At 38.3% G+C, this 72,089-nt stretch overlaps 1 protein-coding gene across 2 annotated transcripts; it reads left to right on the top strand.

The window, feature by feature from the left end:
- Positions 1-36,346: 36,346 nt before the first annotated feature.
- ACTR2 (actin related protein 2) lies at positions 36,347-71,724 on the top strand. 2 transcript variants are annotated; one of them, XM_065890708.1, is made up of 10 exons: positions 36,357-36,404; positions 43,348-43,458; positions 45,516-45,530; positions 48,977-49,192; positions 52,850-52,922; positions 55,993-56,129; positions 57,473-57,622; positions 61,261-61,406; positions 65,693-65,825; positions 68,989-69,159. In XM_065890708.1, the coding sequence occupies exons 1-10, from the start codon at positions 36,357-36,359 to the stop codon at positions 69,157-69,159; spliced, it is 1,200 nt and encodes a 399-aa protein (XP_065746780.1). The 2 variants fall into 2 exon arrangements, with proteins under 2 accessions (XP_065746781.1, XP_065746780.1); XM_065890709.1 differs by lacking the exon at positions 45,516-45,530 and having other exon boundaries at positions 36,347-36,404; positions 68,989-71,724.
- The last annotated feature ends 365 nt before the right edge of the window (positions 71,725-72,089 follow it).

The raw sequence follows: 72,089 nt of genomic DNA, 5'->3' as shown, positions 1-72,089 counted from the left end.
GGAGAAATTGCTATCCGCAAGGGCGGGGGAAGTTCGTTTTGGAAAAAGGTAAATCGTGTAAACTTTCCTTAGATTATTTTTCAACAGTTTGTAGTAGATAAATCGACAACCCATTCAACTCCCCCAGAAAGTTTCCCGTGAATTAATTGAGGGGGGGAAAGGGATGTTTTGTTTGAAATTTACAGCCTTTTAAAAACCTTTTTTAAAAAAATTTAATTTAATTTTTTATTGAAGTGTAGTTGATTTACAATGTTGTACCACTCTCTGCTGTACAGCAAAGTGACTCAGTTATACACATATAGACTTTATTTTTTTTTTTTTCCCGGTATGCGGGCCTCTCACTGCTGTGGCCCCTCCCGTTGCGGAGCACAGGCTCCGGACGCGCAGGCTCAGCGGCCATGGCCCACGGGCCCAGCCGCTCCGCGGCATGTGGGATCTTCCCGGACCGGGGCACGAACCCGTGCCCCCTGCATCGTCAGGCGGACTCTCAACCACTGCGCCACCAGGTAAGCCCCACATGTAGACTTTTAAAAAAATATTCTTTTGAATTATGGTTTCTCACAGGAGATTGAATGTAGTTCCCTGTGCTATACAGGACCTACCTAAAAACCTTTCTTTTTTTTTTTTTTTTTTTTTTTTGCGGTTCACGGACCTCTCACTGTTGTGGCCTCTCCCGTTGTGGAGCACAGGCTCCGGACGCGCAGGCCCAGCGGCCATGGCTCACCGGCCGAGCCCCTCCGTGGCATGTGGGATCTTCCCGGACCGGGGCACGAACCCGTGTGCCCTGCATCAAAAGGCGGACTCTCAACCACTGCGCCACCAGGGAAGCCCCTAAAAAGCTTTCTTGAAGGTGTTTTTTCCCCTTAGAGATCAGAGGGAAGCATCTTTAGTGAGAGAACCAACAGCTGGACTGAGACAGCAGGTGCTTGGAACTCCTCACCAGATAAGTTCTCTTCCCTGGTTCCCTGAGAGAGGAAGGTGCCACAGTGTCCTTACTTTTGCTCCCTGACTTGGTTTGCAAGTTTAGTCACATACCCTGTACCACAGAGCACCGGGTTAATGATTTATCTAACGGGGGTAGATACCATATGCCACTTCAACGCTGCATTTTTTTCTGTTTTTCCAAACTAGTCAGCTATTATACATTGATGACATAGCTTAATGCTGTGTCACTAGACTGTTCTAGAACACAAGTATATATTATGTTCACAGTGTTGCAAGGAGCAAAAGAACTTCTCTTTTTGATAGTACGATGTTTCTGGTAACACTGAAAGGAAAAAAGAAAAAATGACCCAAAGAGACAAGATAGCATGTGAGTAGGGTTAGATCCAATTGGATCTCAGATCTGAGGGCATTTTTAAAGTAGATTTTCATTGAAGTGTAATATACATACAGAAAAGTACACAGCACAGGCCGTTAATGCTCAGCTTGGTGAATTTCCACAAACTTCACACTCTTGTGTAACGTTCATAGATCATAAAACAGAACATTTTCACAACGACAAGAGACCTCATGTCTCTGCGAACCAGTCACAAAGGCCCCTAAGTTAATCATATGTTCCTTCTGACATCATAGATTAGTTTTGCCTATTTTTGAACTTTATATAGATGGAATCATATGTTTTGATATCTGGGTTCTCAACTTTAAGTTTGTGAAGTTCATCTATGTTGTTGCATGCAACTGGAGTTTGTTCATTCTCATTGATACATAGCATTTGGTGGTGTGTGCATACCACAATTTATTTATCCTTTCTATCATTGATGGGTATTGGGGCGGTTTCTAGCTTTGGATTATTATGGACACTGCTGCTTTGAACAGTCTTAAGCCATATATATGTGTGTGTGTACACATATATGTACACACCCATATATATGTGTATATATATATATATATATATACACACACATATATGTGTACACACACACATTTCTTTTTGGCATGTATACCTAGGAATGGAATTGCTGGGTGATATACATATAATTGCATATACACATATGTATACATATTTTTAGCATTATTAGATGCTGCCAGTTTTCCAAAGGAATTGTACAACCATTCTTTTTTTTTAATTAATTAATTAATTTTTATTTTCGGCTGAGTTGGGTCTTTGTTGCTGCACGTGGGCTTTCTCTAGTTGCAGCAAGCGGGGGCTACTCTTTTGTTTCAGTGCGTGGGCTTCTCATTGAGGTGGCTTCTCTTGTTGAGGAACATGGGCTCTAGGCACACAGGTTTCGGTAGTTGTGGCATGAGGGCTCAGTAGTTGTGCTGCACGGGCTTAGTTGACCCACGGCATGTGGGATCTTCCTGGACCGGGGCCCGAAACGATGTTCCCTGCATTGGCAGGTAGATTCTTAACCACTGCGCCACCAGGGAAGTCCCCTGTACAGCCATTCTTGTTGCTGTATATCTTCGCCAACTTAGTATTTTCTGTCTTTTTAATTTTAGCCATTCTGGCGGGTATGTCGTGGTATTGTATTGTACTCTGTTTGGTTGTTTTTTTAAACTTTTTATTGAATTATACTATACATACCGGCATACCTTGTTTTATTGCACTTCACTTTGTTGTACTTTGCAGATATTGTGCTTCTTACAAATTGAAGGTTTGCGGCAACCCTGTGCCAAGCAAGTCTATTAGGAGTATTTTTCCAACAGCATGTGCTTACTTTGTGTCTCTGTGTCACATGTTGGTAATTCTTGCAATATTTCAAACTTTTTCTTTATTATTATATTTATTATGGTGATCTGTCATCAGTGATCTTTGATGTTACTACTATGATTTGCTGAAGGGTCAGATGATGATTAGCGTTTTTAGCAATGAATTATTTTTAAATTAAGGGATGTATATTTTTTAAAATTATTTATTTATTTATTTTTGCTGTGCCAGGTCTTAGTTGTGGCACGTGGGATCTTCATTGTGGCACACGGGATCTTTAGTTGCAGTGTGCAGACTTCTTAGTTGTGGCATGCAGACTCTTAGTTGTGGCACGCACGCGGGATCTAGTTCCTGGACCAGGGATCGAACCTGGGTCCCCTGCGTTGGGAGCGCAGAGTCTTACCCACTGGACAACCAGAGAAGTCCCATGTATGTTGCTTTTTAGACATAATTCTATTGCACACTTAACAGTATAAATATAACTTTTATACGCACTGAGAAACCAAAAAAATTCATGTAACTCACTTTTTTTTTTTACATCTTTATTCGAGTATAATTGCTTTACAATGGTGTGTTAGTTTCTGCTTTATAACAAAGTGAATCAGTTATACATATACATATGTTCCCATATCTCTTCCCTCTTGCGTCTCCCTCCCTCCCACCCTCCCTATCCCACCCCTCTAGGTGGTGACAAAGCACCTAGCTGATCTCCCTGTGCTATGCGGCTGCTTCCCACTAGCTATCCGTTTTACGTTTGGTAGTGTATATATGTCCATGCCACTCTCTCGCTTTGTCACAGCTTACCCTTCCCGCTCCCCTGTAGCTCACTTTTTATTTTGATTTTTGCTTTATTGCTGTGGTCTGGAATGAGATATGCAATATCTCCCAAAAAATGCATGTATAATAAGTGTAGAGTTCATTGAATTTTCATGAACTGAACACAACTATGTCATCAGTACCCAGATCCAGAAACAGCACATTACCACTATTCCAAAAGATTCCTCATGTTCCCTTTCAGGCACTACCATAACTCCCACAGAGGGATAATTTCTATGCTGACCTCAAACTCAGATTAATTTTGACTGGTTTTGTACTTTGTGTAAATAAAATCATAAAGAAAGTATCTTTGTGTGTCTGATTTCTGTCACTCAACACCAGCAGTGTATGAGAGTTCTTTCTAGTCATTCCATCTCCTCACTAATACTTGGTATTTTCCATCTTTTTAACTTAATCACTCTGGTGGATGTATAATGTATTGCATTATGATTTTGTAGAATATCACGCTATAATTTTAAATTGTTTTCCCATGATAACTGATAAAATTGAACATCTTTTCATATATTTATTGGCCATTTGGATCTCTTCTTTTGTAAAATCTAAGTCTTTCTCCTATTCTTCTATATGATTGTTTGTCTTTTTCTTATTTGCCAGAGTTAATCATATTCTCATAAAGTTAAACATACACCTACCACATGGCCCAACTATTTATGCTTCTAGGAATTTACTCAAAAGAAATAAAGACACAATATGTTTTGTCTGTGAATGTTCATAGTAGCTTTACTCATAAGAGCTGAACATTGGAAGCAACCTAAATGTTTATTAACAGGAGAATGGATAAATAAAGTAAAGTATATTCATAAAGTGAAATACTATCCAGCAATAAAGAGGAAGGGACTACTGATAACATACAATGATATGAATGAATTTCAAAAAGATGCTGAGCCAAAGAGGCAAACACAAGTGTACCTACTGAATGACTGTACTTTTGTAAAGTTCTACAACATAGTTAATCCATGATGAAAGAAATCAGAACAGTGATTGTTTCTGGGAGATGAGGCGAGAAGGAGAGGATTGATGAGAAGGAGGCACAAGTAGCTTTCTGAGTTTTGGGGTATGGTTTATGCAGCTTTATGTGTTTGTCAAAACTGATTAAAGGGCTTCCCTGGTGGCGCAGTGGTTGAGAGTCCGCCTGCCGATGCAGGGGACGCGGATTCGTGTCCCGGTCTGGGAAGATCCCACATGCTGCGGAGCGGCTAGGCCCGTGAGCCATGGCCGCTGAGCCTGCGCGTCCGGAGCCTGTGCTCCGCAACGGGAGGGGCCACAACAGTGAGAGGCCCGCGTACCGCAAAAAAAAAAGACACAGGTCTTCTTTCTGCCATAGTGAAAATCCAGGCAATCTGATTCTAATACCTGCTGCCTTAGGAATTATGCCACAACAGGCTCCTTGAAGAAATCATATGTTCTCAAAATCATTTTTTAAAATTTATTTATTTTATCTTTGGCTGCATTGGGTCTTCATTGCTGCGTGTGGGCTTTTGTGTGTGTGTGTGTGTTTCGAGCGGGGGCTACTCTTCATTGCCGTGAGCGGCCTACTTATCGTGGTGGCTTCTCTTGTTGTGGACCATGGGCTCTAGGCGTGCAGGCTTCAGTAGTTGTGGCACGTGGGCTCAGTATTTGTGGCTCATGGGCTCTAGAGTGCAGGCTCAGTAGTTGTGGTGCGTGGGCTCAGTAGTTACGTCGTATGGGCTTACTTGCTCTGCGGCATGTGGGATCTTCCCGGATCAGGGATCGAACCCGTGTCCCCTGCCTGGGCAGGCGGATTCTTAACCACTGTGTCACCAGGTAAGCCCCTCAAAATCTATTGATTTCCAACAATTAAAACATTTTATTCAGAGGAAGAAAGGGTACTTTCTCTGAAACCAGGTAGGAAGATGAGTGTTCAAGACCATAAAAGGAGTCATTAGAAGCCTGGAGAAAACAAGACATTCTAAAATGAGGTCATGGAATGAGATTCAACATAGATCATGAGATCTATGAATGAGATTCAACTTTTTTTAAAAGTAGCTTGCTAGAAAAGCCTACAAATGACTAGCTCAGTAACAATGAACTTTTTGCAGTTAGTTTCTAAATACAGTTTCCTAGTAGAAAGAATGTAGCTTCTTGAAGAAATGGCTAATTCCAAGTCTGTTTTTCAAGTAGAAAATATACACAATGAACACTGGACCAGCTTATCTTAGCAGAAATCAAAGAAGTTATCAAAGATTAATAAGACCATGTCAAAATTGGTCAGAAACAAGCTTGAAGACATTCCTACTGGCCAAATAATAGCTGTAACTATTTACAATAGCCAAGACATGGAAGCAACCTAAGTGTCCATTAACAGGTGAATGGATAAAGAGGTGGTAAATATATACAATGGAATATTACTCAGCCATAAAAAGAAAGAAAAATTGCCACTTGCAGCAACATGAATGGATCTAGAGATTGTCATACTAAGTGAAGTAAGTCAGACAAAGACAAATATCATATGATATCACTTATAATGCAGAATCTAAAAAATAATACAAATGAACTTATTTACAAAACAGAAATAGACTCACAGACATAGAAAACAAACTTATGATTACCATAGGGGAAACGGGGAGGGAGGGAAAAATTAGGAGTATGGGATTAACAGATACACACCACTATATACAAAAGAGATAAACAAAGGTTTACTGTACAGTACAGGGAACTATATTCAATATCTTGTAATAAGCTATAATAGAAAAGAATCTGGAAAAGCATGAATATATATATATATGTATAACCAAATCACTTTGCTGTACACCTGAAACTAATACAATATTGTAAATCAACTGTACTTCAATTAAAAATGTAAAAAAAACTGCAAAAAAATTGTTCTATTAGGGACTTCCCTGGTGGCACAGTGGTTTTGAATCCGCCTGCAAATGCAGGAGACACGGGTTCGAGCCCTGGTCCAGGAAGGTCCCACATGCCACAGAGCAACTAAACCCATGCACCACAACTACTGAGGCTGCTCTCTAGGGCCTGCGAGCCACAACTGCTGAAGCCCGTGTGCGTACAGCCTGTGCTCCACAACAAGAGAAGCCACTGCAATGAGAAGCCTGCGCGCCACAACAAAGAGTAGCCCCTGCTCGCCGCAACTAGAGAAAGCCTGTGTGCAGCAATGAAGACCCAACACAGCCAAAAAAAAAAAAAGAGAGAAAAAGAAAAGAAATTGTTCTATTAAACAAATGAAAGCAATTTAGTAATAAAAAAAAAAAAGAAGAATAGCTGTAATGAATTAAAACACATTATGTGTAAATAGTTCAAAATTATACTTCAAAAAAACTCACTGATCATTTTTGGAGAATGCTGGAGAACCAATTCATTATTTCTAAAAAATGGACTGTAATACAAGAGAACCTGTTGAAGCTAATTAATTTGTAGTTTTTCAACTAAAACTGGAAGGCTGGACCTTGTTACTTTGGATCCTTGAACATTAAGATGGAGATCATTCTGTTCTATGCTGTTCATAGTTTACTGAATTCTGTAAAAGAAACAGTGGGTAAGAATGCTTTTACTGTATTTTAAACAAATTTTTACTGCAGATTCATAACCCCAGTTAGCTATGTAAAAACGTTAATGAATGATGACAGAGATAGAGAGGAAGAGGCATCGTCATACGTAGTCAAACAAAATATGTTAGTCTGTTCTAACAGATTGCAACCCATTAGTCATTTGTGTTAGTTTTACAGGGACATCTCCATTTAACTTTGCACTGTTATGTTTCACAAGTTCCATTGTGGGCCATTATTCCTATACATTTATATTAAAAACTGCAGGAGACAAAAATATTACAGCATTACATATTTTTAAATGGACCAACCAAATTAAATTAAATGTCATGAACTTTACTTCTGTCTGTAGGTTTATTTTAAATTATCACTTTATCCTGTATAAAGCAATTTTTCAAACGGCATGTGACTTTTCCATTCGAACAAACTTCTTTAGAATACTGTCATGAAAACTACCTACTTTGCATCCTACTCTATAATTTTCTATCCTGTCCTACGTGGGTGGAGATTACCCCATTTGCTCAATGCATTATTAGGTCAATTCACAGTAACTGCCATGGTTATAGTATATGACCCATTCCAGAATAAGGGGGGTTTGAGGATGTAAGTTATATCAATTACACTCTTTCAAAGAAGGACGGGAAAATGGACTTTAAAATGAGTGAACTAAGAGAAAACAGGCGTCTAGAAGTCTGCTCCTAATTATCGGTTTTAAAGGGTATACACATGGGAGTGGTCACACCAAGGGTACATACAACACTTTTTTCACTCCTCAAAGGCAACAGTATTCACAGATAAGGGTGAATTCAAGAAAACAGAAATCCCATTGTTGCCAGAAGGACATGTCAAACATTTGTATTAAACATCACTTTGAAAGGCTCTGTACTTCTTGTTAGAGTTACCGAGGAGTATGAAACATAATCATTATTCTCAAAAGACTAACTAACTTTGATTAAGTGCTTCCCATGTACCATGTTCAGCTCTATGTGTGTGTATCTTATACATATATATCAAAACCTCACTCCAACCTCCTCATATAGGTATGGTTATTTCCACTTTAGAAATGGAGAAACTGAAGCTCAGTGAAGTTAAGTAACCTACCCATGGTCACACAGCAAGTTCAGTATTGGATCTGGGTTTGGAAACTTAACAGTCTGTCCTGAGAGCCTGAGCATTTAACTATTATGCTATCTTCTCTACTGCAGGTTTGGTCAAGAATCAGAACATTAACATATCCTAGTTAAGACGTGCAAATGGGTAGGTGAGAGATTTTGGTTTTAGTACTTACTCTGACATTTTAGTCGATTCTCTTTGTACCTCATTTTGTTCATCTATCAAATGAGAATCACAACATGTCTATCTTATGTAACCTATCATGCAATTATTACAGTAATTACTGTGAGTGCTTTAAAGGACAAATATTATACAAATAATAAAGTGCTGGGTTTTTTCTAAAGCAACAGAGGGCCCCCATCTGTCCCCATCTTTGTAGGGTCAAGGTCTGGATTGATATTCTAATTCAACAGATTGAGCATCTACCGTGGACCCCAAAAATGCTTTGCACTACTTCTGTAAAAGGTGTGTGAACAAGATATGATCACTACCTTTGTTGAGTGCCCAGTCTCAAGTCAGAGACAAACATTAAATAAGCAAGTACACAAATATGGGTGTAATTTTTAAATTGTGTTTTAAAAGAAATAAATACCTTGTCAGGAAAGAGAACAAAAGAATGGACTTGAAGTATATGTCTTTCATACTGGTGGAGAGAAGAATTGAAAGTATGGTTGACTAAATGGGAAAAGAATTTGAAAAGGAATAGATACACATATATGTATTACTGAATCACTTTGCTGTATACCTGAAGCTAACACAACACTGTTAATCAACTATGCTCCAATATATATATATTTTTTAATTTAAAAAAAAGAAAGTATGGTTGAAGGGGTGTGGTATATGAGGCAGGTGGGAGAGGTACCAGCCTAGGGCTAGGGCATGAGGGCCCTGTAGTGGGTTTTGTATTTTATCCCAAGTGCAATGGGAAATTATTAGTGGGTTAAAAGCGGGAGCCTGGCATGGTCAAAGAGTTGAAGGTGTTTGCAAAAGTGACTACACTGATGACCCATGATGTCAGGGCTGGATGAGGGGTCGAAGAGAGGGTGGGATTGCAGGATGGAGAGAAGACGGCTGGTCACTGACCTGAAGGGCTTGGTGAAAGGTGAAAGGAGTGTTGCTGGAGTTACTGGAGAAAGAGGAGGGATAGGACAGCATGTTTGAATGAGTGAAGAATGAAAGGAAATTTCTGGTCCATGTTATGATCATGGGAGTGGGCGGTGGTGACAGAGTAGAGGAAAATGTGGCTGAAGATGTGAAGTGAGAAAACTGAAAGGCCAGGATGACTTGACTGACCTGGGAAGAAACGTTTCAGCTCCCAGAAGGCTCAAGCTTATGGGGTTTGTATAGGGCTGACCCCTGCTGGTCAATTCTGGTAGAATCCCTGAAGCCCAGCTGCTGGCTGAGTGGAACCAGGTCAGTGAAAACTGTAGCCGCAAGCAGCAAAGGAAGAGGGCTGTTTCTACTTAGACATGACCTTTTCACTTTTCAAAATGTCTCTGCCAGGGGTTTTGGGATCAGAATGTCCTCACAACTAAAGCACCCTTTATAAATAATCCTGGGCTCATGTTATCAAATAATGAAAATGCAATGCATGAATAGTTGGAGAACACAAGTTTCTCTCTAAATTTTGTTTTTAACTTAATAAAGTGAAACATACAAGTTATAAAGTACACAAATCTTAACTGTAAAGCAAGATGAAATTTTAGAAATATATAAACCCATTACATTACAAATATAATTAAAATATAGACTATTCCAGCAACCCAGAAACCTCCCTCTTGCCCACACCCAGTCACTACTTACTCCACTATCCTAACTTCTAGCCACTATCCTGACTTTATCCTGATTACCTTTGTCTGTTCTTGGACATCATATAAATAGAATCAAACAGTATGTACTCTTTTGTACTTTGCTTCTTCGACTTAACGGATGCCTGTGAAATTTACCCATGTTGCATGTAGCAGTAGTTCATTCCTTTTTTTAAAATTCCATTTTAAAAATATACCATTATTATTTATCTATTCTCTTGCTGATGGCCTTTTAGGTTGTTTTCAGTTTATGAATTTTACACTGCTATGACCATCCCTTTATATATGTCTTCTGTTGATTGTATGTATGTATGATAGATGAATAACTAGATATGGAATTGCCAGGTCACTTTATTTTTTTTTATAACATCTTTATTGGGGTATAATTGCTTTACAATGGTGTGTTAGTTTCTGCTTTATAACAAAGTGAATCAGTTATACATATACATATGTTCCCATAGCTCTTCCCTCTGCGTCTCCCTCCCTCCCACCCTCCCTATCCCACCCCTCCAGGCGGTCACAAAGCACTGAGCCGATATCCCTGTGCCATGCGGCTGCTTCCCACTAGCTATCTACCTTACGTTTGGTAGTGTATATATGTCCATGCCTCTCTCTTGCCCTGTCACAGCTCACCCTTCCCCCTCCCCATATCCTCAAGTCTGTTCTCCAGTAGGTCTGTGTCTTTATTCGCCAGGTCACTTTAAGTGGATACTATCAAAGGTTTTCCAAAGAGGTACTCCCACCAGCGGTATATGATAATCCCAGTTGTTTCACATTTTTGCTAACACTTGGTGTTGTTAGGTGTTTTTTTTTTTAATTCTAATGTATAAAGAAGAGACTTCAAGAGAACCCCTTGGAGAGTTTGACCCGTGTCCCTTGCAGTTGGTGTGGTACAGAGGCGAGTGCCAAACCTCGTTCTGAAAAAATTCTCCAGGCCAAAGTGGCCGGTTGTGGCAGAGTACAGAGAGCTGCATTTAATGTGTGACATTCCCTCTGAGGGCAGGGCAAAAGCTGAATGGCTCCTATGGACCAAATGCAGGTCTTGGGTCCCTCTTGGATCCTGTCCTTAGCAGCTATGAGATCCCAACAGAGAGGTGGCCTGAAAGACAAAAGGGAGCAGTCAAGAATGGCAGTTAGAGGAGGGACATGGCCAGGGTCAGAAGAACTGTCATCAAAGAGCCCAGCATGGGAATTTCTGAGGGACTCAAGGAAGGGCCCATAAGAGGAAGATCTAGCCTTGGGGGTCTGCCTGCCCCAGAGGGCACCTTCATAAGGCACCTGTCAGTGAGATTTTTCTGTCCCTTCCTGTCCTGGAAAAAGAGCAAAGACAACCTAGTGAGGGCCAGTAGAGAAAAGGAGAACCACAGTGGGAAAAGAGATCCAGAGCTGACCATGCCCTCTCCCCCACTGTTCCCCCAAACCCCCTCCAGCCTAAAGCAGGTCAGAGCTGAGAGAAGCGAGACGTTCAAATGAGGTAAGAGCTGGAGTTGTGATTAATACATACCCTGAATATTTTAATTACTAAAATATCTCTGATAAACGCCCCCCAAAAAACTTGTTCTCCCTACAGAATTGCCTACTTCATTTAATGGCAACTCCATTCTTCTTGTTGTTCAGGCCCAAAGCCATCGATCAGATCATCCTCTGTCTTCTCTCACACTTCATAGTCTATCCATCAAGAAATCCTTCCACCTTTACCTTAACATGTTCTATGTTTTGAAAAGGGAGAGTGGTCAAATATGGTTTTGGTGTTTTCTGTATTTAGGATGTCCTGAGTTGTTCACTGTTGGCCAACTTTCAAGAGGATAAGCATTAGTACCGTTTGTAGGTTTTCTAAGTTGACATAGAAATGCTCTGTTCCTTCTGTTGCACGTGCTACTAAAGGCTAAATCATCAAACTAAGGACCAAAACCTAAAAAAGGAGCCAACGGTTCATTAAAGTGAGATGATTGTGGTTACTACTAATTCATATTTCATACAATCCAGTAAAAGGAATTGTTGGTACCAGATAAACACAGATGAGCTCAATCTTGTAGATGAAGGTTTGATTTGGACACAATTATCTATGAATATGGGTTTTAAAACAAATATAAAGCCTTAACTTAGAGTTTCATTGTGTTTTATAATCATCACTGCCTTCATGTTTAAGTATCTGTTTAAGTCCACCTAATAAAGGAGGAATACATGTTTGTGTATGGGGTTTGTAAATATGAATGCAGTGAACTATAACTTTAAAAAGAACACGTTTTTTTAAAAAAATAATTCTTATTAATCTAGCCAATAGAATTATTTGCAGAAGAACTGAGCATATAATAAGGAGTTATTTATTTATAAATAAGAATATTTTCCCCAAAAAAGCTTCAGATACTTTCATTATTCTAGGATTCTTTCAAAAACTAAAATTTAAGGGGCTCTATTTCCAGAATGACAGCATGAGGTGCTCCGTGGATCTGTTCCCCAGAAAAATAACTATAACTGGTGAAAACTATAAAAACACCCATTTAAAATCTCTGAAAATTGTCCTAAGTTCATATAGCAAATGAAGAAATATTTTTTCAAGGAAATCTACTAAATTTCAGTATGAACAACAAGAGTCTGTGACACTTGAGCTACAACCTGCTCTCTCTCTCTCCCCTACTCCAGCTCAGCTTGATGGAAGCTCCAATCCAAGCAATTTGTCCAGAGAGATAGGGCTTCCTTTCTCCTTAGTTCCTAGTCAAGGGATATTGTATATCATCAGGAGGTGCCACCAGCATCTCTCATCTACTCCATCTTTGAGTTGCATAGGCAAGATTCCTGGTGAGTGTGGCCAAGAAGTTGAAGTCTCACTTCCTCTACCCAGCTCTTACTCATATGATGGAGGTTCTACCACAGGCACAGCAGACTGAGAATCCTGGGCCCCCAATTGCCCTTGCCTCAGTTTACTTGAAAGGTGGAGGTTTCCACACCAGAAGAGGCAAAACAAACATACGTGGGGCTACCACCCCTATCCAGATGTTCGTAAAGCCGTTAAAAGTCATTACCAACTCCAGCTCCAGAGCAGTGGATCAGAGATATTGCCCAGTGGGAGGTGGTCTATAAGAGCAAAGAGTTCCAAAGCTCTCTCTAAAGGAACTAACTTTATTTCAACTGTCATAAGAATCAACAAACTTAAAGGTAGATCGACAGAGACTATATAATTCAAAGAACAGAGAGGGAAAAAAATGAAGAAAAATGAACAGAGCCACAGAAAAACGTGAGACACCAACAACCACATTGACATATGTGTAATGAGAGTAGCAGAAAAAGAGAGAAAGGACCAGAAAAAATATTCAAAGAAATAATGGTTGAAAGCTTCTTCAACTGGATGAAAAACAGTAGTCTACACATTCAGGATACTCAGTAAACTCCAAGTAGGATAAACTCAAAGAGATCCACATGTAGACACATCATAGTAAAAAGGTTGGAAAGCAAAGACAAAGATAAAATCTTGAAGGCAACAAAAGAAAAACAACTAATCATAAGTAAAGGAAGCAAAACAATTATAAACTGACTTCTTATCTGAAAGAATGAAGGCTAAAAGGTACTGGAATGACATATTCAAAGTGCTGGAAGTGTCAACCAAGAATCTCATATCCAGCAAAGCTATTTTTCAAAAATGAAGGCAAAATAAAAATATTCCCAGGTAAATGAAAACCAGGAGAATTCCTTGTTAGCAGACTCACCTTACAAGAAATATTAAAGGAAGTTCTTTAGGCTGAAAGCAAGTAACTCCAGACAGTAATTTGAAATCAATATTTTTAAAAAGTACTGGTAAAGGTAGTGATCTAATTATGTAATTATTTTAAAACAGTATAAATGCATCTTTCTTCACCTGTCTTTTTTTTAAGTTGGCTGAATTGTTTAATTTCAAATTCATGTAGTATTTTATATTTAAGTTACATTACTCTTTTTGTTTACTTTTCTTTTCTTTTTTTTTTTTTTTTGCGGTACGTGGGCCTCTCACTGTTGTGGCCTCTCCCGTTGCGGAGCACGGGCTCCGGACGTGCAGGCTCAGCGGCCATGACTCACGGGTCCAACCACTCGGCGGCATGTGGGATCTTCCCGGACCAGGGCACGAACCCGTGTCCCCTGCATCGGCAGGCGGACTCTCAACCACTGCGCCACCAGGGAAGCCCCTACTTTTAAAAATTAATATGTGGTTGTATAATATGTTACAGCTGCATAGCATAGTGATTCACAATTTTTAAAGGTTCTACACCATTTATAGTTATTATAAAATGTTGATTCCCTGTGTTAGTTTGTACCTCTTAATCTTCTACCCCTATATTGCTCTTGCCCACTTCCCTCTCCCCACTGGTGACCACTAGTTTGTTCTCTATATCTGTGAGTCTGTTTCCTTTTTGCTATATTCACTAGTTAGTTTTTTTTTTCAGATACCAACATATAAGTGATACCATACAGTATTTGCCTTTCTTTGTGTGACTTATATCACTTAGCATAATACCCTCCAAGTCCACCCATATTGTTGCACATGGCAAAACTTCATTCTTTTTTATGGCTGAGTAGTATACTGTTGTATATATATATACGACATCTTTATTCATATGTTGATGGACTCTTAGGTTGCTTCCATATCTTGGCAATTGTAAATAATGCTGCTATGAACATTAGGGTTCACACATCTTTTCGAATTAGTGTTTTTGTTTATTTCAGATATATACCCAGGAGTGGAATTGCTGGGTCATATGGTAGTTCTATTTTTAGTTTTTTTAGGAACCTCCATACTGTTTTCCATAGTGACTGCACCAATTTACATTCCCACCAACAGTGTACCAGGGTTCCCTTTTCTCCACATCCTGGCCAGCGTTTGTTATTTGTGTTCTTTTTGATGATAGCCATTCTGATGGGTTTCAGGTGATACCTCATTGTGGTTTTAATTTGCATTTCTCTGATAATTAACGATGTTGAGTATCTTTTCATGTGCATGTTTATGTCTTCTTTGGAAAAATGTTTATTCAGGTCTTCTGCCCATTTTTTATTGGGTTTTTTTTTTTTGATGTTGAGTTGTATGAGCTGTTTAGATATGTTGGATATTAACCCCTTATTATTAGCAAATATTTTCTCCCATTCAGTGGTTGTCTTTTCGTTGTTGGTGGTTTCCTTTGCTGTGCAAAAGCTTATAAGTTTGATTGTTTCTCATTTGTTTATTTTTGCTTTTATTTCCTTTGTTTTAGGAGACAGATCCAAAAAAAAAATTTCTACGATTAATGTCAAAGAGTGTTCTGCCTATATTTTCTTCTACAAGTTTTATCATTCCCAGTCTTACATTTAGGTCTTTAATCAATTTTGAGTTTATTTTTGTACATGGTGTGAGAAAATGTTCTCATTTCATTCTTTTACATGTAGCTGTCCAGTTTTACGAGAACCACTTATTGAAGAGACTTTTTTTCTCCATTGTATATTCTTGCCTCCTTTGTCATAGATTAATTGACAGTAAGTGTGTGGGTTTATTTCTGGGCTCTCTGTTCTGTCCCATTGATCTACGTGTCTGTTTTTGTGCCAATACCATAATGTTATTCACCTCCTCTTATTTTAAAGCAGTTGTATAAAACAATATGTATGTAATTGTATTGTTCAGCCCATAATATGTAGAAAGGTATTATCTTTGACAATAGCAACACGAAGGAGATGGTGGGAGCTTTATGGAGTGAGTAGGGAAAATACACCAGATGGTAATCATGATCCCCAGGAACGAGTTAAGAGATCAGAAGTGGTAAAAAAGGAAGGTTAATGTAACAAATTCTATATATATGTGTGTGTATATATATATATATATATATATATACTTTCCTTTCTTCACTTAGCTTCCTTACTAGACATAAAATTATATAAGGTAGTAGTTATAATAATGCATTTTCAGTTACATATAGACAATATGTATAGCAAGAATATTACAAAAATGTGAAGAGAATAGAGATATGTATGAATGATATTTGTATATCTCACTGAATTTGAGTTAGTATAAGTCTGAAGTTTATTCTGATAAGGTATATATAGTAAGCCTTGGAGCAATCATTAAGAAAATAACTAAAAATTTTTTTAAAATAATTAAAATATTACAATGGAAAATATTCAATCAATGCAAACAAAGGCAGTAAAGGATGGGCATTCCCTGGTGGTTAGGACTCTGTGCTCTCACTGCTGAGGGCCTGGCTTTAATCCCTGGTCAGGGAACTAAGATCCCGCAAGCCGCACAGCACCACCACCACCAAAAAAAAAAAGAAAAATAGAAAGAAAGCAGTAAAGGAGCACTGCAGGAACAAAAAGACAAGGAATGTATAGAAAACAAAAAGTAAAACGTCACATGTAAATCCAAATGTATCACTAATAATAATAACGTCATTTAATCAAATTACTTGATTTGATTTAATCAAAAGGCAGACATTGTCAGACTGGAATTTTTTATAAACCCAACTATATTGTATAAAACTTTAGGTTTAAAGATACAAACAAGAAGCTGGAGTGGCTATGCTAATATCAGACAAAATAGACTTTGAGGCAAAAGAAAAGCTGTACTAGAGATAAACAGGAATATTTTATAACGATAAAAGGGATAATCCATCAGGAAGATATGGCAATTTTAAACCTATATGCACCTAATGACAAAACCCCAAAATATATGAAGCAAAACTCACAGAAATGAAAGGAGAAGTAGTCAGTTCAACAATAATGGTTGGGGACTTCCCTGGTGGTGCAGTGGTTAAGAATCCGCCTGCCAATGCAGGAGACACGGGTTCAAGCCCTGGTCCAGGAAGATCCCACATGCCACAGAGCAACTAAGCCCATGCACCACAACTACTGAGCCTGCAATCTAGAGCCCATGAGCCACAACTACTGAAGCCCGTGTGCCTAGAGCTTGTGTTCTGCAACAAGAGAAGCCACTGCAATGAGAAGTCCATATGCTACAATGAAGAGTAGCCCCGGTTACCACAACTAGAGAAAGCCCATGCGCAGCAACGAAGACCCAACACAGCCAAAAATAAAATAAATAAAATAAATAAATTTATTTTAAAAACCCAAAAAGCAATAATGGTTGGCCACTTCAATACCTTACTTTCAATAATGGAAAGAACAATGGGCAGAAGATCAACAAGGAAATAAAGAACTTAAAAACACTAAAGCCCAAAAAAAAAAAAAAAAAACTAAAGCCCAACTAGATCTAACAGTCATTTATAGAACACTCCATCCAAAAGTAGCAGAATATAATTCTTCTGAAGTTCACACAGAAAATAGACCACATGCTAGGCAATAAAACAAATCTCAATAAATTTAAAAGGATATAAATAATATGAAGTACACTCTCTGGCCACAGGGAATGAAATTAGAAATCAACAACAGAAAGAAACTTGGGAAATTCACAAATATGCAGAAATTAAACAATATATTTCTAAATAACCAAAGGGTCAAAGAAGAAATCACAAAGAAAATTAGAAAATACTTTGGAATGAATGAAAATGAAGATACAACATACCAAAATGTATGTGACTCAGTTCAAGCAGTGCTTAGAGGGAAATTTATAACTCCAAATGCTCCATATTTAAAAAGAAGAAAGGTCTCAGGACTTCCCTGGAGGTCCAGTGGTTGAGATGCCACGCTTCCACTGCAGGGGGCACGGGTTTGATCCCTGCTCAGGGAACTGGGATCCCGCATGCTGCACGGTACAGCCAAAAAATAGAAAAAAATTAAAAATAAAAAAAAGAAGAAAGCACTCAAATTGATAACCTAAGCCTCTAACTTGAGATGTTGGAAAAAGAAGAGCAAACTAAACCAAAAGCAAAAAAGGAAGAAGGAAATAATAAAGATTAAAGTAGAAATTAATGAAATAGAGAATAGAAAAAAATCAACAAAACCAAAAGTTGGTTCTTTCTTTAAAAAAATCAACAAAATTGGGGCTTCCCTGGTGGCGCAGTGGTTGAGAGTCCGCCTTTTGATGCAGGGGACACGGGTTCGTGCCCCGGTCTGGGAAGATTCCCACATGCCGCAGAGCGGCTGGGCCCGTGAGCCATGGCCGCTGAGCCTGCACGTCCAGAGCCTGTGCTCTGCAACGGGAGAAGCCACAACAGTGAGACGCCTGCGTAACGCAAAAAAAAAAAAAAACAAAAAAAAAAATCAACAAAATGGACAAAATTTAGCGAGATTGCCAAGAAAAAAGAAAGAAGACATAAATTACTAAATTAAAAAATGGAAGACGGGACTATCAATCTTACATAAATAAAAAGGATTACAAAGGAATACTATGACCCGTATGCCAATAAATTAAGTAACAACTGAAACGAACAAATTCTGAGAAAGACACAAATGACTGAAATTGATTCAAGAAGAAATAGAAAATGGCAATAGACATGATACATAAAGAGATAAAATTAGTAGCCAAGGGCTTCCCTGGTGGCGCACTGGTTGAGAGTCCGCCTGCCGATGCAGGGGACGCGGGTTCGTGCCCCGGTCCAGGAAGATCCCACATGCCGCGGAGCGGCTGGGCCCGTGAGCCATGGCCGCTGGGCCTGCGCGTCCGGAGCCTGTGCTTCGCAACGGGAGAGGCCACAACAGTGAGAGGCCCGCGTACTGAAAAAAAAAAAAAAAAATTAGTAGCCAAAAACCTACCCACAAAGAAAATCCCAGGCCCAGCTGGCTTCACTGGTGAATCCTACCAAACATTTAAAGAAGATTTAATACAACTTCTTAAAAACTCTTCCAAAAGATAGAAGAGGAGGGAACACTTCCCAGTTCATCCTGTGAGGCCAATATTACCTTGATATGAAAACCAAAGACATCACAAGAAAGAAAACTACAGACCAGTATCTCTTATGAATATATGCAAAAATTCTGAAGGTGGAAGGTGGATTCTTAACCACTGGACCACCAGGGAAGTCTCTGTATGAGTGTACTTTTGTGCAATTTTATCACATCTATATAGATTTGTGTAACCACCACCACAATCCAGATACAGAACTGCTCCATCATCATAAAGATCTCTCAAACTATACCTTTAGAGTCATACCCATCCCCAACACCTGGCAACTACTGATCTGTTCTCTATCTCCAAAATTTTGTCATTTCTAGAATGTTATATAAATGGAATTAAACAGTATATCACCCGTTTAAGAGTGCTTTTTTTTTACTCAGCCTAATTCCCTTGAGATCCATTCAAGTTGTTGTGTGTACCAATAGTTTCTTTTTATTACTGTGTAATATTCCCTAATCTGGATGTACCACATTTTGTTTAATCATTCACTCATTAAAGGACATTTGGGTTGTTTCCAGTTTGGGGCTGTTGCAAATAAAACTGCTATGAACATTCCTATACAGGTTTCTTTGTGAATGTATGTTTTCATTTCTCTGGGGTAAATGCTTAAGCATGCAGTTGCTGCGTTGTATGGTAAATGACGTTTAGTTTTATAAGAAATTGACAGGCTGAGTGTATTATTTTACATTCTGACCAGCAGTGTATGAGAGATCCAGTTTCTGCGTCCTTACAGCATTTGATATTATCACTATCTTTTATGTTAGTCATTTAATATTCTAATAGGTATGTAGTGGTATCTAATTGTGGATTTAATATGCGTTTCTACGATGGCTAATGATGTTGAATATCTTTTCCTGTGAATCTAATGGATATTTAAAAAATAATCTCGGACTTCCCCAGTGGCACAGTGGTTAAGAATCTGCCTGCCAACACAGGGGACACAGGTTCGAGCCCTGTTCCGGGAAGATCCCACATGCCGCAGAGCAACTAAGCCCATGCACCACAACTACTGAGCCTGCGCTCTAGAGCCCACAGGCCACAACTATTGAGCCCGCGTGCCACAACTACTGAAGCCCGTGCGCCTACAGCCCATGTTTTGCAACAAGAGAAGCCACCGCAATGAGAAGTCTGCACCCCGTAACGAGGAGTAGCCCCCGCTCGCCACAACTAGAGAAAGCCTGCGTGCAGCAATGAAGACCCAATGCAGCCAATAAATAAATAAGTAAATAAATAATCTCTAAGGATCCACCAAAACTTAAAGCAGTATTACTTCTGGGAAAGTGAGAAGGAACTGGGGTTAATGATGAGTATTAAGAGAGACTTAACGTGTATCAGTAATGTGTTATATTTTAAGAGAAGAATGAATTCATGTATTATTTATGTAGTTAATTATTAACTAAAAACAAAAAAGCACAGAATAAAAAACAGAAGCAGTATTTTATCATGGAAAGAACTCTGACTTCAAATCAGACAGACTTGGGCTTCCCTGCTGGCGCAGTGGTTGAGAGTCTGCCTGCCGATTCAGGGGACACGGGTTCATGCCCAGGTCCGGGAAGATCCCACATGCTGCGGAGCGGCTGGGCCCGTGAGCCATGGCCGCTGAGCCTGTGCGTCCGGAGCCTGTGCTCCGCAACGGGAGAGGCCACAGCAGTGAGAGGCCCGCGTACCGCAAACAAAAACAAAAACAAAAACAAATCCGACAGACTTGGGTTTGAATTCTGATGTTCCTACCAAGTATGAGACTTTAGGTAGTTGATTTTAAACTCTTAGTCTTACTTCTCTTGACTGTAAAGTAGTGATAATAGTACCTCATAGGATTGACGTGAGGAATTAGTTAAATTAGATAATGTATTAGAAGGGCTTAGTATAGTGTGTGGCAGAAAAGAGTTGCTCAGTAAATAGCAGTAAGCTACTATTCCTAGTAAGAATGAGACTTTGTTAGTGTTTAATTTATTTAGACCTTTGACTCCACTTATCCTCCAAAAAATGGACTAGTGTTCATTTTTCAGGAATAGTTTCATGCTGTAACATGCTTAGTGATTTCATTCCATGCTTCCTAAATGAGTAATAGGTTATGCTTTTAGGCTGTACAAAGTTGACACTAGCAAATCCCTAGTAAACTCTTTTCCTTGAGGTCCTCGAAATTTACGAAAATATCTATAATGTTTAACAAAGCCTTTTTTTCTACATCAGTGTAATTGTCAGAACAAATCAAAGTGGCAAGTATCCCTGTCCCATAATCTTAACGAAAGAGTAAAGAGTGATCATTCATCCTTAACAATGCCCAAACAGGTTTGCACAGGTCTGTTTCCCTGTGGCAACTTTACATTCCAAGATGAAATCTCATCCAGATATTCAAAAGAAACTCAAGCTCTCTGCACTATGTGATAAATGCAGGTGCCATGTCACCAAAATTAAGTGACAGCTCTCCAACATGAGTTAGTCCACGTTAGCACACTTAGGTTTCTCTGCCACTGTTGATGTCTGGTCATCAATGCCAACATTCTTCTAGGTGATAACACGTTGCATTTCTCATTTACAGTGTGAATTCAAGTGTCATGTGTCAATTATCTGTGTTTACCTGAACACACATAAAGAACTGATTGCATTTCTAGAGATGTTAATACAGGTCATGGGGGGTGAACATGGTGAATCTTGTTCTGATAATTAAGGAGAAAAAGGAGACGAAGGAAGGAGAATAAGGAACAAGTATATGAGGTGAGCCTATCTGATCGTCTTAATGCTCACCCAATGAAAAAATAAAAAGGAACATGAATTTCAATGTTATAACTGTAATTTGTCAAATAATAACAATAACTAATAATAATACTTTTTATAAATTAACAGAGTAATGCATTTATTGGGGGCAAAAAACCCAAACTGAATTGTGTAAAGTGAGAAAAGCTTAAAAAGTCTGGTCAGGATCACAAAGTTAAATCTTCTTAAAATGAAGATTAGAAGCCGGGTCTTCTTATTCATGGTTCAGGATGCTTTCCACTAGATTCATTATTCCATGGTATAACTATATCCATTATTCCATCTTTTAACTTCTCTGTACCTCAGTCTACTCATCTTTAAAAGAAAGGGGTGGTAACAAGTCTGAAGGTAATCATGGGCATCTGTGGGCTATTTTCAATATTCTGCCAAATATCAGTGATACTGCTATTTCATGGCAGTGATACTGATTATTTCAGGGTATGCCACAAGTTACTGGAGCATGTGTCAGACAGTCACCTGTGCACGGTGAGCAAATAGAGGATGTGCTCTGTCTGGCAACAGCGCAGAGCAACAGTCAAAATTAAACAGCAAAGTGTACTCTGGGGGGTTCTCGTGCTGGGAAGGTTGGAAACCACTGAACTAGACTGCTATGTTGCTTTAGCAGTGGCAGAAAGAGAGTTAATTCCCGCTCACTCCTCTCTCTGTCTACGCCTTCTCTGAAAGCCAGGACTAGGAGATGAGTCAGAGTTTGAAGAGGGCTCATGGCATCCTCTGGCAGTTGTAGGTAAAGATCTCAAGCTGGACTCATAAAGACCAGAATACAGATAAGAAGTGATCCTGGGAAGGTAGAAGAAGCTGACCCTAGACCTCCAGGCCAATGGAAGAGGCAGGGCTTGAGCTTTGTCTTATTAAGTTCTATTTTTATTTCCATAAACTTACATATCTTTATTTTAGACTCATTTGTTAAGCTTCAAGGCCCTGACAGCTCGTGACAAAAGCTCATGCTGTCCTACACGCTGCTGTTGGGGGATTTGGCCATGGAACATACTCCTTTTTCATCTTTCATTAGAAATTTAAATTTATCACTGCCCCCACCAGCATTGTGTTTCTTCTCTTTTCAATAGCAAATTATTAACATCAGATTTTAATCACAGTATTGAGGTAACAGAGTATCTTATTTAGCTTAAAGATAGATAAATTCTGAACTTAACCAAATTTTATACATTTTATGTAGATAATTCAAATGATTCTCAAATTGAAACTTTTGCTGTTCTGAGAGTTTACTTTTCTTTCAGTGATGACAGATCACTTGGAGGTCGGGAGCTTACATTTTGATGTTGGATACTGATGTCAGGCCCATTTTTCCCCCTAAATCATGTGAAAAGGGAAACTCAAACTTACTTGGTTATTTTAAAAACTTTTTGGTGGTACTGGATCCTTATTTAAAAGTCATCTATTAATAGTTAAATTCTGAGAGCAATGACAGCCTCAAGCAATGACATGAATGAATGAATTTCACAAACAAAATGTTGAGCAAAAGAAACAAAAGAATATATAGTGTCATGATTCCATTTATACAAAGTCAAAACTAGGCAAAATTAATCTATGCTGTTAGAAGGTCAGTAATGTTTTCCTTTGAAGTGGCGAGGTAGGGCAGTGATGGAAAGCAGGTGTGGGGACATCTTCTGGGGTGCTTGCAATACTGTCATTCTTGACCTGGGCGTGGTTACATAGCTGTGTTCACTTAGTGATAACGTCTTGGGCCATTAAAATATCATTTGTGCATTTTTCTATATGTGTATTATACCTCGATAAAATTTATTTTAAACTTTATACATTTACTTAAACATTAATTTTTAAACTCATGGGAAATACATGAAAACATCCCCTCTGTAAAAAAAGAAAACTGGAATATTTTAGTTAGGGTAAATCCTTTCTCGTCCCTTTCAAATCTTGTACTCTCCCAAGAGAGTATCAGTTTATCCTTTTTACATACATTTATATACCTAAGTAAGGACAAAGAATATGTATAGTATCATTGTGTGTGTATTTTAAGTTCTGTGCTCTTTTTTTTTTTCTAATAAATTTGTTTATTTATTTTTTTGGCTGCGTTGGGTCTTTGTTGCTGCACACAGGCTTTCTCTAGTTGTGGCGAGCAGGGGCTACTCTTCATTGCGGTGCGCTGGCTTCTCATTGCGATGGCTACTCTTGTTGCAGAGCACGGGCTCTAGGCACACGGGCTTCGGTAGTTGTGTCACATGGGCTCAGTAGTTGTGGCTCGTGGGCTCTAGAGCACAGGCTCAGTAGTTGTGGCACACGGGTTTAGTTGCTCTGCGGCATGTGGAATCTTCCCGGACCAGGGCTCAAACCCATGTCCCTTGCATTGGCAGGAGGATTCCTAACCACTGAGCCACCACCAGGTAAGTCCCTCTGTGATCTTTTTAAAACTGTGTGGATTAATAGAGTTTGCGTTGCTTCTTTCAGTAATACAGGGTATCAACAATATCACTAAGAAAACTTTAATAATTGTCACTAACATATATCATTTTGTAATACACTGTATAAACAGTTTTATTGCATATATATTTTACTTTTATATGCGTTATATATGTGATATACATTTCATTGTAGTATAGGTTTATTATACAACTTGTAATAAAACTTATACAACAAAAGAGTCATTGCGTACCTGTCGGTCAGCAAGCCTCAAGGACAGAGAATTAAACCTGGAGATAGAAGCTTATAAGAATCAACAGTAAGTGGCTGAGTTTAGGTAGCAACGTACATAATGAAGTTTCAAAATTTGTAAAAGTGCTGCTGATGAGATTATGGTAGAGTGTCTTCCATATTTTATCTAAAAGCCTAAGGAAGCTCCCAAATCCAGGATTAAAATTTAATTTAAGCAGGATACACTATAATCTTGCAATTTATGTTGCATCAAGTAATAAAGGCTTGATAAAAAGAAAGCCAAAAAAAGCAAAAAAATCAGCCATGGTTTATTTGGTACTGAGTATTCCACCTACATCAACACACACACACACACACACACACACACACACACACACACACGTTAAAAAGTCAAATGGTTTAAAAAAGCTTTTAATGATGAACATCTACTCTCAATTTCTGCCTCCCCAAGGAAACTACCTTCAACTCTTTTAGTTGTTTCTTCTGATATTTAGCTCCTTATTTCTGAACATGTTTCTTCAGCTATTTCCTGATCTTTCTCACTTTAGACATCATTTATTAACCAACTATGGTAAAAGATCATTTAACTCTCTTACAGTTCCTCCCCAACACACACATACTCCCCTACTCCTTATCCTCCTAACATCAACATATCATGATATTTGATTAGACCATTATTTAGTATTTATATTCATACTGAGCCGTGTAGTATACCTGATGACATTTCCTTGTATTACAATTTTTTAAATTTTCCCTGGATTTAATCATTGCTTCATTTTTCCTTTTTTAAAGAAGTTTTAACTAATTCATTACCAAACTCTCCACTAGAAGTATATATCTCTCAAACACTTAAAATACATCAGAAAACTTACATGTGTGTGGGGGGGAGGGGTGGGCAGGAGAGAGAGAGAATTTCCCTTCTGAAGTACTTTGTCCTGTTACTTGATATTTTTGTCCCACCATTATTCATGGAATTCTTCTTATTTCTCTCATGTCCCCAATCCCTGGTCTCCTAGTTCTCATGATTTTTTTTTTTTTTTTTTTTTTTTTTTTTTTTTTGCGGTACGCGGGCCTCTCACTGTTGCGGCCTCTCCCATTGCGGAGCACAGGCTCCGGACGCGCAGGCTCAGCGGCCATGGCTCACGGGCCCAGCCGCTCCGCGGCATGTGGGATCTTCCCAGACCGGGGCACGAACCCGTGTCCCCTGCATCGGCAGGCGGACTCTCAACCACTGCGCCACCAGGGAAGCCCAGTTCTCATGATTTTATATTTCTTGAATAACTCCTTCATTTTCCAGGAGTACATCCTTTAGTAACCTCCTGAGAAATAGAGCATGTCTAGAAAATTGTTTCTCAGTTCTTGGAAATAATCTTGTATTGTTTCTGAAATAATTTTCCCTCTGTTTTCTGGTGTTAAACTTCCTGTCCCGATCCTCTATTTTTAAATTTTTTCTCTTATTTTCCATTCTGTTGTCTTTTTACTCTACTTTTTGGAAATTTTCTTGAACTTTATATTCTAATTTTTCTATTGAATTTTTTCTTCTATCATATTTAAAATGTTATCTCTCTGGGGATATGAAGATATTAACTATAATGACGTTTTTTTAAATAAAAGTTCTCTTCTGCTTTCTACATTGTCACTGTTTTGGTTTTTGTCTTAGGTGTTAGACATTTTCCTCAACTGTCTGATGATCCTAGGCTGTGCAATGATATTTAAGAGTGAAACACTAAAAACTTATTGGAAGCTGTCTACTGGGCGCTGAGTCTTGCTGACTATTGGGTTTCATTGTAATGTGATCTAGCAGTGGTTGGCTATTTTTGTTAGAGGATTCCGAGCTGTCAGGATCTGTACATCTCACCTGTGTATAGGTTTTGCTTTGTTTTTCCCAGGAGAGGAAGAAGAGCAGAGTGGGCAGTGAGTAGGCTAGAGGTGCAAAACTGATTACCAGCTTGTTTGCAGTTCAGTCAGAAGGAGGCTGGGTCTCACTCTTTTGGATGTAGTCTTTCCCTTAATCTCCCTGTTATCTTCAGCAGTGCCTGTCCCTGAGAATGGAGTCCCTTTGGCTTTAACTCACTCTAGAGTAAAGCCACTCCATTCCATGACAGAAGTTGGGGGGGGAGGAAGGGGGGGATTGTGGTAGGTAAGAGAGCTATGTGGTGCAGGGCAGGGTATCATCTGACTGGAAGGGGTGAAGGAGGAAATTTAGGAGTCCAAATGATTCTAACCTATTTTCAGTCAGTTCCTTTTCAGGTTTCTCATGGATGGACTTGCTTCTTTTCCCCCATCTCAACCTCAGGCATTAAGTTTTCAGCTTTCTAGGCTTTGCTTACTAACTATCATTCCTCCATCTGCTCTGCAGCTTACAAGTATTTGTTGATAGCTTTCTTTTACCTCTTTTCCACCTTTCTTGTCTTGTGAGTTTTATGCTTAAAAAACCATTTTGTGTCATTTTAGTGGAATTAGGGAGAAAGTGGAGAAAATGTGTCATGCTTAACTGATGTCCTTACCATTTCTCCACGTTCAGTTTTAAAACAAAACCTTCCACAATGTTCAAAACTTTCAAGGGCGTGCCACTGAGATTGGGATAAAATCTACTTTCTTTGCTGCAGTCTGTAAAGCCCTCCATGTAACCCTCTTCCCTTTAGTCACTGTGCTCCAGTCACAATAGCCTTCTTCTGTTCCTTGAATTAACACAACAACCTCATTTTATTATTTTTTAAAATTTTCTTAAATTAATTAATTGATTAATTTATTTAGTTTTGGCTGTGTTGGGTCTTCGTTGCTGCACACAGGCTTTCTCTAGTTACAGTGAGTGGGGGCTACTCTTCGTTGTAGTGTGTGGGCTTCTCATTGCAGTGGCTTCTCTTGTGGCAGAGCACAAGCTCTAGGTGTGCGGGCTTCAGTAGTTGTGGCACACGGGCTCAGTAGTTGTGGTGCATGGACTTAGTTGCTCCCTGGCATGTGGATCTTCCCGGACCAGGGATGGAACCCGTGTCCCCTGCATTGGCAGGTGGATTCTTAACCACTGTGTCACCAGGGAAGTCCAGCAACCTCATTTTAAATTTTTTCTTTCTTTCTTTTCTTTTTTTCCCCTTTGAATCTTTGTACTTGCAGTTACCTTCCCTGTAAATATCTTCCCCCAGATATTCACATAGCTAGGTTCTTCTCATCATATAAGGCAAAGACCACCAGTCATCCCCAATGTCCTTTCTCTTCTCTTCCTTGGAAACAGAACCTCCCATTTTTAGCTTGGCACATGGCCATCTAGAACAAAGACTCCATTTTCCAGCCTCTCTAACAGCTAGATATGGCTGGCCAAGTTCAAGCCAGTGGAATGGAACTTGAAATAGTATATGGGACTCTCAGGAAGGGTCCTTAAAAGGAAGATGCTTGCCTTTCTTGACCATCTCCATACCCCTAACCTGCCTTCCTCCTTCCTACTGGCTGGCATGTGGAAATGGTAATTGGATCACAACCAACCATGAATTAGAATGGAGGCGGGGGCAAACAAGATGCAGGAGACTAGATCCCTGTTGCTGTAGAGTGTCATTCAGCCCTACAATGCTAACCTACAAACTTCAGTTATGTGGCAGAGAAATAACACCATTTTTAAGTCACTTTGTTCTAGGTTTTCTGTCGCTTACAGCTGAATCTAATCCTAATGGACACAAAGGCTCAGGTTAGTGTCACCTTCTTAGAGTGGTGTCCCCCATCCCAAGTCATATTCTATTATTTTCCTTATAGCACTTCTTGTTATCTGAATTTATCGCATTTTTAAGTTCACTTGTTTAACATTTGTCTCTCCCAACTAGAATGTAAGCTTCATGAAGGCTGGGACCACATCCAGGTCCTAGAATGGGGCCTGACATAGAATGGGTGTTCTAAATACATTTACTGAGTGAATAACGATGCCCGGTCTGGTCAGAGCCCTACTGGTATTAGGAAAGCAGGCAGAATTCTCTAGACTCTCTGCATGGAAGACATCCTCAATTTTCTCTGCTCAGAGTTCACACTCATGTATCAATTTTCTAATTACTAATTCAATGTCCCAAGTGTTTGAAACTAGAAAATTAGCCTCTGAAAAGATGACTTAAACCTCTTGGTCAAGAGAAAGGTATGTCTCCCACCATAAATTAATAAACTGGTATGTGGTATATGATTGGTTAGGAGGCACAGCTTTCAGAGTAGGCAGACAAAAGTTTGAATATCAGTTTTACCATTTATAGAAAAGTGAACTTGACTAGTTAATTTACTGAGCTTAAGTTTCCTCATTGGTAAAAAAATGGGACTAACAATACCTATATTTTAAGACTGCTGTGAGGACCAGGTGAGAAAATGCATTCAAGAGATTGAGCAGTTTGCCAAGGAGAGAGCCTGGAAGCAGGGGGACCAGGTTTTAAATCCAAGTCTTTATGATGCTGGATTCTTAACCCTTAACTTCTACACTATCCCGCCACTAAAATGGCCCCCACGGCTATCCTTCTCAGTCTTATAGTCCTAATACGTTAGCATATCCCCTCAACTGACTTAGACAGAATACTAACATTCATTCATTCATCCATCTGTTCATTTATTCAATTTATTTATTTATGCCAGAAATCTCAGTTTTATTTGGTGAAGCAAGACAGCATTTAGGACCTGGAGTTTATTCAGTGACGGAATTAGAGTATTTGGTAGGAAGAATAGCTTTTGGATTGGAAGGAGTACTGATAGAATCAGCGAATTCAAGTTTTAGTCCATCATAAACAGTAGAGCAGTTTGTCTCTGAGTGAACTGCTTTAACTTTTATCCTGAAAGTTAAAAAACCACAAACCTTTATTGAGATATACACATACCATACAATTCATTTATTTGAAGTATATACTATACTGTATGTCAACTATATCAATAAAACTAGAAAAAACACCAATATAATAGTAGAGTTGTATAACCATCACCACAAGCAATATTAGAACATTTCATTATCCCCAAAAAAACCCCATATCCATTAACACTCATTCTGCATTTCTCTGCTCCTCCCCGACAAACCCCTGACAGTCATAAGACAATCACTAATCTACCTTCTGTCTCTAAAGACTTGCCTATTTTGGACATTTCATATCAATGGAATCATACAATATTTGGCTTTTTGTCACTGGCTTCTTTACTCAGTGTGATGTTTTCAAGGTTCACCCGTGTTGTAGCATGTAGCAGTACTACACTCCTTTCTATGGCTGAATATTATTGCACTGTATGGACATGCCACTATATTTTGTTTATCCACTTTTCAGTTTATAGGCATTTGGGTTGTTTCCAGTTTTGGGCTATTGTGAATAATACTGCTGTAAACATTTGTGTGTGAGTTTTTGTGTGGACATGTTTTCGTTTCTCTGGTGTATACCTAGGAGTGGAATTGCTGAGTCATATGTTAACTCTATGTTTAACCTTTTGAGAAAGGTAAATACTGCTTTTTAAAGCAGCTGCACCGTTTTACATTCCCACCAGCAATGCATGAAGGTTCCAATTTCTCCACATCCTGGTCAGCACTTGTTATGTTCCATCTTTTTGATTATAGCCATCGTAGTAAGTATGAAGTGGAACCTCACTGTGGTTTTGATTTGCATTTACTTCATGGTTTCCTTGATGCTAATGATGCTAAGCTTCCTTTCATGTGTTTATTGGCCATTTGTATATCTTTGTGTAAATGTCTATTCAAAACGTTTGCTCTTTTTTTTTTTTTTTGCGGTACGCGGGCCTCTCACTGTTGTGGCCTCTCCCGTTGCGGAGCACAGGCTCCGGACGCGCAGGCTCAGTGGCCATGGCCTCGCGGCATGTGGGATCTTCCCGGACCGAGGCACGAACCTGCATCCCCTGCATCGGCAGGCGGACTCTCAACCACTGTGCCACCAGGGAAGCCCCGTTTTCTCATTTTTAAATTGGGTTATTTGTCTTTTTATTATTGAATTTTAAGAATTCTTTAATATGCTAGATAGAAGTCCCTTATCAGATATATGACTTGCAGATATTTTCTCCCATTCTGTGAGTTGTCTTTTCAATCACTTGATCGTATCTTTTGTAGCACAAATGTTTTTAATTTTGATGAAGTGCGATTTATCTATTTCTTATTTTGTTGCTTGTGCTTTTGCATCACATCGAAGAAACCAAAGCCTAATCCAAGGTTATGAAGATGTACCCCCTGTTTTCTTTTATGAGGTTTATAGTTTTATCTCTTAAGTTTACATCTTTGATCCATTTCAAGTTAATTTTTATATATGGTGAGGTGGGAGGAGATTAACCTTTTGAGCGAGGAATATCACAACTAAAATGCCAACTAAAATTATAGCTTTGGGGGCTTCCCTGGTGGCGCAGTGGTTGAGAGTCTGCCTGCCGATGCAGGGGACACAGGTTCCTGCCCCGGTCCGCGAAGATCCCACATGCCGCGGAGCAGCTAGGCCCGTGAGCCATGGCCGCTGAACCTGCGGGTCCGGAGACTGTGCTACGCAACGGAAGAGGCCACAGCAGAGAGAGGTCCGCGTACTGCAAAAAAAAAAAAAAAAAAAAAATTATAGCTTTGTACACTTAATGCCTATGAGATTTGTTTTTTTTTAATTTTAAAAGTCATTTAACTAGCCTAGTTTCAAAACTATAACTCTTATTTGAAAGCAACTGCCGCAGCTAATTAGGTCAAAACCTCCTAGCTTTGGAAATGAGAAATTGTGGGTCAGGCAAACAGTACTTGACTGTTTTTTGGTCCAATCTGACAACAATCATTGATGGCTGCTTCAAGTCCTAAGTGACAATTTTATGAGGAACTCTGTAATAGATTATTTGGTAACACCAAATTCCAGTGAATAATCTTAACATCACTAAATATGGGATACCTTGACATTATGTTTCTTCAAGTGTGATGCAATAGGAAGTACATACTACTGCCTATGAAATACTTTTGCCAAGATAATTGAACCTTAATCTAATCGTACTTCTAGATCTAACTACCAGTTTACAAAAACTATGGAGGCTCATGGAACAAGAAAAACAATACTACGTGGATACAATCAGCTAAATCCAGAATGTGGGAAAATCTAGAGGACAAATGATCCAGTTTATTCACCCAAAATATAGTATAAAAAAGAGATGGGGAAGTGTTATAGACTAAAAGAATCTTAAGAGACATATCAACCAAATAAGTGATATGGATGTCCTCTTCCTGAGTTCTTCAGGTACAGAATAAGGTGTAATATACATGGTAATACTATCAGTTTCTAAAATGAGTGAACACCTTTGGAGTGAATTAAAGTTTTACTCAAAACGTTCCCAAGGTGACTTTGTGCTCATTAAGTTAGAAACTGTAGATACAAGTAACTGCATTTTTAAGAGATTCCAAGGAAATCATTCTTATCTATAAATTCTGGAGAGAAAAGAGTTAATTATTTTTATTACCTTACTTCAATTGTTTTCCTTCTCAAGTAGAATACATATCAATGAGTAGGAGTGTATTTTAACAGTCATTGTATTGCTCTGCAACCATAAAAACATACTGATCCATTTCCATTTGAGTACAGAAGCTAAATCAGGTCCAAGTGAAATGCTAAGAAAGTCATCGCCAACTGGGATGCCAACCGAAGCTTCAGGTTTTCATGACAGATCTAAAATCCCCCAAAATCCTGAGTAAACGGAACTTTGGAGTCAGGCATACCCATAACTATTCCTAGTTCTGATATATGATAATTTGATGAATTTGGGCAGGTAACAATTTTTAAAAACAAGTCTGTTGAATTTACAGGGTATAATTTACAAGTCTCAAATGTACAGTTTCATGGTTTTAGTAAATTTATACCATTGTGCAACCATCACCAAAGTCTAGTTTTAAATTTCCATCACTCAGGCTTCCCTGGTGGCACAGTGGTTAAGAATCCGCCTGCCAGTGCAGGGGACACAGGTTTGAGCCCTGGTCTGGGAAGATCCCACATGCCGCGGAGTAACTAAGCCTGTGCGCCACAACTACTGAGCCTGCGCTCTAGAACCCATGAGCCGCAACTACTGAAGCCCACGCACCTAGAGCCTGTGCTCGGCAACAAGAGAAGCAACCGCAATGAGAAGCCTGCTCACCGCAACGAAGAGTAGCCCCTGCTCGCTGCAACTAGAGAAAGCCCCACTCAGCAGTGAAGATCCAATGCAGCCAAAAATAAATAAATAAATAAAATTTATTAAATTTCCATCACTCCATAAAAGTTCTCTCATGCCTATATTCAGCGAAACGTGGCTCCCAGCCCAAGCAATCATGGATGTGCTTTCCATATCTACAAATCTACTTTTTCTAGAAATTTCATGTTAATGGGACCATACAATACATAGTCTTTTGCAGCTGGTATGTTTTTAAGTTTCATCCACGTTATGCTATGTAGTTTCCTTTTTATTGTCAAACAGTGTTCCATTGTATGGATATACCACATAGTTTACTCATTCACAAATTGAAGGACATTTGGATTGTTTCTACTCTTCACCTATTATGAGTAATGCCACTATGAACATTTGTACGCAAGTCTGTGGATATATGCTTTCATTTCTCTTGGATATATACCTAGGAGTGGAACTGCTGGGTATGGTAATTTTATGTTTAACTTTTTGAAAAACTGCCAAACTGCTTTCCAAAGTTGCTGCAGCGCTGTATGTTCCTACCAGCAATGTATGAGGGTTCCAGTTTCTCCACATCTTTGCTAACATTTGTTATGTTTTCTTTCTGATTATAGGCATTCTGGTGAGTATGAAGTGATATCTCATTATGATTTTAATTCGCATTAAGTGATTAATGATGTTGAGCATCTTTCCACGTGCTTATTAGCCATTCATAAATCTTCATTGGTGAAACGTCTATTCAAATCTTTTGCTCATTTTTAAATTAGGTAATGTGTCTTCTTATTGTTATAATGTTCTTAATATTTTCTGGATACAAGTGCTTTGTTGGATATATGATTTGCAAATATTTTCTTCTAGTTCATGGCTTGTCTTTATCTTTTCTTAATACATGAATGAAAAGTTTTAAATTTCTATTAAGTATAACTTGTCAATTTTTTTCCTTTATGGATCATGACTCTGGTGTCATATCTAAGCAATCTTTAACTCAGCATCAAAAGATTTTTCTGTTTTCTTCTGGAATTTATAGACTTTTAGCTCTTTTACATTTAGGTCTATGATCCATTTGAATTAAGTTTTATGTATAGTGTGAGGTAAGGGTCAAAGTTCTCCCCCCCACCACCACAGATATTCAATTATCCTAGCACTATTTGTGTTAAAAAAATTTTTTTTACTCTTTGCCTATTGAATTGTTTCAGCACATTTGTTGAAAATCAAATGACCATAAATGTAAAGGTTTATTTCTGGGCTGTCTATTCTGTTCCATTGATCTATATGTCTATCCTTGTGGCAATACCACACGTATTCATTACTGTAGTAGCTTTATAAGTTTTCAAATCAGGTAGCAGAAGTCTGTCACCTTTGCTTTTCTTTTTCAAAATTGCTTTGGCTATTCTGGTTCCTTTACATTTCCATATAAATTTTAGAATCAAACTTGTCAATTTCTAAAAAGAAAAAGGGCTGCTGGGGTTTTGATAGAGATTATATATATATATTTTCAACATCTTTATTGGAGTATAATTGCTCTACAATGGTGTGTTAGCTTCTGCTGTATAACAAAGTGAATCAGCCACACGTATCCACATATCCCCATATCCCCTCCCTCTTGTCTCCCTCCCACCCTCTCTATTCCACCCCTCTAGGTGGTCACAAAGCACTGAGCTGACCTCCCTGTGCTATGCAGCTGCTTCCCACCAGCCATCCATTCTACATTTGGTATTGTATATATGTCCATGCCACTCTCACTTCACCCCAGCTTACCCTTCCCCCTCCCCATGTCCTCAAGTCCATTCTGATAGAGATTATATTGAATCTATAGATCAATTTGGAGAGAACCGTCAACTTAACAAGTGTTCAATCCATGATCATGGTATGTTTATTTACCTAGATCTTTGATTTCTCTTAGCAATGTTTTGTAGTTTTCAGCGTATAGGTCTTGCATTACTTTCATTACATTTATTTGGATTTTTCTGATACTCTTGTAAATGGAATTGTTTTCCTTATTTAATTTTCAGATTGTTAGCTGTTGGCATTTATAAATATATTGACTTCTGCATGTAGATCTTGGTAGACTTAATTTTTTAATTTTATTTTATTATTATTATTTTTTGAGGTACGTGGGCCACTCACTGTTGTGGCCTCTCCCGTTGTGGAGCACAGGCTCCGGACGCGCAGGCTCAGTGGCCATGGCTCACGGGCCCAGCCGCTCTGCGGCATGTGGGATCTTCCCAGACCAGGACATGAACCCATGTCCCCTGCATCGGCAGGCGGACTCTCAACCACTGCGCCACCAGGGAAGCCCTAGGATTAATTTTTTTAAAGTCTCTGTTTTGTCATGTGTAAAAAGGAAATAGCTGCCTAGCAAGATTTTGTGCAGAATAATATACATACAATTTCAGCAGAAGGCTAGAAATGAAGCTCTCCCCCACACAAAAAAATTCAGTCACCTAAAATGTGAGGTCACATTATTTTGGGGAAAGGGAAATGACCAGGATGAGCCTGGTGCAGAAGGCAGGAAACAGTTGCCAACAGCATTATATCTGTATTTGCATAATCAAGGCGCTTTGCTGCATTTTCATTAGTGTAGCAAATAGATGTTTGTTGATATTTCCTATCATCTGCATGTGGTGATTTTATAATCAGAAGAAAACAAATGTTACTTCTTAAAAAGTAAAAATTAGTAATCCATTTAATTTCATAAAGAGGAAAAGTAAAATGACACAGAAATGCTTGAATTCAATTTGCTGAGACCAATTAAATATAATTCCATGAAAACTACACAGTGTTAGGCACTGGGTCCAGAAAAGACAGACATGTAATTTATGAACTACTGCAAAGTTCAGCAGGCTGAGGTACCTCAATGACTACTGAAGCAGATGCAGGGAAGAGATTCCCCCAAGGCCTCCTACTCAGACTAACTTCTCAAACTTCCAAAAACTATGGCAGCTTTATTTTGATCTTTTTTTAAAATTTGGCTGTCCGCCTTGTGAGATCTCAGTTCCCCCACCAGGGATTGAATCCAGGGCCTTGGCAGTGAAAGCGAGGAATCTTAACCACTAGACCACCAGGGAACTCCCATACTTTGATCTATTTTTATATGTTGGGTTTCCATATAAGATTAAATTTGAATAAAGCATTCTATGCCTTTATAAGGTTTGAAAACCACTGTCTAATAAAAGAACAAAGTGAAACTGAAAAGCAGTCTGGTATTATAATATTGAACTGAGGGCTCATGTAGAGTGGGCCCAGATCACAGAATTCCTGAGTGGCGAGGCCTTGTTTGAAACTGGGGTTGTCTGATTTCAAAGCACAGAGTCTGGGTTCAGACAGGTACATATACTGAAGAGGTGTGAAGCAACATGCTGCTGCAAGGGAAGAGGTGAGCAATGAGGCTGGAATCGTTAAGCACCTACTCTTGTTCACTTGACTAAGGGCGAACCGGGCAAAGACAGATTGGGCTGGAATTGGAGGAATCGGTGTAAACGCGCGATTTCATGTGTCTGTACCATCGCAGCTCTGCCCACTGAAAAGGCCTACAATGATACACCAAGCCTCATTCAATGGTGGGGTTAGCAAGGCTGTCTGCCGCCTCCCGCCCTCCCGGCAGGCTTCTCTGTCACATTCCATTGCGGTCTCGCCACAGACCAGATAGCTTTCATCTGCCTGCGCCTCCTTCAGCCGGGTAAGAGGAGCCCCCAACTCCTGCCACGCCTTAAGGAGAAGACCGCAGAGGCCACCACCTCGGCGGCCATTTACACCCGGTGAACCGGCAACAAGACGCCGACAAGAAGAACCTGCATGGGCGGCGACCCTGAAGGCGGAGCTGGAACCGAAGCCGGAAACGGCGCCGTGGGCGGGACCTCGGGCTCCTTTGTTTCTTATTGGAGCTCACCGCTGCCAGTCTCGGCCTCCTCCCTCCCGTCCTCACCTCTTCCGCGCCGGCAGTCAGTAGGTGGCGGGCAGGGGCGGGTAGGGGCGGACGGTCACTTCCGGGTGGGAGAAAAAAGCTGGGCCGCGGGAGGGGCCGGGAAGACGGAGGAGGAGGAAGAGGAATCGACGGACGGCGGAGGTTGTAGGTTGTTCAGTTGCGGCGGCTCCGGCTCTCTTACGGGCGCACTATGGACAGCCAGGGCCGGAAGGTGGTAGTGTGCGACAACGGCACCGGGGTAAGCGCTTCGCGGGGAGGCTGCAGCGGCTACAGGCTCGGGCAGGGGATGAGCGAGGAGCGCACGAGCCCTTGGCGCCCGGGGCTGCACCCCTGGGCCCTCGGCCCCCGGGGCCAAGGGGCCAGGGCCTCGCTTCCCGCCTCCGTGGGTGTGGCGCGCGAGAGGGTCGGGCCCCTTAGTTTCCCCGAGCCCGCCACTCCCGCAGCTCGGGGTCAGGACGGCGGGCGAGGCCGGCACTGGATGGGGTTCCCACCTGCTGCCCGGCCGGGGCCGGCCCCGCGCTGGAGCCGCGGGATTCTGGCTGGCTAAAGGGCCGGAGGGGTAAAAGACTGGGTTTGTGTGTTCCAAAAGGGCTCCATTCCCCAGGGTTGCCGGTGTGTAAAAAGAAGATCAAGAGGCCTTCCTCTTCCTGTATAGTTGAAGATACAGAACGGGAGGCAGGAAACGGGTTTAAAGAAAAAAGGGAAGTGCTGTCATGCAGTGAGCCTCAGTCCTTTCGCAGTGTTTGTTTTTTTGTTTTCTTGTTTTTTGAGGGGAAGGGAGACCAGGTCGGCAGCGCATCATTTACTTTTTGTTCTGCATGCTGGAAATTTGGCCCAGGTACAGCCCCGCAGAGACCAGTGTGTTCCAGTGGTTGATCTTGCACCCTTTAAGGCCCAAGTGTTAATTCCACTAACCTTAGGGGAAGTTAATCAGTTTGGGTACCCCTCCTCCTTTTTTTCCTTACTTGCAGAATACAGGTAACGTTAGTATTTAAGATTCTAAAATGCAAATAATTGTAAAAATCTGAGTAAAACACTGATACAGAAATTATTTGAAAGTTGTTTCTTTCAATCGCCCCCCCCCAATTAAAAAATGTATTTTGGGCAGCAAAGTCAGCAAATTAGAAGACAGAAGTGTTACTTATTTTGGATGAGTTCTGTAGTGATCACTTCCCCCTACATTACAACAAGTCCTAACCATCTTGGAGCTGCAGTATTTTGTGACTTTTATCCCCTTCCTTCCATAAATGTGATAGATGAATTAAAATATATTTTATTTGAACTTTAAAGCCCTTTGGAAACTGGATTGTTGAGGGGAAAAAAGAGCTGATATTCACTGATATAATGCTGCCCTTGATTGAATTTGTTAGACTTTTACAAGCAATGCTGATATTAGCTTTATCTGACCTAAGTTAAAAACGGATAAGAGTAAGAAGACATCCATACAAAATGGAATAGTACTTAAAGAAAAGGAGGCAGGTCCACCACTATAGAAACATTTTTAAGATCTATTGTTAAGTTTAAAAAAAAGTTTTACAGCAATTCCATCTTTATTAAAGATATTTATGTGTCCACAAATGTATGTGTATATGAAAGTTTTGGCGGAATTCATAAGAAATGTATGTTCATAGTGGTTACCTTTGAGACTAGGGATAAGAGTGAGGTAAGGTGGGAAGGACTTCATCACCCTTCTGAATTATTGGAAAACTGTTCTTTGTTTTTTTAACAAACCATGTATTATTAAACTATCTCTAAATGAAACTAACTATAAACATGTATTACTTTTACAGTTAAAACTCAGTTAAAGGTGCTTTTTAAAAAATATTAGCCTGATTCCCACTGTAGCTCAAATTGACCTCTAAATAAATGTAAATCTTTAAAAGTTGATGTTAATATATTTTGTTTTGTGAATAGGTCAGCTTTTTTCTTTAGAAATTGAAGTCAGTTATGTTTTAATGGATTCCTCCTCTTTGAAGGACAGTGAACCCTGTTTTTGTAGTATATGTTTTCTCATAATATTTAGGGTTTTTTTTTCTTCTTCTTTTTTTAAAAAATTTTCTTTTTGGCTGCACCGCATGCAGGATCTTAGTTCCCGGACCAGGGATCGAACCCGCGCTCTCTGAGGTGGAAGCGCGGAGTATTAACCACTGGACAACTGGGGAAGTCCCATAATATTTAGTTTTTATGTTACTATTTCATTAGTTTATCTGTGTTAGAAAACTGATTGTATATTATTGATTAGTCTTATGTCTAATCCATAATTTAAGAATCTTGTTTCTTAAGACAAACGATCAGTTACTATGACATAAATAGAAAAGTGTAGTTAATTCAAACAAAAACTTACATATTTGGTGTTATGTTTCTAGTTACTTTAAAATTTTTATCCAGATTTTCTATAGGACATGGTAGACTTCAAATGAAGAAACAGCTCTGATGTGGTATGTAGTCATGAATGCTGTGATATTACTGAAAATTTAGAGAATTAGGAACCACTTAGATTCTGTATTTCTTATGGTTATACTTCATAGTCAGTTTGATTTTATTTAGGTACCTGAAGGTCTAATGATTCCTCTATGATTAAATAAAGAAGATATTAAAATTAAATTTCTAAAAACTTATGGAAATAGTTGTTACTCCAAAGCAATTTGCCTCTTACACATTTTAGGTGTTAAAATTATAGGTATTTGAGAACTTGATTTTTTTTTTTTTTAATTTATTTATTTATGGCTGCGTTGGGTCTTTGTTGCAGTGCGTGGGCTTCTCATTGCGGTGGCTTCTCTTGTCGCGGAGCACGGGCTCTAGGCGCGAGGGCTTCAGTAGTTGTGGCACACGGGCTTAGTTGCTCCATGGCATGTGGGATCTTCCTGGACCAGGGCTCGAACCCGTGTCCCCTGCATTGGCAGGTGGATTCTTAACCACTGCACCAACAGGGAAGTCCTGAGAACTTGATTTTTTAAGCCCCTCTGGCAGGCCCTGAATCAAATGCCCTAAGAGTAGGTGAGTTCTTGTGATCACGTGCCAGATGTTGGTCCCGCTCTTCTTCCTCACTAGCTCCCAAGCTGACCACTGTCTCTTTTCCTCCTAGAGGAGGAAAAGCTCATCCATTTCCAGTACTTTATGCATTTCACCTTCATAACCATTCAAACCTAAAATGGAGCCTTTGGTCCAAACCTGCACCTAAAATAGAGCTGCGGAAAGTGGCCAAATAGGTGAAAATGTGGAGATCTGCTTAGGCTTGGGTGCCTTACAAGAGTTGGGCCTGGGCCCCTGGTGTTGTATATTCTTTTACCAAACTTGGGTGATTTCATCAACATTGAGTTAGTTCACCAACAGTGAAGACTTCTGGCGTGCCTACTGTGTGACTGGTATAATTTTTAGGGTCTAGTGATACAAAGTAGCTTATAGTGTTAGGTAATTATACTTTTACAATTCACATTTGTAGTATTATGGCCTTTATCAGGCTTATACAGATTTATATAATGAATTTAGGACTGTTTGAGTTAGAAACAAATCAGAAACAGGTTTGGTTTCACCCTATAAAATGCTTTGGAATAGGGCTTCCCTGGTAGCGCAGTGGTTGAGAGTCTGCCTGCCGATGCGGGGGACACGGGTTCGTGCCCCGGTCCAGGAAGATCCCACGTGCCGCAGAGCGGCTAGGCCCGTGAGCCATGGCCGCTGAGCCTGCGCTTCCGGAGCCTGTGCTCCGCAACAGGAGAGGCCACAACAGTGAGAGGCCCGCGTACCGCTAAAAAAAAAAAAAAAAGTGCTTTGGAATAAATATAATAAATATTTTAGTGGTCTGAGATCAGAATAATCACTATGCAATTAAATTAATATGTCAATACCATCAATTTAAATTAATAAAGGAAAAATACAAATTAAATAAGTCCAAATGAGGCTTTATAAATCCCAGTTTATTTTTTGAGGGAGAAAGGTACTTTTAGAGCAAGTGTAGATGAGCTTTTTTTTGTTGCTTGAAAGAACATTATATTGTTCATGTTCTTACCATTTGATGACTCAGTAGGAAGTAAGGGAGCCAGTTTAAACCACAGTGCTATGAAGAGGAAACTATATATGGTAAAATCTATTTCTTAAACACAGCCTTACTGCACACAATGAGAGAACTAAGCCACCAAGTCTTAAAATGATTGGAATGGGGGGAGGTATCTCCAGGATTAAAAATGATACCAAACAAATAATTTTAAAAAGAATATTTTCTTTGTATTTTATTACATCACGGTTTAGATCTTTTAAAAAATACTTACTTTTTACAAGAAAGGAAATGCCAGGTTGTCTGTTGGTTATATGTTATTGAGAAATACATCATTGTAATTATATTCTTGTTATTGTAACTGTTAATGCTTTCACATTTGAAATAATGTGAAATAGTGCAGCACTTGCCATTTTGACCAAACACTAGTACCCTGTAGTAATGCTAGCACTGGATTACTATGGCAGCATCTCCTTCCAGTAAGCTACTGCTTAAGTGGAATAAATGATTTCATTAATAAGTGATTGGTATCTTTAATTTGAACTAAAAGCCAAATTTCCATTTTTTATAAAGCACAGGAATAGTAGTTTACAGTTATTTTTATAGTTTCAGGAGTTCTTAATTTTTTGTCATCTTACCTCAGGCACTTGGCAAATATTTTGTCCGGTGAAGTATGCTCAGACAAGAATTTCAAGATGCAAACTACCCATCTATAATTGTTCAGATTATAATCAGTAAACGTTGAGTGATGTGATTATGGATTTACTGTGTTGCACGTTTCCCAGTGTGTTTGGCTCAGAATGAGGGGAGGCACGTCAACCTTCGCAGCCTCCTCCCTGCACCAGGACTTGGCTTACGCCCCATCCCAGGCTCCTGCCCCACCTTTACCTTATGTTACGATTTCTCACTTAAATCATTTGTTTACATTTAATATGCTAAAAATGCCCTTACAAACTTGTAGGTTCTTTTTTCATTCATTGTGTCATTTTTTTTAAGAACATTTATACCCATGTGAGCATGTTCAGTCTGGTGAATGGACACTTTTGACCCACCCAGTGTCCTTATCTGTTCATTATGTTAATACATAAGAATTTAATGTCTACATTGTATTTGGTTTCTATATTTGGAACATATGTATAAATTATGACTAAAGCTGGTGATCATGACAAATTTTATTTATGTAGAAATTTGGATATGGTGGGGTAATGAGAAGAGATTCTCTGGTTTTGCACCTGATTTCAGTTCACATCAAGTGAGCTGGCTTTTGACTTAAGGACAAAAGCGAGTTTGATTTAGAAGAGAAGCATGTGAGAGGTTTTTTCATTTTCTTTTAATTTGAATAGACTAGAAAATACTAAGGAGTATTCTTTTCCTCTGTGGCAGTTGTCACTCCAACTCTTTCTGGGTCACATTGTTAAATTATTTGGGAAGACATTGTGGAAAAATGGACTAGCATTTCTGAATTCTGTTGAACACTTTTTTAGGGTGGGAAGTGTACTGCTCTTTATCAACCACTATTCAAATGGAGAGAGAGTTATGAGCAAGCAGGTAATCTATTGCATATGCCATCATATCACAGTAACTTCTGCCTTGGAAGCTAATCCGGTCAGAATTGTATCATAGTTTTAGAAATGGGTATGTGGCTGAATGGTAAACTAAGCAGGACTAGATTTTGTGAGTTTGGAAGAAAACCTATCTGAGCAGTGTGTTTTATGTAGTTTCTAAAATGTAAACGTGAACTGAGGAGATACGAATTCAGGTGGTATTGGAAATATGCAATTTTTAAATTTTAGGCATATTTTTCATACCGGTAGCTTTAGTCTGCTAAAGACATGACTTCAACATATTTTTAAGAGCTCTATATATAAAAGACTTGAAATTATGCATGGCAGAATGTTCTAGACTATTTATAATTAAATGTGGTTCATCAACATCATTTCCAACAAGATTGTCTTTGCAGTAGAAAAATTTTATATTTTGGAGGGTTAGTCAGAAGTCAGTGAGTTTCAGGTAGTTGCTAATCTTTACCACTATCAAACAAAACAGTTCCTTGTATATAACACCTTTCTCTCCACTTCTGTGTTATTACTATCATGCATCACATTCAGTTTCTGTTTTTCTCCTTAATTCTTCTAAGAGAATATGGTACCTGAAGCCATGGAACAATAGACTTTCTCAATATTAAACATATTCTCTAGGTTAAAATAATCATAGTATCATACGGGTCAACAGCAAAACTGCTAATATTTATTGATCAGTTAAATAATATGCATTTAGTATGTGTCAGACACTGTTCTAGGTGCTTGGGATTCATCAGTAGACACAAAAATCCTTGCACAGTGTACCTACCATATATTGAATAAAGGCTTGGTAAGAGAGAGGGTAGAGACTGATTGTATTTCCTTTCTTTTATAGCTTCTTCCTCCCACCCTGAAGTCTTAAACTGCCTTTTCCTTGTAATGGCTGCTCTTAAAAATAAGTCTAAACAGACTGTATTATTGGTATAAGAACTAAAAACCCTTGGTTCTATTTTCAGTTTTACTGTAGATTGTTAAATCTCCTAGTACATCAGTTTCTTATTCATAAAATGGAAGTATTATTAGAATCAGTGATATGTCCTCATTGGAGAAAGTACACTATCTGAATATGAAATTATGTCATTTGTTATTACTGAATACGTTTGTCTAAATATAAAGATGTAAATAGCCCAAAATGCCTAATAAATGTTTATTTTGATGCTAGTCCATATGCCATTTGATTTTCCCATTTTCAAAAATGGGGTTGCTTAAGTGAATTGCCAGACATGAATGAAAAGCTGCTTTAGTTCTGTTCATTTTCTGACATTTCTCTTTTAAAAATCCTTAGCATTTGTTGAGTGAATTTGTCCGTTCCCCTCTGTGCATCAAGGCAGTGGGCTCCAGCATGAACTGCTCAGCTTAGCTCCCTGTGGTGGGGAGACCTAGGCACTAAATAAGCAGTTAACCAGTAAGGAAATGGGAACTCTGGTAGTAGTGCCATAAAGGAAATAAATGGAGGATATGATAGATGGGGTGACTACTTTGGGTAATTTGAAAGCAACAAAAGTTTAAAATATTATATAAATGCAAAGTGGTACTTTTCAGATACAGTTTTTAAAAGGATAATATCATAAATACCTTGACACTAACCCACTTTTACTGTTCTTTTCCAGTTTGTGAAGTGTGGATATGCAGGCTCCAACTTTCCAGAACACATCTTCCCAGCTTTGGTTGGAAGACCTATTATCAGATCAACCACCAAAGTGGGAAACATTGAAATCAAGGTAATATTTTATTTATTGATAAATGAGGAGCAAACCCTGTGAGGTGTTCTTTGAATTAAGTAGTTTTAAAATGTGATGCCTTGAAAAGCAAAGGAGGAGGGCCGAATTTCTTATATTTAAAATTTTTATCAACACCTGAAGCAAGGCACCAGAAACTGAAGTTAATTTCATCTGACTTTAAGTATAGCTTGATGCCATTACTCTCTGAATGAAGTAAAATACTTAGTAAGATTTTTATGTTGATGTGAATACTATATTAGTGACTTAAAGTCCTATTACCTAATATAATTTTTAAAAGAAATCAGCCTGGTATTTTTATGTCTTTCAGTTCCATATATTTTTCTATGTTAGCGTCTCTTTGGGACCTAAGATTTTTCCTTCCCATGTTCTCATGGCCTGATCCCCCTACATTTTTATATAGCTAGTCAGGAAACACAGGATATAAATCTTATTGGTTTCTCTTTTCACCAGTATAACTGATTTCCATAGTGTGCAGGAGGAAGCTGTGCAAGTCTTTATTTGGCCTTGTATTTATCTTAGAACCAGGAGAGGGAAGGGAATATTGTCATTGCCTACCTACTGTACTTAACATGAGTGACTGGATGTTAAGGGTGATAGATTTTTATCTTCTATTAAAGGGATTGAAAATCAAGTGGGAGTTACAATATTGTAGAAGAAAAAGAATCAAAAGTCAGTGGTCACCAATTGACTTAAATTTTTCAGGTGGCCTAGGGATCAGGTTATACAAAATGCAGTAACATTTAGGGGCCCTTTTACTGAATCATTTGTGAACGGACTAGCATTGTTGGTCCTATCTGGACAGTCCTTGGCAGGACTTCACTGAATTGTTAGTGTGTGAGTTAGTGTGTGCCTCTCTGGAACGTTTATTTGAGATGTCTAGGAAGGTGGTAGTAGGTGGTAGAAGTTTGCTACTTGGTGGCTCTCTGCTGTTGGGACTAGAGAATTGAATTACACAATGAATAAAAGTACAAACTGAAACTTAGGTTCTGTGTTAATTTTTTAAAGACTTAAAAGAGTGAATGATTCTGGCCTCTGTTTTGTTACGTTACAATCGGAAGGGATACTCAATATGAGAGGTTTTTTGTTTTTGTTTTGGGGGTTTTTTTAGGGTCTCTTGGGAATTTTGTGGAATTCTGTATTCTCTTTTTGTGAACTCCTTTCGTTCTGATTGAATTCAATCTTAAATGAACTCAACTTAAAATTTAGCTAATAATAGTGATAAGGATAAACTTTTTAATGATGTTGGAAGTCACACTTTTATTCAGTATCAGCCTTTTAAAGAAGAATGGCTTTTTTATATACTTTATGGATAATAACATTTTTGAGGTATTAAGATACATATAGCTATTTTTATTGACCAGCATAGTCATAATAATTACCATTTTCTTGCTTTTTAAGGCCAAGTGATAGAAATGAAACTAGATGATATCCTAATAAGACGTTTTTGCTAAGGAATTCCCCAGTAGCATTTGCTCGTATGGTTTGTCAGTCTGTGTTCGATTGGCTCACTTCTGTTCAATCTGCTTAATCTTTTAAGTCTTTCAAGTTAATTTGTCTTCCAGTAGAAAACAGTGAAAGAAAACAGACCTGTGTCAAATTTAACTTGACTACTAGAGCTTGGAAAGTCAACTCTAAATACCCTTTACTTACTCAGCTAGACCTTTTCTGCTATTTATTTTCCTTAATTAAGGTTCTTAAATTCAGTAACGAATTAAAGAAATATGACGTTTTTGGAATTTCTATGCTTAGTGGATTGATTTATACTTTTTGTGTCTTGTTAGCTAAAATGTGGTAGACTAAAAACTGGAAATTTAAATTGTTTAATGAGTTTATTTTCATTCAGGAGTAATAACTGTCCATGCTAATTCGGCCCTAATTGTTAACTCCATAAACTGTAGTAGTACTGCATCTGACCTCGACCTAATTTGTCTCTATTGCTTGTATGTTTAAAAATTTCAGTGAGGATTTTATTTAGGCCTTTTCTGACTCTTACTTCTACCTTCTCTCTCTTCACCTTTCTTGACCTGTTGAAGTAGAATAACAAAAAGATGGTAAGTGAGGTTACACACATGCTCTCTGTTTGTTTTCCACTTTTGCTTGGTGGGACAGTAGTTGTTGTTTTGTGTCCCTTTGGTATTGGGGAGGGGGGTAATTCCATATTTTAATTTTTTAATTTTTAAGTACTTTGATTTTTAACCTTTTTCATTGCTTCAATTTGGTAGCAACTAATTAAGTCCTATACTTTCCTGATTGCATACAATGGACCAAATCAGAACTAATTACTAACGTAGTTTTGAATTGTTTTCCTTGTGTTTTTTGTAGATGAATGTTACGATTAAAATGGAATGTGGTGTGCCTTTTATTAGAAACCAAGTGGCTTTATTTAGGATATGTGTGATCCAGAAAATTGGGGTGAAGTTGTTGCATTTGGATAAATCCACTTTATTGACCATTGTTAAATTGAACACTGCCTGTCATAGCCTCTATATATATGTGTATATATTTGCATCCAGTACAGTATCATATGTGTATTTAATAAACTGAGTAAAATTTTAATGTGCAAATGAACTATAAATAGTAAAGGGGGAGAAAAAGAGATTGACTTGTTTCCTATATTATCTTTATCGATGAGCAGATTTTGTATTATCTGAGTATAAATAAGAAAAAGGTGGAAGTCTTGTAAGACTTTCGCATAGACAATAGATTCTTCCTCTAAATAAATACCATTGTGTGGCACCTTTTTCTTTTGAACTAGAACTAGGCGCATCCCAGGCAATTGACTCTTTCACCATATTTTTCTGTGGTAGTCAAAGTGCTTTCTGTAGTAGATATTTTCAAGTTTGTTTGTTTTTAATATTATTTGTAAGCAGCTTTGACAGAGATTAATATCAGGCCTTTCTAGTGATATGTATTTTAACTAGTAACAGTAACTTTGTGAAGTTTTCTTTTGAATAAACAAAAGCATTTAAAAGTGGAAATTCCTACATTTATCCTAAATAAAAGATCATGCATTTGTCTTAAAATCTGGAGGAGATTAAGAAAAAAGTGTACTTGTAGAGAACAGTGTAGGCTTAATTTAATGTTTTTTATGAAATTTTGTTCTAGGAATTTAATTGTGGTTTTAAAGTATATTTGCTCTACTTTTAATTTGAGGTGACATTGTTCAGAATGATTCTTGGCAAATCTCATCTACATTGCCTGCTTTTCATAAAATATAAATGCTTTTATAACAAAATCTCAGACAGTTACTATAATTTTTCATTCTTTCAGGTAATAGGTGATGGTTTAGGCTTGGTCCAATGATGAGGTGGGTGGTAAAAAACTAAGGCCTGATCTGATGGCTTATAATTTTGGTCTTGGAGGTGTGGGCAAGTTACATAACCTTTTATCATTTTGGGGTTTTGGAAGTTAAAATGTTCTAAGGAAAACTATATGTTTTAGGATTTTTTGAAATAAAATTTTAGATATCGATACGTTTTTAAATTAGGTAGCTTGAGTTAGTCAAGACTATTTGCACTAATTTGATAAGTTAATACTCGTTTTCTTCCATTTTAAATGTCCTCTTTGTTCAGAGGGATGGTAAGATACTCAATGCCAGATGTTTTTTTCAGTTAATTATTTATGGTATGTGTGCCCTAGAAGTAGATCCATGACACTTTTATTTTGAGTTGGCATTAGATCAGACATATGTAAGCCTCTATTCTTGCATGGAATAAAAACTAAACAGTCTGATGAAATCAGACCAGACTTATACTAAATTTGTTGAAATGTAGTTGTGTATATATATCGATGATATAAACCATCTAATTATCTGATCTGTTATTACCTTGTATAACACAAAGAAAGATATATTCTAGGAGAAAGTAACAAAATTGTATATTAAGTTATATTGATGGCCAAAAGTAATATATGTACTTGGAGGTTTAAATTCCTCCCCCTAACATTTTATTAAGACGTGTTTAGAATACACGGCAAAGTTGGAGGAATTTTGCAGTGAAACCCATACATCCATCACCTAGATTCTGATATTAATGTTTACTATACTGATATATCACATATCTATCCATTTATCCATCTGTCAGTCCATCAGTGTATCTTGTCTTTTGATGTATTTGAAATTATCAGTATACTTCTCCATAAGTAATTCAACAAATGCATGTCAGTTACTAGAGTTCACAAATACAGATTTTTAGTTTTGCATTTTCCTATCAGATGATTCTAAATAGTTAATATTTAAGCAATTTGAGTATTAAGTTATGGTAAATTAACTTTATACAAAATTAGTTGCAACAGAAAAGTTTTAGTGAACATTTCTAGCATGTGCTTTAACTTTATTTTTCCTTTTTGTTGTTGCTTTCAGTGGATTTTCTGGAAATCTGTTTGGTTTTTTTTATTGGTGTTGTTTTTAGAGTCTTCATCCTTGTTTATCTCTTCTCTTTTTTTTTAATAGTTATTTTTAAAAGTTTTAAAGTCATACATGTATTTAAACTTCTGTTTTAAAATATCCTAAGGTCTTATAGCAAATAGTAGCTATTTCTGATACTAGGGGTATTTTTTTTAATTGAATTCATCAGTATATGTAGAAATCAAGATTATTTAGCATTTTGACTAGCCGATTTCTAAAATAAGTTTAAATTCTGGGACATCGTTAGCCTTATTATACACACAAAATTTGACTTTTGAAATGTGGGTCATCTTAAGTATGCTGTCATTGGAGACAAGACTTGTGAGTATTCTGCTTCGTGTGTAATAGCATAGTTTTCCAGTATTATACTTTAAGATTGAAGATGTCGCTCATGAGATAATTTTAAAGAAGAATTGCTTCTCTTTGTCTTAATTTTTTGTATCTCTACAAATTATCATTCATCTTGGTGAGGCATATATTGAAACTTAATTTCAATTCTAATTGAGGCATATATAGGTAGAAGTTTGTGAAATTTACAAGTTATGTGGTGCATATGTCCATTCTTACAGTGTAATAAAACATCCTTTTATTTTTTGCTTCTCATTATGCTTTATAGTAGTTACACTTATCATTTTGATATTTAGTACAAAGAAATGTGCTGCATGCATTGAGCATTTTTCTACAAGTTTTTTTTTCCCTGATGTGCTATCTCACATATCACAGGCCTTATTTTTTGAACATTTGAGCAAAAGAAACAGATGAAACCTCATACAAAACCCTCCAAAATATGAAAATGTGGGGTTTATTTGTGCTAATGCTCTTCTTTTGGAAACATATGTATTAAAGGTAAGGTCAATTTATTGATTTAAACCACGCTGTACATAAAAATTTTATTCATGATTAAGATTTGCAAGGCATTGTTCATGAAAGAAAAGACCTTTTTAACTTGTGGAATGAAGAACTTTGTCTGAAAGTGCCAGAAAGATTAAAATTAATTATTCCCAAGTTTTCCAAAATATTATGAGAGGATAATTTTCTGAAGGTATTTTATACAAAAATTTGGTCTAAAGCTTTGATATTATAATTTTCTAGGATCTTATGGTTGGTGATGAGGCAAGTGAATTACGCTCAATGTTAGAAGTTAATTACCCAATGGAAAATGGCATAGTACGAAATTGGGATGACATGAAACACCTGTGGGACTATACATTTGGACCAGAGAAACTTAACATAGATACCAGGAATTGTAAAATCTTGCTCACAGAACCTCCTATGAACCCAACCAAAAACAGAGAGAAGATTGTAGAGGTAAGTTTTTAGATGGGTTGCGCACATATGTGTTTCTGTGATGTGATGTTAAAGCACATGTTTTTTCTTTTATCTTACCGTTGTCCTTAAGAATAAAGGGAATAAGAATAATTGTTATTTTCTCCCAGATCCTATTTATTGAGCACCTAACTATGTTAGTCATTACTTATAAGTAGAATATACCAGTAAACAAAGCGAAGTCCTGCTGCCATGGAGTTTATCCTCTAGCAGGGGAAAACGGACCAAAAGAGCAAAAAGTGAGTTAATTGAATGGTTTGTTAGAAGATAATAGATGCTAAAGGGAAAAAAAAGAGTAGGTTAAGGGGGATGGGGAATGTAGGGAGGCTGCGTTTTTCATAGAATGTGGTAGTATGTGTCTGTGAGAAGGTGATATTTAAACAAAGGGAGTTAGCCAGAATATATTTGGGAAGAGCATTCCAGGCAAAGGGAGTAGCCAGTGTAAAGGTCTTGAAATGGGAGCAAGCCTGGCATATTAGAGAGTCAGCAAGGAAGCCAGTGTGGGAGAGCAACAGGAGACGAGGTGGGAGAAGTAATGGGGCAATCTAGGGCCATGTAGGCTCTAATAGGGAATTAGATTTAAACTCCAAGTGAAATGTACAAGGAAGGGACATGCTCAGATTTAGGTTCCTGTGGCTGCTGTGTTGAATGTAGATAGAACATAAGGAGGCAAGGGTACAAGAGAGACCAGTTTGGAGACTTTTTCAGTTACCTAAGCACAAGTTAATAATGGCTAGGATTAGGGGTAGTAGCAGAGAAGGTAATGAGAAGTGGCCAGATTGTGGCTCTGTTTTGAAGGTAGGGCCAAAATATATTCTGATTTCTTAGATGTGGGTAATAGAGGGATAACGGCAAAGATTTCGCTTGAGTAACTGGAGGATGGGGAAAGACTGAGATAGTAGAAGAGGATTTGGGAGGGAAATGGATCAGCAGTCCAGTTTTGGACGTGTTAGGTCTTCATTAGACATCCAAGCAAAAATGTCAAGTAGATGGTTATTAAGATCAAGTTCAGGAGAAAAGTCTGGGACTGGGGATAAAAACTTGGGAGAGTCATGAGGATATAGATAATATGGTTCACCAAAGAAGTGATAGTAGACAGAGGTGAGAAAGCGAAAGGCCAGGGAGATAGAGGAGAGCTGGGAAAGGAGGTTGAAACGGCTAATGAGGTAGGCAGTTACAGAGAGCAGAAAGTCTACATTCTTAATAGTTTAGATAGGTAACTTTTCAAGGTTGTCTTTCATTTTGTTATATATGAGATAGAAACCTTTAATTGCTTTGTATTTTAGTAGCTTTCCAGATACTACTTAATGTAAATATCTTGTTTTACTCAGTGGCTATCTTCAGATGTTTATGGAAATTTTGGAAGAGATTTAGAATTTTTATATTAAGTGTTTTAAAATTTTGAGATCATGGTTTTAGCTACAGAATCCATATCATTTCTTATGGTTCGTATTTTATTACTTTTTTCCTCTAGCCACCCCTAAAACTATGAAAGATGGGCTTTATTGTATTAGCTCATATTTTAATTGCATTTTACACTTTCTGGGTTTTTTTTGTTTTTGTTTTTTTGCACGGGCCTCTCACTGTTGTGGCCTCCCCTGCTGCGGAGCACAGGCTCCGGACACACAGGCCCGGTGGCCATGGCTCATGGGATGTAATTTCTATGTAATTTCTCCGCGGCACGTGGGATCGTCCCGGACCGGGGCACGAACCCGCGTCCCCTGCATCGGCAGGCTGACTCTCAACCACTGCGCCACCAGGGAAGCCCCATTTTACACTTTCTGAATGGTTTACAATCACTAATACTTTGTGATGGATAAGTAGTCATTTGTAATTGCTATTTATTTTTAGCAACTCATTACAAAATCAGAGTGAAGAGATATTTTTGCATTAAATCAAAAGATTACTACACAAAGAAACCTTTCAGAAAGTAACACAATACCAGAATGAAAGCCAAGTTTTCTTTCAAATGAAAAGTTAGGGAGATGACAGGTATAGTGTCATCCACTAACTAGCTATTTGACTAGGACACATACTTTTTTAATCTGCAAAAATGACAAGAATTAGTCTTACTGCACTCTAAGGTCTCATCTTTAGTTTAATGCTCCTTTTTACTCATGAGTGCAAACTTGGCTATGATTGATAATGCCCTACTTCATCTCATCCAGAAAGTTGTATTAGAACTACAGATACTTTTTAATGATCTTATAAGTAAAAACAAATTCTAACAGACTGTCAAGTTGATAAATGCAAATACAGTTGACCCTTGAACAGTGCAGGGTTAGGGGTGCCAACCCCCCTCGGTCAGACATTTGTGTATAACTTTACATTTGGCCCTCTTTATTCCAGTTCTGCACCACTGGATTCAGCCAATCTCGGATCATGTAGTGGTATAGTATTTATTTACTGAAAAAAACCTGCAATTAAGTGGACCTGCGCAGTTCAAACCTGTGTTTTCAAGGGTCAACTGTATAGCATTACTCTTCCATTTTCATCCCTGTGGTGGGGGAATAAAGGATGATGGAGTAGAATACTACTTAGAATATCTAGTTGTTTAATTGATGAGTATGTGTTTCAGAGATGTAGAATTTATGTATGTATGTATGTATTTTAGAATTTTTTAATTTTTTTAATTGAATTTTATTGAAGTATAGTTAATTTACAATGTTGTGTTAGTTTCAGGTGTACAGCACAGTGATTCAGTTTTGTTGGTCTTGGTTTTGTTTTTGGCTGCACCACGCTGTATGAGGGATCTTAGTTCCCTGACCAGGGATCGAACCTGTGCTCCCTGCAGTGGAAGCACGGAGTCCTAACTGCTGGACTGCAGGGAATTCCCCAGAGTTGTAAAATTTAAATTCTGTATAATTCCTATTGTGGTCAGTTGTAAAATTTCTAAATATGAGATATTCATAGCGGTAGTCAGCACTGCCAATCAAGGAATGCTCAGTGTAGATGACAGAGAAAATCCTATAGGATGTTCCCAGCCAACCTGCACTACAGAGAATGAGCATGGTTGGGAGCAGAGAGGGCATGAGGGAACTCCTCCCTGCAGTGTACCTTGGCAGAGAGTGGAACGCAGCCTTGGCTCCAGTGGGGAGGGCAGGCTCAGCTGCTCAGCATTCCGGAGTTGCTGTGTTTATTTTTGTTTTCCTGCCCCACTGTTTTATTACCTTTTTTTTTTTTTTTAACTGCTGGAGGTAGAGCCACGGTCTTTCTTGGCCCAGGTTGAGGGAGAGGGATGCGAAGGTAAGCAGTTAAGCAATTTCTATAGTTTGTCTTTAAATTAAAAGATATTTCCTTTAAGGGACATCAGTTGAGAAGAAAGCCTTGTTCAAAAGCAGAATGCTTTCTTTCACTCTAATTAGCCATTAACTAAAACACTCAGAAATCTTTGCTTTGTAGCACTTATGAAATGCTTGGGGACTTAGTGTGTATTCAAAAATCTGTCCCCCAAATTGGAGCTCTGTGACAGCAGGACTTCAGTAGAGGCAAAAAGAGCTAAAGAGAATGGAGGATTCTTTTGGGTTCTTTGATTCTATTTTGGATCGCTAATCCACTCTGACCATCAAGAAACCTTATACATACTTACTATGTAATTTCTAAATACTAATTTTTTTCCCTTTCCTTTTGCATTTTCAGGTAATGTTTGAAACTTATCAGTTTTCTGGAGTGTATGTAGCCATCCAGGCAGTTTTGACTTTGTATGCTCAAGGTAGGTGAAGCTTAACTTTTAGTATAATCAGTTCAGCAAATATTTATTAAATATGTTTGATGTCAGAGGAGTTTGATTTTTCGGTAAGTTGTAAGTCCCAGAAGAGCACAATATATATGTATTTATATTTATTCAAATATTTAAAATATTTATTCAGATATTTCTACAATTTCTAAAATTTGTCAAATAAAATATACACATTTTTATTTTCTTTACTAAACAATGAAAGACTTAGGAAAAAGAAACTTCTCAATTTTTTTAAAAGCAGAAGCTTCCCTCTTTTAGGCTATTTAAAGTAAAAAATGTTTTATAAAGTGGAGAATGAAAATGGAATTTGTCCTCAGAATTGGCAGTTAAAAAAAATAGAGCCAAAATGTTAGTATAAATCATGTTTGTCAAATACAAAGGAAAAGGCAGACATTTGAGAGTGCCTTCCTAACTTTTGAGGTGGATTTAATGGAGGGGAGCTACTGTGTTTTCTTGGTACTGCCGTTAGTAACTGCCTTGCTGTCCATTGGGAATAAAATAGTAGCCATGTAGGGAGGACTCTTTATATCCTGATGGTCTTATTGAGAACTTAAGGGGCCATCAGATATGTGCTACAGAGTTTGTTAGGCACTTAAAATGTAAAGATGCCTCAAGGACTTAGAATCTAATGGGGAAAAGATACAGAAATTGATTCAGCATGTCAGAGAAGATTTCTGAAGGAGGTGACAATTAAGTCTCAAGCCTTAGTACTTAAGCAGTGTATGACAATACAGTTGACCCTTGAACAATGCTGGTTTGAACTGCATGAGTCCACTTATACATGAATATTTTTTAATAGTAAATACTGCAGTACATGGTCCGTGGTTGGTTGAATCTGGGGGTGTAGAGGAACCATGGATGCAGAGGGCCAATTATAAGTTATATGCACGTTAACCCCCATGTTGTTCAGGGGTCAGTTGTACTTGGGAAACTAATATTGTAGTGATCCATCTGATTCTACACGTGCATGAGTAAAAATCACTTTTCAAAATACATACTGGGTTTTTAAACTGTCTTTACTACTACATATAGTTACTAAGAAAGTACTTGGGGAGAATTAAAATTTTAAATAGGCTTTATTCATTCACCAAGTGTAGCATGTGCCTCGATTTCTGTTTAGTGCAGAGGATATGGCAGTGAGTAGAGTAAGCTACTCCGTAAGCTACGTGTGGTCTCCTTGTCCTTAAGGCAGTTACAGCCCAGCTGTGAGTGATCAGTGCTTGTGTGCACCTAGGTAATTTTGTTTCATTTTTTTTTAAAGTAAATTTCAGAAATTATTTTAGAAAATACTTTGGAAAAATAGATATTAAAATTTTTGAATCTAAGCTTTGAAATTGGTGATAATAGTTGCATTTAGGGAGTGGGGATGGGACACTTCTGCTGAAATGATATTTTGTTTTAATTGAATGAAATTTACCTTAACAGATTTTTCTAGCAGTATTCATAAATTTATTTCTGTCCAAGGAGAAGATACCCTCTTTTAATTCCTGATACTTAGCTATTTTTCTTTAACTGTTGAATTCTTAATCAAAAGAACTCTAAGCCGTGGAAAAATTCTCCTTCTTAAACAAGGTGACTAGTGCTAACCAGTTAAACCAAAAAAAGTAAGAAGCAGCATTCGGAGCCAGGGAAGGTTTTTGAATAAGAGAGAGGTAACACAGTGATTCAGGAAAGTATGTTTGACTGCATTTTGCAGACAGGATTGAGGGGAATAACAAATCATGGAGTCTGGGCTGGAAGTTAAAGTGGTCAGGGAAGGTATAAATGGAAAGGTAAGAACTAGATTGAGCTTTAAAGAATCCTTAGGAATGAAGTGGAAAGAATGAATAATCCAGTGACAGAAGGGTGTGGCACTGTAATCCGGTCAAATACATAAGGGAAAGGCCAGTATGTAACCTAGTGGGAGTGTAGGAAATAAGGTGAGGTTGGATGGGAAGGTCTATTTGGAAAATAAAATATGTAAATTGCTGCTTTAGTTGATATTACTGGGAGTATTTTTGAATTAATGATATTGTGGATTCTTCTTTTTTACAATAGAAAGTCTCTTGTTTAAAAGAATGCAACCTTAAGAGGCAGTGTATGATTTTTATGAAACTTAAAAAATCAGTCAAGGAAAAACAGATTATATCAACTTCAGTAGGAGGTGGTTTGAATAAACGTATTCCAAGATAAATCAGTTACTTAGTGCATAATGAGAAAGAGGGATGGGACAGGGATGGGACAATGATAAAAGAATGCTTGAGCAAATTGTAGATAATGCATATTCTGGTTAAAATTTTTTTTGTTGTTAAAAATATTATTAGGCTATTAAAAACTACTAGAAAACATGAGTCAGAAAAAGTTTTGTCTTTCCTGAATTAACCCTGACACAGAAGGTGAAACAGTAATTTGCAGCCATTTATAGTTTTAAATAGCACTTATGAGAAACAGGGCAGCTTCTTTGCTGTTTGTTAAGAGGTTTAACTGACATTGTCTTTTTGGTTTCTGGTGAATAATTGAAATGATCCTTCGGCTAGTCAAGATGAATTGTTCTCAGATTTCTAGCTATCTAGTATCAACAAATTTTCCAAACACAGTTTTGTCATATGACAAAAATAATAATAAAGAACTAGATTATTTCAACAGGTTCACTATCAACTTGTGTAATATTTACCTTTCACAATGGTTTTCGTAAAAGTTATCCATGATGCTCTAGAAAATTTTACTTTAAGGGAATTCAGGGATCCAGATTAAGTTGGAAGGAAAAATAAAGACCATGTTGTATTTTTCAGTCCTAGGTCTGAAAAATAGTCCGAGGGCTATCTCCTGGGGTAGCCCATGATTAGACTAAAAGTCTCACAGGAGGCATGTGAGAGAACACTGACTTTAGTGTCTGTGTATTCGAAATAAGCTGCAAAATAAGCAAATAATAAAGAAATGCTGGCTTTTAGACCATTCTGGTTGGTGACGTTTCTAGTTTGGTTTCTTTACCAATATTTGAAATTTGCTGGCTTTGATTTTTCTGATTTGGCTTTTTATTTACAACCTCATTGTTCTTCCACAGGCTTATTAACTGGAGTAGTGGTGGACTCTGGAGATGGTGTGACTCACATTTGCCCAGTGTATGAAGGCTTTTCTCTCCCTCACCTTACCAGGAGACTGGATATTGCTGGGAGGGATATTACCAGATATCTTATCAAGGTAAGCACAAAAAAAATATATCATAGAATTAGATTTTGTAGTTTTGTGTGTACCAACTTAACACAAAATTAAATGTATCATCTCAGGATTCTAGCTAATCTGCACCACCAGAGGAGTGGCCCAGTTCATTATTCATATAAAATCCATGAGATTCACACACGTGATCTCTTGTATACTAATGAGAGTTCATCATTACATAATTATATTTACTATTCCCAAGGAATGGGTAGAGAGGTATTTCAAAGATGGAGGAAGACTCTAAAACTTCCTTGAACAACCTAGGCAACCTTCCTGCCATAAGACCTTCCTTTGAACAGGTGGATGATAAAGTGTACTTGTGAATATAATTAGTTATAATTTTCTTTAAAACATTGCTGGATAAAGTATATAAGGCCACTATTTGGAGGCATGTGGGTTTTTTGTAATGTGGGAAAAAAAGGTTTAGAATGTTGTCTGTACCAGAATTCTGTAGTTAGTGTATTCTCTCCAGGTCAGTCAGTGGCTCTCAGTCAGGGATAATGCTACCCCCCAGGGACATTTTGCAGTGTCTGGAGACATTTTTTGGTTGTTACAGCTTTGCAGGAAGGCTGCTAAACATCCTACAATGAACAGGGCATCCCCTGCAACTAAGAATTGTAAGGTCCGATATGTCATTGGTGCTGCTGTGAAGAGACTGTTCTAGGATGAAATCTGTGCAGTAAATTAGGTTGCATTAAGTCTTCACCTTGACATTGGGTTCCTTTAATCTCATTTAAAGTAATAATAAGATTGTTAATGAGAATTATAATACTCTCATTCTAAGCCAAAATTCTACTGGAAGGTGACTACCAAAGGAGTGCCCAAGGGATTTCTTTTGAACATAAGCACAAAGATAAGGGGATTTGTTTTCTTAAGTTTTTATATGAAAATGTTGTTTATGATGCATATTATGTGGGTTTTTTTTTTTTTTAACAAATGCTATTGCCCATCTAATATGTGTCAGACATAATAGAAGTTAGGGATAAAACTTTGTTAAGACCTGGGGTATTTCATGAATATGGTATTGATTGAGCAAATTGCAGAATTACAGGAGTCCAGTGTAAAATATTATTTATTAATAGATATTTTGCTCATTTTGGCCGTTTATTATTCATGAACTGTTAATTCTGTCTCTCTGTGAAACTGAAATATAAATCCTATTATGGCAAGTAATATTCCCATTTCTGAAATACTCAGTAAGAGCTAAGGCTTCACTGCCCATTGCATTTGGTATTGATGTGACATATTTAGAGAGCATTAATCGCTTTTGCAGAGTTGAACTCATTCAGATTACTTGTGGATTTACTGCTATTTTTTTGTACCAGCTGCTTCTGTTGCGGGGCTACGCCTTCAACCATTCTGCTGATTTTGAAACGGTTCGCATGATTAAAGAAAAATTGTGTTATGTGGGGTATAATATTGAGCAAGAGCAGAAACTGGCCTTAGAAACTACAGTATTAGTTGAATCTTACACAGTAAGTATTTCCAGTGTATAATATATATGTGGTTTTAAAATGGACAACTTTGGCTGTTGGTGTATGCTTAAGGAGGTTTTCTTGGAATCCAGTATTTTTGGTTTGGGTTGTTATAATATGTATATGTGTGATCTTTAATGTCTTTCTACATTATGATTCTATGATTTAATTATTTTAGGATACCGTATAACATGAAATAAGGCAAGAATCATGTATTGCTTTTCTACTTTAGGATGCAGTTAGATGTGAGATATTATTTTGAGATTCTAGTACCTGGAATAGCATTTTTCAGCATGGGTTTCACATAATGTTATTTCTGTGAGATGTTAATAGGTATTTCACAAAAATTAAAATGGGGGCTACATTTTCAGGTAAGTTTGGGAGAGAGTTGATTTCACTTTATTAAAGGACTTCTCAGAGCCTTTGATATGCTGATTTGTACATGATTGCAGTAATTCCTCAGCATTTCATGGGGCTGGTGTTCTGAGATACTTTGGGAAGTGGTCATCCTATAGGATGGCTTTTATAAGTCAGTAGGTGGCAGTCTTCCTGACTTAGTATTTTCTTAATGAGATGTTCAAAACAAATGTTAACTTGAAATTGAAACTGATGAGACTTAGAACCTAGTTATAGTTTACACTAGGGGAGTTGATCCTCCCTGAATTTTTAATGTATTGCTGTCTTTAAGTCTGTCATTCATCTGGGTATAAAGTACTTCCACATTGCATCTTTGATCAATGCATCTGGAGACATTTTTTGGTTGTTACAGCTTTGCAGGAAGGCTGTTAAACATCCTACAATGAACAGGGCATCCCCTGCAACTAAGAATTGTAAGGTCCAATATGTCATTGGTGCCGCTAGGATCTAGTAGTTATTAAAATGAAATTGAGTGATAGGCAATAAAAGCAAGTATTCTTAAACCATTTGATTCATGTAAACTCAACCTATCACAAATATGTACATAATAGTCATTTAAAAAATAATTATAGGGACTTCCCTGGTGGTCTAGCAGTTAAGACTCCGTGCTTCCATATGGATGGCTAGTGGGAAGCTGCTGCATAGCACAAGGAGATCAGCTGGATGCTTTGTGATGACTTAGAGGAGTGGGATAGGGAGGGTGGGAGGGAGGATCAAGAGGGAGGGGATATGGGGATATATGTATACATATAGCTGATTCACTTCGTTGTACAGCAGAAACTAATACAACATTGTAAAACAATTATACGCCAATAAAGATATTTAAAAAAAAAGAAAAACAGTTACCAGGGGATAAGGTGGGGGAGGGATAAATTGGGAAATTGGGATTGACGTATACACACTACTATATATAAAATAGGTAACTAATAAGGACTTACTATATAGCATAGGCTACTCTATTCAGTACTCTGTAATGACCTATATGGTAAGAGAGTCTAAAAAAGAGCAGGTATATGTATATGTATAACTGGTTCACTTTGCTGTACACCTGAAGCTAACACAGCATTGTAAATCAACTGTACTCCAATAAAAATTTTTTTTTTAAATTGGAAAAAAAAAAAAGACTGTGCTTCCACTGCAGGGGGCATGGGTTTGATCCCTGGACGGGGAACTAAAGATCGTGTATGCCACATGGTACAGCCAAAAGAAAACAAAAACAAAAATAAATGAATAGGGACTTCCCTGGTGGCACAGTGGTTAAGAATCCACCTGCCAATGCAGGGGATGTGGGTTCGAGCCCTGGTCCGGGAAGATCCCAAGTGCCGTGGAGCAGCTAAGGCCTTGAGCCACAACTACTGAGCTCGTGCCACAACTACTGAAGCCCGTGCGCCTAGAGCCCGTGCTCTGCAACAAGAGAAGCCACTGCAATGAGAAGCCCGCACACCGCAACAAAGAGTAGCCCCCGCTCGCCGCAGCTAGAGAAAGCCCGCGCACAGCAGTGAAGACCCAACACAGCCAAAACTAAATAAATCAAAAAAAAGAATAAAAATAATTATAAATTTTTATAAGTTATATTGTTTAATTTTAGAAGATACTGATCCAAATAGTCAATAAGTCAATACTTTGCAACTTAATGATCTCCAGATTTGCTCTGGGGATTCTTTCCTGAAGCCTTCTTGGCAGTTACCCTAGATTTATAATTTGTCACCTACCTGACTTTGGAAGAAAGTGTCATGAGGCAGAGGATAAGGGAACTAGAAGTGTAAGACACGTTTTATTTATTTATTCTCCTTTCTCAGAGAGTTTGAGGTAGGTTACAAAAATACATGCAACAAATAAACAGTGAACTGATGAGTAAATGAAGAGGGATAAGAGTGGACAAATAAAGGAAAGGGTAAGATTTCGTGCAAAGAAATGGGAAGCATACAGTTTTAACAGTTCCAAGAGGTAGTTCCTAGGGTAGGTGACCCCAGGCTGGCCTGCAAATAGAGCTTTGAGAAGAGCCACACCATCAGAGGCTGGAAGGGCCAGGTACAGAGGTTTTGGTAACAGTAGTGTGCCATGTGAAGTTTTTCCATGTATCTTGGGGTGATTTCAAGTTTGGGTTTTAAAGTGTATTTTTTTTAAGGGTAAATTTTGTTTTAAAGACATTGATGTGATTTATAAAAAGATAATTTTGGAGTGATTGCTTTGCACATACTTGTAAACAATCATAGCAAACGGGGGTAAATGTCTTAAGGAACTTGCTTCATGATGCTTTGTCATATTGGAAAGTCAGTTTTGGAATCTAAAGATAATTATTTTAATTATGTTATTTTAAACAAATATACTGTAAGAAATGTTAATGTAAAACTAATTGTGGTATGTCGTACAGAAATGTGTCCAATGCCAGCGTATACAAGCATGCTTGTTACTTAGGTCAATTCAGTGAATTGTGAGGGAGTTTTTGTTTAACATTTCTCATTTAATTAAATATAAACATGATGTAACTTAAGAGTTTTCTGCACAAGGTCATGTTGTAATGGTATCTGACCAGTTGTTTAAATCTCATTTTCTTAAAATTATATTTATTCATTATCATTTAAAATTTAATAGGACCTAGTAAGTAGGATACAACAGAATTGCCCAATAAATAGTCTAGGTCAATATTCTTTAAGTTTTCTTAATCATACAATTTTTTTAGATTAAATGATTTGACAGAAGTTTCACACGTGATATAAGTGTTTTGATGACAAAATAATAAAGTTTCCCAGAGTAATTACTTGGTGAAAGAAATTACTTAAAATTTTTAATTGAATCTGTCTGTGCTCCATGGTAAAAATATCCATAAACTCCAAATGTGTTAAAATGATGAGCAGCACTGACCCCAGCAAAAATCCAATTGCCATGGGCGATCAGTGCCACCTGTAGTACTCACCTGCACACACCAGTGGACCATCACACACTCGTGCGTTGGCGAATCCTCCAAGAAATTCCTCCTACTTGGGGCCGTGACATACCATTTTAAAAGCAGAACATAGCATGGTAATAAAAACAATTATTTTGATGTATTTAATTTACCTTTTTTGTCTTTTTTCAGAAATGTATTTTCAGAGAAATATATTGCTGATAATGATTTTGGTTCTAGAACAGGTGTTTATAAGTTTATAAGTACTAACATCTAAAGAGCACTAGGAACTTTTAAAATCTTTTGCTGATACCTGATTGTTCTTGGTTTCTAGCTCCCAGATGGCCGCATTATCAAAGTTGGGGGAGAGAGATTTGAAGCACCAGAAGCTTTGTTTCAGCCTCACTTGATCAATGTTGAGGGAGTAGGTGTTGCTGAATTGCTTTTTAACACAATCCAGGCAGCTGACATCGATACCAGGTATATTAGAAATTGTTGTTTCAAAGTTATTTATCAGAAATGGATGGAATAGGGCTTCCCTGGTGGTGCAGTGGTTGAGAGTTCGCCTGCCGATGCAGGGGACACGGGTTCGTGCCCCGGTCCGGGAAGATCCCACATGCCGCGGAGCGGCTGGGCCCGTGAGCCATGGCCGCTGAGCCTGCGCGTCTGGAGCGTGTGCTCCGCAATGGGAGAGGCCACAACAGTGAGAGGCCCGCGTACCGCAAAAAAAAAAAAAAAAAAAACGAAAAGAAATAGATGGAATATAAATAGCTAGAATGACCAAGTTGTCTGTTGTCTCACTCAGGTTTCTGATAGGATGACACTGGTTGTTGAACAGCATATATCATTGTGTCTCAGGTGCCTCTTTAATCTTACTTTGAAATAGTTTAAATGTTGAAAGTTGTAAGAATAGAATAGAGAACTCCTATACACGATCCAGTTTTCCATTTTACTGATTTTAACATTCTGCATGTTTGTGTGCTCTCTCTCTCTTTTCTTTCTTGAGCCATTTGAGTAGGTTGTATGCATAAGTCCTCTTTACTGCTTAATATTCACTTTGTATTTCTTAGGAATGAGGCTATTCTCTTACAGCCACAGTGCATTATTGAGTTCTGGGGATTGATTACTGACATACTTTTATCTACCATCTGTATTTCAGTTTTGTTCACTGTCCCAATAATGTCCTTTATACAGTTTTTCTTTTCTCCAGTAAAGGATCAAATCTAAGGTCACACATTGTATTTAGTCGTCATGTCTCTTAGTCACCCTTTATCTATTATAGTTCTCAGTCTTTTATGACATTGATATCTCTGCAGAGTACAATTTGGGTTTGAATGTTTTCTTATGATTAGATTTAGATTGTGCATTTTTGGCTAGAACAGTACTTAAGTGATGTGTCCTTCTCAGGTTATTACATCCGGAGTGATGTCTGTTTGCTCCGAATTGGTGATATTAGTATTAAACTCTTAATGAAGTTTCCTATTTTCTCCACTGTGTACGTTTTCTTTTTTTTTCCTTTCCTGACTTTTAAGTAATTTGTGGGAAGATACTTTGAGACTGTGTAAATCTGTTCCTCATCAAACTCTGGCCCCCACCCCTTTTGGCCTCTGTTGATGATTCTTGCCTAAATCCATTTGTATTGTGGTGGTTGCAAAAAGGTGATTTTTTTTCTCATTCTGTCATTCTGTATTTATTAGTTGGCATTCTAGCATAAAGAAGTCCTTTTCCTTTCTCCCTTGTTTTGTTTGTTGATTATCAGTATGGTCTCATGATTTTATTTGGTGGATTATAATTTATTACTGCCTTATTTCATTTTGGTGCTAAATTGTTCCTGATATCGCCTGTGAGAGCCCCTTCAAGCAAGCTGCTGTGTCCTCTGATGTGCCCTCATCTCTTTTTGAGCACATTCTACTTCATTCTGTTTTGTGGCACAGGATATTCCTGGCTCATCTTTAATTTTGTTTTCTGAATAGGTGGTGAAAACTATACAAAAAAGTATACTCAGAAGTATTACTCTCCCCACCCCTTGTCTTTCACCCTAGTCCTCCTCCCTCTTTTTTATTTTCTTGCACAAAAGGTAGCATACCGTAAATACTCCTTTGCACTTTGCTTTTTTCACTTAATGTATTTGAAACAAGCTTTTTTTCTTAAGGTCTAAAACTGCCGCCTTTTTATACGGCAGGTTTTTATTATCCGTTTTATACACGTGTGTATGTATGTCAGTCCCAATCTCCCAATTCATCCCCTGCCCCGCCCCCGCTTTCCCTCCTTGGTGTCCACACGTTTGTTCTCTACATCTGCCACTTCCTAGGGGTTGTCCTTATTCTTTGTTCCAGTTGCATTCTTCTTTCCAGTGTGATGATGCAGTGATAATGCTGCATTTAATAACCTTGTGCACACTGTATCTTTGTATTGCTGGGCATATATATTCTGAAAAAATGTCTGGGGAGAATAGTTGGGTTGAAGGATAAATGTGTGTGGTTTTGTTATTGCTCAGTTCCCTTCTATGAAAGTTGTACCCTTTCTTTTTCCCACCAGTCATATATGAGGGCACCTGTGTCCCCAACAGCTTGTTCACACAGTTTTTCAGCATTTTACTTTTATGCCAAGTCTAATGAGTGAGAAATGATATCTTAATGTAGTTTTAATTTGCGTTTCTCTTAAGATTGAAGTTGAATATATTTTTCTATGTCTAGGGCCATTTTTATATCTTATCCTGGTGAATTATCTGTTCGTGGCTTTTGCCTGTTCTATGGAATTAAAAAAAATGTTTTCTCTCAGTTTTTGAAAAAGTTCTTTTTATATTAGCTCTGTGATATCTATTGCAGACAGTTTGTCATTTTTCATTTGTCTCTTATGGTGTTTTTGGCCATACACAATTTTGTTTTTATTTAGTTATATAAAAAGATTTATAATCTTTTATTGCATCTAGAGTTTGAGTCATAGTTTAGAAAGCTCTCCTTTGGGGCTTCCCTGGTGGCGCAGTGGTTGAGAGTCCGCCTGCCGATGCAGGGGACACGGGTTCGTGACCCGGTCCGGGAGGATCCCACATGCTGTGGAGCGGCTGGGCCCGTGAGCCATGGCCGCTGAGCCTGCGCATCCGGAGCCTGTGCTCTGCAACGGGAGAGGCCACAACAGTGAGAGGCCCGCATACCGCAAAAAAAAAAAAAAAAAAAAAAGAAAGCTCTCCTTTGTACTCAAGTTATTGAGAAATTCACTCAGAAGCATTTTATTAAGCAAGTGTTTGCCTACTTCTTTATTTAACCCTGAATGAAATAACCCCCTAATTTTTGTGGGCTGGCTGGGGAACAGGCTGGTAATGGAAATTAATAAAAATAGCAGTTGGCTTATAAAAAGCTATAAATCTAATGGAAGATGATCAAAAATCTCATCTAGACTTCATAATTATGATAAATTCTTATGGTAGGGATTGGGTAGATGCTTTTGTCCCTTGATTTAATGATCACTAATAGCAAAATTATATTTCAAAGTGCATTCCTGTTGGTAGTGATTAAAGTTTTGATGTTCCTAAAGCAATGGAGTGAGGTTCAGTACCCTCTCCACGTTGCTAGCACTGGAAAGCAGCACAACTCAGATTTTGTTTTGCATGTCCTGTGTGTTGAAAGCATACATGTAAATGCTCATGGGGGGCTTCCCTGGTGGCGCAGTGGTTAAGAATCCTCCTGCCAACGCAGGGGACACGGGTTCGAGCTCTGGTCCGGGAAGATCCCACATGCTGCGGAGCAGCTAAGTCCGTGCGCCACAACTACTGAGCCTGCGAGTCACAACTACTGAAACCCGCGTGCCTAGAGCCTGTGCTCGGCAACCAGAGAAGACACCGCAATGAGAAGCCCGTGCACTGCAACGAAGAGTAGCCCCTGCTCGCCACTAGAGAAAGCCTGTGCACAGCAACGAAGACCCAGTGCAGCCAAAAATAAATAAATAAAAATAAATTAATTTAAAAAATAAAAGAAAAATAAATGCTCATGGGCACTTACTACATGTAGCTATACCTCAACAACTTAGTTTATGTCATACTCATGTGCATACTTCTGCAATTAAATACAATACAGAACTTCTTCTAGAAGCTAGAATTATAATAGCCTGAGCCTTTGAGAACCTGAAAGTAAGTAAAAACCTGGAAGTGAGTTTGAATGAGGCCAAAATGGATGTGACTTAGCTCCTGAGTTTTACTAGGAGAAGAGTTCCTCAGACCCTCACTTCAGATGATGTTACTTTTACTACATATGGTTATTTTAGATTTGATTATCTGGTATCATGACCTACAGCATATTTAAGGAAGAAAACGAGGACTGCTCTAAGAAGCAAGCACATCAATCTAACCAAAAATAGTGGCTGACGGCCTCAAAGCAAAGGGGCAAGCAAGAACTGGAATCGTGGTAGAATATGGTTAATTATAGTAAACAACCACATCTAAGTGGCTCCATGGAAGCACTGTGATAGCACAGTCCAAATACTGCAAGTTTGTAATGTAAACTGGTCATTACTAAAAGACTCAATTACATTTGCAAGGAAATGTTATGTGCTTTAGAAGTATTGTTATCAAAATGCTAATAATTTTATATATAAAGAGGGTTTATTATCTATTAACAGTAGTAATAGCAAACATTCAGCCTTGTGGTTTACATGTTGAATTTTATTTAATTCTCCCAGCAGCCACCTGAGGCTGATGTAAATAAAAGCAACTCTGAGATACTGTTTTCCTAATCTGAAACGCCTAATGAATACCTATTGTGTTTTTCTAGATCTGAATTCTATAAGCACATTGTGCTTTCTGGAGGGTCTACTATGTACCCTGGGCTGCCATCACGGTTGGAACGAGAGCTTAAACAGCTTTACTTAGAACGAGTGTTGAAGGGAGATGTGGAAAAACTTTCTGTAAGTAGTCAATAATCCAACTGTGAACATACTTTTAAAACCCTGTAAAATAGTTTGTGACTCTTGACAGCCACCAGAGGGAGCAAGAAGTCTTTCTAAACAAATTCCTAATGCAGTCTAGTATAGCCTTGAAGAGGTAGGAAGAAGTAAATGGTTCAAGATGAGCTTTGTCTCAGAGCGGTCCTAGTGCCGGGGCACCTCTGTATTCAGTGTATCGAGGCACCTGGGCCCAGGGCCAGATGTTTTGGTTCATCTGTAACAAACAGCCTGGAGCCAGAGGTGCCTGTAAGTATATGGGAAGAACCTGTTGTACTATGGGGAGAGAAAGACCCCTTTGGGTTTGTTTTTTTTTAACTTGTATTTTTAATATGTAGTCAGCATTCAGTGCTACTCTTGGACTGTCTCATGTTTCTGACTGAGTTATTTTCTGGCTGTTTCTTGCATATGTCTTATCTCCCCAATCAGATTGTAAACAACACCGTGTCTCCAGTTCTTTTGCATCCCCGTCAACTATCATAGCTCTTGAAACAGACTTTAATTGGTAGTTGTTGGTGTGTAGAGTAGGAAGAAATTTTTAAACTAGTACGTAACAGTTGGTGGTTATTTGGCATTGATTTTTTTTCTACAAACCCTGGACTGTGTGAAGTATACTATACATACTATGCACTCAATTAAGAGTCGTTTAATTCTAAATTAATCTTTGAGGTTCATCTCACCAACTTTGATCAGTTTATATAATGAGATTACATCCTACAGAGGGCTGTATGTATTAGAGACACTATGTCACATCTTTTATTTGTGACTCAAATTGTTGAAATTAAATTGTGTGTGGACTCATACATTAAACAAATTAAAAGACTCAAAAGGAGCCATGTTGTCTAAGTACTTCACTCATTTGTCTGACTTTGAGTATACATATAATTTAAAATCAGTCTCAGATGATTATTTAGCAAGTGCTTCTTGAACTCCTTCTAGGTGCCAAACACTTGTCTAGATGGTGGGAGAAACAAAACAGTGGTGAACAAAACCAAAAATCCCTGCGTTTAGTCTGTGAATAATATATCAGTAGTAATAAGCACTATGGAGAAGTCAAGTTAGGGGCTAGAGAGCGGGCAGTGATTGGGGGAGACGGTGTGCTCCTTTGTGTAGTGTGATCAGAGAAGTACTCCCGTGAGATAAGATAACTTTTGAGTAAAGACCTGAACGGAGTGAGCCAGTGGGCAGCCTGACTCTCTGGGGGGAAGAATCTTCCAGGCAGGAAGAACCCCAAGTTGGTGGGAGTGTGCAGGAGTGGCTGGAGCAGAGTGAGCAAGGGCGGGGGCTGGGAGGTGAGCTCAGAAAGGTAGTCAGGATGTAAGTCTTATTCAGCCACGGGGAAGAGTTTGGCTTTCCTCCTATTGAGGAAGGAGGATCTTGCACAGAGATGGTAGGATCTGACTTGTTTAAAGGATCATTAAGTCTGGGTGGTGAATAGATTGTTGAGGGAAGGGAGGAGGAAAGGTGAAATCACAAGACAGGTTAGGAGGCTTTGAGAGGAGGAAGGAGCTGGGAGAGGTTTATAAGATAGACGAGGAGGTGTGAAGTGGTGTCTTGCAGAGTGCAAGAGAGAAGAGAAGTGTCACGGGATTGCCGAGCAGCACTGAGGGGCTCAGCTGAGGTAACGTTTTAAGCTAGATGTTGAGTTTCTCCCGACACGTGTTCAGTTGCTTGAAGGCAGGGGCAGAGCAAGAGAGTTGATCACCTGAGTTGGTGTTCTGCCGAGTGAGGGAGAGAAAGACAGAATCACTGAGGATGATGTCAGGACATGGTGGAGAGAGCACGCACACGTGCCACAGAGCAGGTATGAGGAGGAATAACCTGGGCATCTATAGCTGCCCTGGGCAAAGAGGGGTAGTGGATGGAATAGTCAGATAGGATGAGTTTCTGAGTGGCTGTGGAGTTGCATGGAGGAGGGGGAGAACAGTGAACAAGAATTACTGTTACCAACCTCCAGAGTTAGGCAGGTAGTGAGAGAGAGAAATAGCAGCCAGTTGAGAAAGCTGCAGGGGCAGTGGTGTCCTCAGGGGCTAGCCAGGTGTCCCTGAGAGCGGGGTTGCCAAACCATAGCCCTGGACCAAACCTGGCTGTTTTATAAAGTTTTTTGGAACACAGCCAGACCCATTCTTTTGTCATATAATGTGTTACCTATTGTCACATATTGTCTCTGGCTGCCTTTAGGTGTTGCCAGAGAGACCTGCAGAGCCTCAAGTACTTAGTCTCTGGTCCCTTGCAGAAAAAGTTTGCTGACCCCTGCCAAAGAGTAAAAAAGTAACTAGAACAGTTAGAACAGTAGGTTAGCCTCAGAATTAATAAGTAAACAGATGTTTTTCTATGTCATGTGTTATGACAGATCCTACGGTTCATTTATGTGACGTAAAGACAATGTAGAATGACATAGTTATTTTGAGTCTTTTTGTGGGATTTGTGACTTTGTAAATAAAACTGCTGTTTCATTTTGAGGTTTCTCTTTCAGGTGTTGACTGACCTACAGATGGAGGTCTTTGTTAGACAGTTAATAGTGGCTCCTGCTTGTCTTTAATTTTGGTTACTGTGTTCATTTTTTCCAACATCCTCATAATTTATTTTGACCGTATTAGGCCTTGTTTATTTTGAGAACATTTCGTTTGAATTTGAGAGAATAGAAAGTGACCTTTGCTTATAAGAAAAGAACTTAAAGCTTACTCTATTGCATGGGACTACAATCACAGGGGCCTGAGACCTTGAAGAAACTATAGCAGTTCTCTTATCCCAACTCTTCATTTGACAGCTGGCCAGGTGATTTGCCCATTAGTGGGAAACCTGTCACAGGGCTCTGGTACTTGGGCTCTTGGTAGGGCGAACATGGAATTCATTGTTCAAATCAGGCTGCTTTTGAGAGTGACAAGGAGTGTAGTTAACGATGGGGCCACAGGTGTACATTGCAACTCTTCTAAGCACACTGGGATGGATGTGTGATCTCCTGGCTGTGAGTTTTGGGCAAATTACAAAATTTCTCTCTCTAACTGAGATACTTATATCACAGGACCTTTGTGAGAATTCAACAAGAGAATATAAGAAAAGTCATTTTCATAAAGCAGAAAGCACCATGCGTGTGACGTTTTATCATCTCCTCTTTCTCCTTTAGAAATTCAAAATCCGCATTGAAGACCCACCCCGCAGAAAGCACATGGTATTCCTGGGTGGCGCAGTTCTAGCGGACATCATGAAGGACAAAGACAACTTCTGGATGACCCGACAGGAATACCAAGAAAAGGGTGTTCGTGTGCTGGAGAAACTTGGGGTGACTGTTCGATAAACTGCCAAGCTGGTTCCCATCACGCCCCTAATGCTTTCTTTTTTCCTTTATTGCCAATCTTTGAACTCATTCAACTCCAGGACATGGATGAGGCCTCTCTGTGCCCTTTGACTGGAAAGGTCAGGTTTTATTCTGGTGTCTTGCAGAAGTTTTGTTAAATTTGTGTTGATGTGGGTAAATCTAACTGCTTAATTCCACCACTTCCCTGCAAACACTAGAGGGCCAGGGTCCTGTCTGCTGCTCTGTTTCTCCTAAGTAGGCATTTAGATCATTCCTGTAGCCTTCCTATTTTCACTTTCCTGTTCTAATGCTGCTAGTTTTTAGTCTTTAGCACACTAGGTGGTATGCCTTTATTAGCATAAGAAAAAACAACTTCCACAGGAGCTTTCATGTGTTCTTGGGGTAGGGTGGTGAGGGCTGAGTGGGCGGCTGCTGAACCCTTTGTAGCGTTTCCCCTGTGGTGTGGCGCTTTCTATGTTACTGCTGCAGCTTTAAGTACCTTAAAGCTTCTGGTATTAACATTTTAGGGAAATGGTAGGCTCAGAACTAAAGTGTTTGGGGTGGGGTTTTGCGTGGAGGAAAGGGGGGGGTTTGATTTTATTTTTTTGATTTTTGAGCTTTTCTGCTCTGGGGTACGTAAGATGAACTTTATTTACAATACTTTGATTTGGCAGGTTTTCTTCTACTTTTGGTCTGCCTGGAACTATTTCCATATGCTGTAAAAAGCAAGTGTAGTGTCCCATTATTATGTGACTTAGGGATTTTTTATTTGTTTTTTAAAATCAACCAGATCAGCTGGGAGTAGACTCCCTAGAATCTACCAATGGAAAAGTAACATTGAAAAAAAGCTTTTGGAAATTCAAATTACAGACAAAAAGTGCTTAAGAGCTGGTATTTTTCTAAGTGCTTCTATTAATACCAGAAGCATTAAGGTAACCCAGTGCCAAGTACCATTCTTGCAAAATTCTTTTATATAACCGACCAGTGCTTATTTAATAAAAACAAGTAGATACATATAAATAATTACTGGCAGTAGGTTATAATTATTGGGTTAAAAATAACATTGAAATATGGGACTTGTGCCAGTTGGGTAATTTTCACTAGTTTTTTTTTGTTGCTATGTTTTCATTTAAAACCTGGAAGTGGAGTAAAATTTGACTATTTAAAATGTTGGCCAAAACAAATCAAGATTTAAATGCATATTTGTACTGAAAAACTAATCATAACTACTAAATCTCAGCCATCCTAAGCTTGAAAGAAGAATTGTTGGTATTTTGTAAATGTTAGCCGATTTACCTGTCAGAAAACCATATTTATGAATCCTGTTGGTATTGCTTGGTATCTGAAAAAATATCAGATAGTACCCAGACTTGAATTCCTTCTAAATTTGAAAAATAAAGTAATAAGAAATTGTATCACTCTAAGTACAAAATGCACATTCTGGAGAAAGATGTTTTTCTTCATTTCAAAACATTCTTTACTAATAACGACTTTGAAAGAAGAAGCGTACTTTTTTGGGTGACTGAAATTGGAGAAATTATTGGCTATAGCATCTTTTTTTGTGAAGAAACTTAAAAATCAGTTTATATGAAATAAGCAGCAAAAGAAGGTTAGTTTTAATTATGCAGCTTCTGTTAATATTGTGTATTTTTTGTCTGTTTTACCTCAATTTGAACAAGTAAAAGAAGTTCACCTGCATGCTGGACATGCTTCAGTACACGTGAATAGCCTATGAATAACGTTTGTTAGATTTTAGGGACGTGGGTATCAGAGTCACTTTGGAATTCTAAAGTGTTCCTAAGTCATGTTCTTATAAATCCCCGCCACCCCAGCCTTTTGAATACTGAGTTGTTAAAGGACACAGATGTAGGACCAGTATCTGCTAGTTGTTCATTTCAGGTAAATGGATTGACTTCTGACCTTTGGTCATGATTTTAAAATATGGGGGTAGAAGACAACAAAGAATGGGATAGACTCTTAAATAAAGCAATGAAAGCATTTGTCATTTGTCCCTTGAATGTAGAATTTGGTTTTAATTTTATAATTCTGCTAGCAAACATGACAGTTAAAATGATGTATTAATATATAGAAAGAGTATAGTTTTTAAATTACATTTTATAATTTTCCTATTCCAAGGTGAAATAACGCATTTAGTAATTTGGGGGTGGGGTGGGGAAGTGTCATGTTTAATTGGAGTTGTCAGGTATGAGTCCCTCAGAAATTAAATTTTTTTCGGTTTTAAAAGAGATCTGATATATAGCTCTTGAAAACCTTTGTCACTTGAACTTCCAATAATTAAAATTCTTTTCTTTTAAAATTAGAATTGCCAATGCCTTGACCTTTGAGAAGGGTTTCTTAGAAATAGGTCCTGCATTTAAACGTTTTTCTTTAAAATGTGGTATTGGAAAAAAAAATGTGGTATTGGATGTTAACTTTTACACAGTTCTGAGCACTGTCAACAATATTTGGAAAGTATTTTGAGAGATCAATGGAAAGTTAAACATTCTAAATTTAACATGAATACACTTCTTTTTGATTCAGAAAATAAAATCAGATTTTTCAAAGTAAATTTGAATTTTGTCTTTGTTTTTCCTCTCAATAGTATTTCTCTTTGGTTTCATTTTCTTATTTTTATTCATATTTTCGTTTTTGCTAATGCAAGACGGATCGACAACTTTATGCTAGTTGTTAGGCAAAGTTCAGTTCAGTGACATTCTACTATATGACAAAAAATAATTTATTTTTGGTATGATCTTTATTTCTGATATGATTTTAAATACCTAAGGGGGGAAAAAAAACCCTAGGAATAAAAGCAAATCACAGGGCTTCCCTGGTGGCGCAGTGGTTGAGAGTCCGCCTGCTCATGCAGGGGACGCGGGTTCGTGCCCCGGTCCGGGGGGATCTCACGTGCCGTGGAGCGTCTGGGCCTG

Source organism: Phocoena phocoena, chromosome 14, assembly GCF_963924675.1.
Source record: "Phocoena phocoena chromosome 14, mPhoPho1.1, whole genome shotgun sequence".
In the NCBI taxonomy this organism is placed as follows: Eukaryota; Metazoa; Chordata; class Mammalia; order Artiodactyla; family Phocoenidae; genus Phocoena; species Phocoena phocoena.
The sequence above is the reverse complement of the archived record's forward strand: the minus strand, read 5'-3'. Positions and strand labels throughout refer to the sequence as shown.

Bases quoted from the DNA above. Each gene is read 5' to 3' on its own strand.
- ACTR2 (XM_065890708.1), top strand. From the start codon at position 36,357: ATGGACAGCCAGGGCCGGAAGGTGGTAGTGTGCGACAACGGCACCGGG. The intron at 61,407-65,692 runs GTATATTAGAAA...GTGTTTTTCTAG, and splicing joins GCAGCTGACATCGATACCAG to ATCTGAATTCTATAAGCACA. The intron at 65,826-68,988 runs GTAAGTAGTCAA...TTTCTCCTTTAG, and splicing joins GAGATGTGGAAAAACTTTCT to AAATTCAAAATCCGCATTGA.